Source organism: Tenrec ecaudatus, chromosome 9 (assembly GCF_050624435.1).
Source record: "Tenrec ecaudatus isolate mTenEca1 chromosome 9, mTenEca1.hap1, whole genome shotgun sequence".
Taxonomy (NCBI): domain Eukaryota; kingdom Metazoa; phylum Chordata; class Mammalia; order Afrosoricida; family Tenrecidae; genus Tenrec; species Tenrec ecaudatus.
In genome coordinates, this window is record NC_134538.1 from 53742095 (window position 1) to 53814183 (window position 72089).

Sequence of the window (72089 nt, forward strand, 5' to 3'; positions counted from 1 at the left end):
TCCTGTGAAGCTGCGGGTAGATTAGAACTGCTAGCCTTGAGGTAAACCACTGCACATCAGGGTTCCTTTTCAACTTCTCAATAACTCTGGTGTTTTTGGTCTTAAAAGATGAAACAAAAATACTTTTGCAATCCCCCTCAGGCTCTGTCCTCAGACGCCTCTGGCTTGCTAGGTCCTTCTGCCTGAGACAGGTATTTAGATAGTGAAGCCATATTTGTTTCTCTGCTCCCTTATCCTTGCCTTTCTCGGCCTCTCCAGATTGTCCTTTACCCTGCTGACTACTGCTGTGGGCCCTCCACATGTTTTCCTAGACACTTTATTCATCTCAAAGGATTCCAGCCCTCGGGTCTTTTGGCTGCCTCTGGCCTAGTCTCCCTGCACTTCCTGCTGCTTTCCTGAGGATGGCACTTTGAGCCTCACAAATTTTACAGGAGGAAATCACCTTCCTACATACGTGTGTGCAGTTACGGACAGGTACCACTCACACCTGCCCACATATGTGCAAATATGCACACGTGCCAAACACACATATAATGCACACAAACAGACACAACCTCACATATACTTTGATACATAGACTCATACATAGGCATGCAGAGATTCACATATGCTTGCGCACACATGGTTTTTCTCCTACAGCCATGAATGTGGATGTCATCTCCCAGAGAGCCCCTCGAGAGCAGTGGTGGAGGTGATTCTTGGCTCCTTCATTCCTAGCTTCTCTCATCGGGGGTTTCCTCTCACAGAGTTGCGGGCAGCTTCTAGCTCCTGGCTACACTCCTGTGTGCAAAGACCACTTAAGTTGTCTCTAAACTCTTTAAACTTAATTTTTAAAGGTAAGAATTACTCTTTTGATCCCCTCATAGAGGGGTTTAGGAGAGGAGATGGGTCAGTCAGGGTGCGATGTAGTACCGATGAAGAACACAGCTTTCTCCCAGATCCTGAATACTTCCTCCCGCCAACTACCATGATCCGAATTCTACCTTGCGGGACTGGATAGGGCAGAGGTTGTACACTGGTACATATGGGAGCTGGAGGCACAGGGAATCCAGGGTGGACGATACCTTCAGGACCAGGGGTGTGAGGGGCGATGCTGGGAGAGGGGAGGGTGAGAGGGTTGGAGGGGGAGGGAGAACTGATTAAAAGGATCCACATGTGACCTCCTCCCTGGGAGAGGGACGGCAGAGAAGGGGGGAAGGGAGACTCCGGATGGGGCAAGATATGACAAAATAACAATCTATAAATTATCAAGGTATCGTGAGGGAGGGGGAAGTGGGGAGGGAGGGGTAAAAAAAGAGGACCTGATGCAAAGGGCTTAAGTGTAGAGCAAATGCTTTGAAAATGATTAGGGCAAAGAATGTACAGATGTGCTTTATACAATTGATGTATGTATATGTATGGATTGTGATAAGAGTTGTACGAGCCCCTAATAAAATGTAAAAAAAAAAGAATTGTACGAGCCCCCAATAAAATGATTTTAAAAAAAGAATTACTCTTTTAACTATCATAAACCATGTGATGAGAGGAGATGTGTTCTCGTGATGTGGGCTGGGCCACACATGTGGAGGCTGTAGCCTCTGAGCGGCTGCAGGAGACCACATCCTGAGGGTGTGGGCAGCACCTGCCTCAGGGCAGGGCCTTACAGGGTACACCAAGTAACACTCTTGGCTGGCCCCCAGCAGTTAGTCAGGAATGGAACTAGGGAAAGGAAAATCTCCATCCCAGGATGTGTGGGATTGGAGTGCTGAGCAAAAGTTAAGTGACACGTCTGTTCAGCTTCAAAACACAGCACACCCTGGAGCAAGTTCCTCATGGATTTTCACAGTGGTGAAGAATGTGTTCATCCAGTTAGATTTGAGTCATGCTTGGTTGGTTCATCAAAAAGATACCATCATAGTCAATATTTTGCTTCAACCTAAAACACATCAATATATATTTATGTGCTAGTCTTTGACCTGGGACCAAGGCCAAGAGCATTCCTAGGGTCTGGATAAAGTCATGGACAAATCACACTGGGGACATCTACTAAATTTTGGCTTCAGTTTCTTTGAAATGGAGCAATAATTTAGGGGCACTTGTGAAACAATGAAGGTGGAAAATCATTCAGAATTTTAGTGTCCTTTCCCCTTCCATCTTTTGCAGCTATTACTCCTCCTGATATGCTGGCACACACACACACGGCACTATCCACACATGAATCTCAGCCACTCCGATGTTAATAAAGTATCTCACTGCCATTGAGTTAGGTCTGACTCACAATGACCCTAAAGGACCAGGTAGAACTGTCCATGTGAGCTTTGGAGACAGTAACTGTGGTAGTTACATAATTTCATGTCAACTTGATTAATAGAATGTAGGGGTGGAGTCTAGCCTGTCAATCAGGTCACAGGGAAACACCCATCAGGAAAATTCTGGAAACTCTTTTTCTCCTGAGAGGAGGACCACACTCCTCTCTGGTTCGCCTTCCTGTTGACAAGCCACATGGCAGCCAGAGCCCTGGAGATGTTTCCACCACCACTGGATCCACAAGACTTTCCATCCACAGGCCTGTGATCCTCCTGCACTTGGCATCATTGCATGTGTTGTGTGAGTCAGAAGAGGAATTTATAGACTGGTATTGGACATAGGGGCTAATATTGGACTTATAGACTTGATCTGAACTGGGCTGGGATGTTTTCTTCATATACAATTACTCTTTGATATAACGCTGTCTCTTATACACATATGAGTGTCTCTGGATTTGTTTCTCTAGTCAACTGAACTAACACAGTAACTCTCTATGGGAGGAGAAAGCCTCATTTTTCTCCCTTAGAGCAGCTGGTGATTTCAAACTGTTGATCAAGTGGTTATCAGCTCACTGCATAACCAGTATGCCAGGAACTCACAGCTTTCTTCCATGTAACTCGCTTACTATTTCAAAAGCATTCTAAGTCTATCAGTATTGCTCTTCTGCTCCCACCAATAGAGTTGCCTCCAAAAGCCCCTTTCCCCATAAATCATATCATGCCCATTGAACTTATTATGTAACTGGGTACTTTACAACTATGTACTTCACTAACAAGTTATTACTACAGTCTTGGTATTACCTAGCAGAGAGCTGTGCGCTTCTTTTATATTCTAGGTATAATGGTGTTTTTGAGTCTACCCAGCTCTAAGATCTATCCCTTACCCGTGCTATTGCACTACATCTTCATAGCTGGGCTTGGCAGAAAGTCCAAAACTAACCTTCCCTGTTCTTGTAATATCCATCATAATCCCAGTCATGATCCTTTGACTCAAGTGAGTCTCTCAGCCAGGAAAGCCCTTTCCCTTTCCATCCAAATTTGGGGAACTCGTCTTCATTCTTCCTGACTGGCTTCTCCATCTATAAGGCACCACTACCCTGTGGCCATTGTGCGGACATAACTCTGAAACCGTGAGTTAAGACTTTCTGACTTTAAAAAGAAAAGACGCATTGTAAAAACCTAACAAAGCCCATAGAAACCCCCAAATATCCTGCAGCCCTCAAATAGAATAAAAATCCAGTTAAAGTAGAACTTGGCCATGACTTGAGCTTCAATCCTTGCAGAAAGATAACAATGTGTTCCGCTCATTGATCTTCCTCAGTGAGGCAGAGAAGGATACTTATTTTGTAATCTTTATTATTATAAAATTATGTTGTTGGTCTTATGTTCTGTCAGTTCAGCTCTACTTCACAGCCACCCTTACGCACTACAGAAGGAAACACTGCAAGTCTCCTGCCATCCTCACACTGGTTATGTTGGAACCTAGTGCTGCAGCCTCTGAGTCAATCCATCTTTTTCACTGGCCCTCTACCAAGCATGATGTCCTTTTCCAGGGACTGGTCTCTTCTGATAACATGCCCAAAGTACGTGAGGCATCTTGTCATTCTCTCTCCTAAGAAGCATTCTGGCTAAACTTCTTCCAAGACAGACTTGTTAGTTCTTTGATCAATTCACCGTCCTTAAAAATTTTTTTCCCATCAACCTCATCGTTCAAATACATCACTTCGTCTTTGGTCAGCCTTATTCATTATCCAAACTTTCACATGCATATGGAGGGTTTGAAAATACCATGGTTTGGGTTGAGTGTACCTTAATCTTCCAAGTGATATCCTTTGAAAACCACAGATATATTTTAATATTATGTCATATATTTGTGGTCTATGAATGGACTAAAATCCTGTTTAGACTGTACCAGATTGACAGCACAAGTTGGAGAAAACACTTCAGTGCAATGAAAAGTGTGTCAGACTTTTCTCTCCCAAAGCATAATAATGGGCATATCCTTTCCCCTCTCTCAGTAGGTTACCCTGTTCCAACACGGGCAGTCTTATTGTAAAGAGTTGCAGTAGAAATAAAATTGTGCTTATCTATGTTGCTGCATTGCATTTCATCAGAATTTACTCTCAAAGCCCAATTGTCACTTATCATCACTTTTTAAACTGCCGTTTATCACATATCACCACCTCCTAGCATCAGTGAAGTGCAGGCAGTGTTATACTCATTGACTGGAACTTTGTAGGTCTAATTCTCAGAGTAACCTATTGCCTTCTCCTTGCCCTGAGAGTAGCCATTTCTGTTCCTGGCTTGTAAAGATGTATTGGCTCAAAGTGTTCTAGTAATTTTTAATTAGAGTTGTTACCTTTCAGAGGGTACTGTTTATATTTCCACACCTGGTGTGCCATGTAACATAATGGCATGAAGCAGGGAACCAATAGAGAGGTGTTTGGGGCTGGCCCCAATCCCAACTATGTGGACCCCATCTGTGTTAGTCTGGGTAGACTAGAGAAACAATTCGTAGAGACACTCATATGTGTATAAGAAAGAGCTGTATACACGAGAGCAATTGAATATTGAGAAAAAGTCTCAGTCAGTCCAGGTCAAGTCCATAAGTCCGATATTAGTCCATATGTCTGAAACCAATATATAAAGTTCCTTCAGACTCATGAAACACAGGCAATGACATTAAGTGCAGGAATATCACAGGCCAGTGGGTGGGAAGTCTTGTGGATCCAGTGGCGTTCTAAGCATCTCAGCACTGGCAGGGGTCTCCATGTGGCTCCTTCAGCTCCAGGGCTCTAGCATAGCTCCATGTGTCTTGTTCACAGAAATGTCTCAAAGGGAGTCAGCCTGTGTCCTGCCTCCAGTGAGCTATTTATCTCCTTATCACCTTCAAATGAGGCCATCAAGCTGCGACCTGATTGATCGGTTAAATCCACCCCTTCACTCTTAAATCTCAAATTGACAACAGATTATGTAACAACCCCCACCCCAAGAATGCACGTTAGAGAACAGCACTGAAGCTACAGCTCAGGAAGAAGGCCATGTCTGATCAGAGCACACAGGAGCAAATCAGGAGGGAAGGGCAGAGAGTGGAGCACATCCTAGTCCACCAAGCCCAGACGATGATATTCTTGCTCACAGCAACCAATATACAGAGAGGACCATAGGGCCGACCCCACCATGAGACACGACATCCCTCACTGACCCATGGAACTACAAAGGACTACACTGGAGACATAGTGTGAGAATTGCTTGCAATCTGACCCCACCACACTGGGGTGAAACAGAGCAGCAAGGGGAGCAAAGTATTGAAGTCCCCGGGGAACACCAAAAATAGACTTTGGGATCAGGGTGTGGCACTCCATCAGACTTGACTGGAAAGCACTGTTAAAGGTCAACAAACACACCTGGAATATTTATAGGTTTTTCTTTTTTTGTCATTGGTTTTCTTTGTTGTTGTTTTGTTTATCATTTTGTTTTGTTGTAGTGTTTTGCTGCCTTATTTTGGGGCTTATTATTGTCTATGCATGTCTATCTAGATAAGATAGGAGGGACAAACTATCCAGAGGAGAAAACAATGGGACCAACAGTTCCAGGGGGACATGGGAGAGGTAGGGGAAAGGAATTGGGGTGTCAACCAACCCAAGGACAAGGGAACAAAAAAATGATCTAAAGTCAATGGCGAGGACGTCATAGAATGTCTGGTGGGGCTTTGATCAAGGGCAATGGAGCTGAGAGCAATTCCTGAAACCCAAATGAAAGCTGAGCATGATAGTGGGACAAGAGGAAAGTAAAAGGAAATAGAGGAAAGAACTAGGAGGGAAAGGGCATTTATAGAGGTCTAAATACAGGCATGTGTATATGTAAATATTATTTATATATTAGGATGGGGAAATAGATCTATGTGCATATATTTATATGTTATCAAAGACCCAGAACCAAAAATCATATCAATGTGAATGAGGGTGAGTGTGGAGTGGAGACCCAAAGCCCTTCTGTAAGCAACTGGATATTCCTTCACAGAAGGGTCACAAGGAAGAGACAGATCAGTCAGGGTGCAGTATAACACCAATGAAACATAACTTGCCTCTAGTTCAGTGGTTTTCAACCTGTGGGTTGCGACCCCTTTGGGAGTTGAATGATCCTTTCACAGGGTTCCCCTAAGGCCATCAGAAAACACATATTTCCTATGGTCTAAGAACTGAAACACCGCTCCTCTATCCGTCTCCAGGCGGGTCTGCCCACATGCAGACACGTCCACATAGAAGTACCCGGTGTGAAGACTGATACCCATGCTACACAATGCTTCAAGATAAAATTTCATTTATTTGTATAAATAAATATTTCACAATATATAATTACATATTGTTTTGTGATTAATCACTATGCTTTAATTATGTTCAATTTATAACAATGAAAATAGATCCCTCATATCAGATATTTACATTATGATTCATAACAGTAGCAAAATTACAGTGATGAAGTAGCAACGAAAATAATGTTATGGTTGGGCTCACTATAACATGAGGAACTGTATTAAAAGGCAATGGCATTAGGAAGATTGAGAACCACTGCTCTAGTTCTTTAATGGTCCCCCCCCCATTATCATGACCCCATTTCTAACTTACAAATCTGGCTAGACCAGAGCATGTACACTGGTACAGAGAAGAACTGGAAACACAGGGAATCCAGGACAGCTGAGCCCCTCAGGATCAATAATGAGAGTAGTATTACCCGGAGGGGAAGGAGAAAGTGGGGGAAGTAAGGGTGAACCATTCACAATGATCTACATATAACCCCCTTCCAGGGGGATGTACAACAGAAATGTGGGTGAAGGGAGACAGCGATTGGTGTTAAGACATGGACAAAAAAAAGATAAATTATCACGGTTCATGAGGGAGGTGGGCAATAAACTGATACCAAGGGCTCAGGAAAAAGAAAATGTTTTGAGAATGATGATAGCAACATGTATACAAATGTGCTTGACACTATGTATATATGTATGTATTGTGATAAGAGCTGCACGAGCCCCCAGTAAAATGATTTTTAAAAAAAAGAGTTGTTCCCTTTCTTGCTTTTAAAGACTGTGCTGTTGTGAGTGACTCCTGAGTCCATTCTGACTCCTGATGCCCCGTGTGCATAATGTGAAGCTTCTTCAGAGGGCGTGCAAGGCTGTGGCATTTTAGAAGCAGGACACCAAGAAATCATCTGAGGCACCTCTGGGAGCGGGGTTTGAGCTGCCAAGTTTGGGCTAGTAGTAAAATGCTTGATAATTTTTGCTACCAAGGGACTCCTAGAGGAAAAGACTCTAAGTTTACTAGAGAGAAAAAAATTATGATATAATACTGATGGCCAGTATCAGCTTTTACAAGTCTTCACTCCTATTTTTCAAAACAAGAAAAAGCAGAACATATTTAACATTAATTACTTTTCTTGAATGAGTTACAGGACCAAACAGACACTACTGCCACAGTCTAGTGTTAGTTGAAAATGAGTTTGGATTAACCATGTAGATTGAAAACTCTAGCCATCAATTTTTTTTAAAAAAAAGGAAGTACCATATATACTCGTGTATAAGCCGAGTTTTTCAGCACGGAAAAATGTGCTGAAAAACTGGGGTTCGGCTTATACACAAGTCAGTGGTTAATAGCAAAGTGGGTTCAAGATGCATGGAAAGACATTCCAGAAGACATGGTGTGACATGCCTTCCAGAAATGTAGTATTAGTAATGCTGTGGATGGCAGTGAAGACTGCGCTTTGTATGAAAATGACAGCAGTGATGGTGATGACGGCGATCTCAGTGAGGACAGCATCTATGATGACCTCACACCAGCTGAAACTCTGCACTGGGATACGGATGATGATGAGGAATCCAATTTTGAAGGATTTTAACTCTTTACATTTTAGCTTGGTTGCTGATTGAGCTCAAGGAATAGTACTCTTATTAATGATACCTTATTGTTTTTGTTGAATCTTGTTTTTGTTTTCCACTTAATGTGCTGGTTTGCTAATGCTAAATGACTTGTACTTTTACTTATGTTTTTATTTTAAGTAAATATTTAAATACATTACCAAATGATGTCTCAATTTTAAGTAATTTTATTTTCATTTGTTTTGATTATTGAAACTCACCAATAGCTTCTGCATTTTCCATCGAGTCAATCAATTTTTCGACTTATATTTTAGTATATAGGCAGTCTTCAGTTTTCAAATACCTGGCTTCAGAGCAAATGTCTATTCGTCCATTTCTTGTTGTTGTTATGTGCTGTCCAGGCAATTCTGGTCCACGGGGACTCTATGTACAAGAGAATGAAATACGGCATGGGCCATCTTCATGATTGTTGTCATGATGTTTGCGTTCATTGTTACAGCCACTGACTCAGTTCATCTTAAAGAGGGCTTCCCCTCACTTTGAAATGATTAACCCAACCTATATCCTACTCAGAACAAAATCTTCATCAAACCAACCTTTATTTGCTGCATAAATAGCTTTAAATAGTTGGAAAAGCATGGAGCTTTTTCTTGCCCTCATATAAGACAGATATAAATCTAAGAAAGAACTCCACACGCCTGTTCCAACTTATCTACCAATTCTTAAAGAGATGAGAACAAATCTTTTGTGTAACCTGGGGATTGCCTATAACTGATACACCCAAAGAAGAAGGAAACTAGAATTATATAACAAGTTTAATAAGAACAAGAGGAAACAAAAAGTAGAGGACAAAAGAAACAAACAATAAATTTAATACATAGAAAAAAGTCATAAATATGATTACTATTAATCCAAATATACTAGTAATCACTTTAAATGATGATGGTCTAAATGTATTAATTAAAAGACAAAGATAATCAGAACAGTTAAAAAACTACTATATGGGGAGAGAGGAAAATGGTAACTAGTTAAGATTCACCCGTCTGGAGCTCCTGATGCCAGACCAGAAAACTGGGAGGTAACGTGAAGAAAATTGGGAGGTGGGGTCCTGAAATTAGAATTAGGGTACTAGGATCCCTCCCGAACCCTTCTCCCCTTTGGTGTGTGATTTCCACTGACAAAGCAAACAAGGAATGCTCTAAATTGCTCTAGGTTCAGTGAGCTGGGCTCATGGGCTCCAGCTGAAAAGCTCCTCCCATCCTTCAGCTGGGAGTAGCGATTTTTCCAGGCTGACACCCTAAAAGGGACATAGTCCCAGACACGAGGAGAACCCCACGCCAGAACTCTGCACGCTGTTGGCTGCCTTGAGCTCATAGCCTGGGGAGTGGGGTGGCGGGTAGCCATAATTTGGAGTAGAAGAAAAAGCAGAAATTTACCTGAGGCAGATCGTGGTGTGGGAGAAAATAAGTGGATAGACATGGTGCAGGGCATGAATTCTGTTCCAATTGACTCAGAAGGAAACAACCCCACTAATTACCTGGATCTCCCCCTCTGGGGGTTAGTGTGACAGCCCCAAATCAGAGCACCTCACAAGCATAATATAAAAAAGAGTGAAATATATATTATTGGTAAAAACTCAAACCCCAGCCTTGTTGCTTAGCTCCAAGGAGCACATAGAAGGGGTCCCTTAACAAAGCAGCATTAGAAGAAGCCCATGATAAGGAATGCCAGAACATAGCTAAAGGGCCTGGAAGAATTTTGAATAACAAAGACCCGCTGAAGCAAATCTAAGCTTCTAACCATGCACAGAACTAGAGCCCAGAACCAGGGAGATAATTTAATTTGATTCTATTCTAGCTGCCCAACAAGGGTAGGGGTGGCAGGAGGGGGGGGACCCTCTGATCTAGAAGGGCACCTGTAGTCCAGATAGGACAATAAACCTAGCTTCCCTCTCAGTGATTCTACACATAGCTAGGGCGGTCCTGCCTGTCCTGGGGCCCTACATGGGGCTGTGGGAATACCCCACCCCCACGCTGTAGTGCTACGTAAAGCACAAGGCAGGTATATGAGAGAACTCCAGCACTCAGTACCACGGTGTGAACTGATGCCTGGCTGCTAGTTTGATCATGCCTTTGATGATAATCCCACTCTGCATCAGAGGAACCCTCCATAAAACAGGCACACCGCCCTGCTACCTTGAGGAAGAGTTGGAACTCCTCCAGTCCCACGGACAGGTGATCAAGTCTCAGTTATCTCCTTACTTACCACTCTATTTCTTCTTTCTTTATTTTCTCACCCTTCTATCTTTCCCATTGCAGTTGGTCTCAATGGGCTCAGGGATTTTTTTCTCTCTTTCTTCTTTTCCCCTCTTTTTCCTCTTCTCTCACCCTCTCTCCTATCACATGCCACTACTGGCTTCCAGGCCACTACACTCTGCCAAGGGAAAATCAACCTAAATAGCCGGTGGAGCTCCAGCCTGCCCTCTGTGGGAGGGCTGTCCACCACACGAGACAGCTGTGACAGCAATCTACAGCATGCCGTGCTGCTGCGGAAACATCCATCAGACCTCTAAGGTGATCTCGCCAAAAAGGCAATTCTTCCCAGCTCCACTGAGTCCCTGCATTAAAAGGGCACACCAACCTGCCATCATGGGGCAGGATTTAAACCCCTTTGGCCCCATATTCAGGCAATCAAGGATCAGCTACCTCTTTATCTTTATTTTCTCCTTTTCTTTCTTCCCTCTTTACCATCACAGCCAATCTCAGAGAACACCGTTGTTTTTCCTTCTTTCCCATTATTCTCTTTTTCTTTCTTTCTTCTCTATTTGTTCTCTTCTCCTCCCTCTCTGCTTTTGTGATTGTCTCCTCTCACTCTCTCTTTCCTTCCACATGCCACTACTGATTTCCAGACCCCTACCCTCAGGCTAGGCCAACTCTGCCCACCCAGTGGGGAGACTACAGCCTGCCCCCTAAGACAGTGATACACACAGCACGGCATGGGGTTCAGCTATCTCTTTATCTATTTTTAAATTTTTCTCTCCTCTTTCTTTTTTCTTCTTTTTCTTTATTTTTTGTTTTGTTCTTCTTTAACTTTTTCTTCTTTTCTCCTTTTCTTCTATCTCTTATTTCTCTCCTGCAACAGTATTAACAGATTCAGTCATCTTGTTTTGTTGTTTTCTTTATTTTACTGTTTTCACTTTTGTTTAGTCTGTGCATGTGTGTGTGTGTGTGAGTGGTTGTCATTTGCTTGTTAATGTTGCTCCAGCCTTGTTTTCTTCTTTCTCTCCTTTTCTTTTCCCCTTGGTATCTTTCCTTTCACAAGTCACTAGTGGCCTCCAGGTCTCTCCCCTCCACCTAGGGCAACTCTGAAAGCCCAACTGGGGAAACTCCCACCTACATTTGTTGGATTTACACTCAGCTGTGAAAATCAAGCTGGTCTTATTACATACACCAAGCATCCATGGGTTCTCCCCTTCAAACAGGGGTTGGGGGATGGGTATTTTCAGCCTAAACCCCCCTACAAGTGACTGGGGGAAACTTCTGCCCACCACTGGTGGGGATCCACGCTAGTGTGGGAACATCCACCCAACCTCCAAGGGGATCTCTCTGACTACGGTCATTCCCCCTGCCAGCTACAGTGCTCTATACCAAGGATGAACACCCACATACCCTGTTTGGCAATCAAGTTGGAAAGGGAAATGCCACATGCCTCCCGAAGTGCTACAAGCACCGTGAGGCTTACTTAGAGATCAGCCATGAAGCAAAACACTCGTGGGCCCACAACAACCCAACCAGCATCACATGAGAGGACTATCCAACTCACATTCCAAATAATGGGATGCAGGTTGGCTAGGGCAAGAGTGAAACCACAGGGCAATATAATGGTAGCCTGACCCCTTGGTACAGCTATCGGCAGGTAGTTCATAGAAGCACTCATACGAGTGCCCTAAGAGAGAGCCCAGTGCTCTTTGACTCTGAAAGATGGTTCCAGGCTCCTCTAAAACAAGACATATACAGAAACCAGTCCTAACAACCTCAATGACAATGTAGGAGAAACAGAAGACAATGCTGGAAGAAGTCATGAACCTAATGATATGCATAGAAGAAGCAGATATTGACCTGCCACAAAAATTTTCAGAATGTCATACAGGATATGAGGGAAGTAATACAGAAAAAAGGATGAAATGATAGAGGAGATAAAGGCAACACACCAAAGAGAAATACAAGACTTAAGGGAGGAAATAACAAAATCCAGTGGCAAATTGACAGACTTCGTCAACATAGTTGAGGAGGCAAAGAATCACAACAGTGGCCTAGAGGATAAACAAGCAGACCTCAGCAAATAGGAAAAGAAGTCAAATAAGTCAATCAGAGAAGTTGAAGAAAACTTGAGAGGCATAGTCGATGCTATGAAGAGGAACAATATTAGAATAATTGGACACCAGAACAAGACACAACAAAGAAGTCAACAGCAAAAACTGAGAGGGACTTAGAGGAAAACTTTCCCAGATTAATAAATGAAAATCAGGCAACCATTCAGGAAGCTGAAAGAACAGCCCGAGTGAATCCCAAGAAGAAGTCACCAAGACACATTATAGTAAAATTATCCAACTATGAGGAAAAGGAGAATATCATAAAATCAGTTAGGGAAAAGAAAATAGTCATGTATAACGGTACCCCAATAAGAGTATTCTCAGACCTATCAGCAGAAACAATGTAGAGGAGGAGTAAATGGAGTAACATATTCCAAAAATTGAAGGAAAACAACACAAACCCAAGTATACTTTATTCAGCCAAATTATCTATTAAGATAGATGGAGAAGTAGGAGTCTTCCCAGAGAAGGAAAAACTCAAAGACTACATAAAAAGAAACCCAGCCCTACACAATATCCTTGCCAATCCAGTATGGGCAGATCAACACTCACCGAGGGCAAATAAGAGACCATTCCAAAGAACAGCTCCACCTATAGGGCGACAAAGAGAAAACAACCCCAAGGATAGCATTGGCCCAATAGTGGAAACAAGGCAAACATAAACCAAACACACAACACAGGTGCATAAGATCAGTGTGTAGGAAAATACCCAACACAAAGGTAGAAGATGGCATCACAGAGTCCACAGATGGATGTAATAACACTGAATATCAATGGCCTGAACACAGGCATTAAAAAGCAGAGGCTAACAGAATGGCTCAGAAAACATAACCCATCAAATTGCTGTTTTGCAGACAAAAACAGGTTGAGAATTAAAGGCTGGATAATAATATACCAAGCAAATGCAAAAAGAGCAGGTATAGCAATCTTAATATCTGACAAAATTGACCTCAAGATACAGGCCATAACAAGATACAATGAGGAGTGCTCTACAATGCTCAAGGGAACAGTAGACCAAGAACCAGTGATCATAATATGTATATAATATAATAAATATATACCTGAGAAATTTATAAATCAAACATTCCAAAAGATTAAAAAAAGAAATAACAGGCTCAACAATTACAGTTGGTCACTTTAATACACCACTCTCTGAAAAAGACAGATTACTGGGAAATAAACTCATCAAGGAGGCTACAGACCTAAACAACACAATTGGATGACTTGACTTGGTAGACATTTTCAGAGCTTTCCACCCACATGCAAAAAAATTCACATCATTTTCAAACCCACATGGCATATATTTTTAATAGATCACATGCTGGGACACAATTTGAACTTGAGTAAATTCAAGCTCATAGGGATTATACAGATGTCTCTTTCCAATCACTGTGCCATAAGGCTGGAAATTAACAGAAGGACGGTGAAGAAATCAAGGGCAAACAATTGGAGGATGAATAATTCTCTAATGAAAAAGGAATGGGTATTGACTCAGATCAGAGATGCACTCAGGACTTTTCTAGAAACCAATGAGAACAAAAATACGATGTATCAAAACCTTTGGGATATAGCAGAGGCATTTATCAGAGGAAGGCTGATAGCAATAAATGCACACATGAAAAAAGAAGAGAGAGTTGTGAATGATATGCTGACACAAAACTTACAACAATTAGAGCAGAGTCAACAGAATCACCCTACTAATAGCAAGAGGATAGATATACTAAAAATCGGAGCTGAGATACAAGAGAGGGAAAACAAGAAAACTATGAAAAAATTAATGCAGCTAAAAGTTGGTTCTTTGAAAGAATTAACAGAATTGATAGACCACTGGCAAACCTAACCAGAGAAAGGAAGGAACAAACGACAATTGCAATTATGAGGGATGAAACAGGGGATATTACAACAGACCCTAATGAAATAAAAAGTATAATTACACAGTACAGTGGAGGCTATACTCCAACGAATTCAACAACTTGAATGACATGGACAAATATTTGGAAACACAATCCCACTCAGGACTTTTCTAGAAACCAATGAGAACAAAAATACGATGTATCAAAACCTTTGGGATATAGCAAAGGCATTTATCAGAGGAAGGCTGATAGCAATAAATGCACACATGAAAAAAGAAGAGAGAGTCGTGAATGATATGCTGACACAAAACTTACAACAATTAGAGCAGAGTCAACAGAATCACCCTACTAATAGCAAGAGGATAGATATAATAAAAATCGGAGCTGAGATACAAGAGAGGGAAAACAAGAAAACTATGAAAAAATTAATGCAGCTAAAAGTTGGTTCTTTGAAAGAATTAACAGAATTGATAGACCACTGGCAAACCTAACCAGAGAAAGGAAAGAACAAACGACAATTGCAATTATGAGGGATGAAACAGGGGACATTACAACAGACCCTAATGAAATAAAAAGTATAATTACACAGTACAGTGGAGGCTATACTCCAATGAATTCAACAACTTGAATGACATGGACAAATATTTGGAAACACAATCCCTCCCTAGACTATCCCAGATGGAAGTCAAAAACATCAACAGACTCATAACAATGGAAGAAATAGACAAGGTTATTAAGGGATTGTTGACCAAAAAATCCCCTGGGCCAGATGGCTTCACAGGAGAATTCTACCAAGCATTCAGGGAAGATCAGATACCTATTGTACACAAAATTTTCCAGAACATAGAAAAAGACAGTAAACTCCAAAACTCATTATATGAAGGTAGTATAACTCTGATACCTAAAGTGGGAAAAGATCCCATAAGAATTGAGAACCACAGACTAATATCCCTTATGAACATAGATGCAAAAATCCTTAACAAAATACTAGCCAATAGAATACAAAAACATATTAATAAAACAACTCACCCTGACCAAATGGGATACATATCAGGGATGCAGGAATGTTTTAACATACGAAAGATCATAAGTATTAATCACCACATTGGCAGGAAAATGTTAAGAACCACATGATAATATTGATAGATGCAGAAAAAGCATTCGACAACATCCAACACGCATTCCTGTTTAAGACACTCAAGAAGATAGGAGTAGAAGGAAAATTCCTCAATATTATACAATCTATATATGAAAAAACAACACCAACATGGTAGTTAATGGAGAAAATATGAAAACAATTCCACTGAAAAAGGGGACCAGACAAGGATGCCCCTTGTCCCCAATTCTACTTAACATCGTACTGGAAGTCCTAGCTAACAACATAAGACAAAGAAACAGGAAACACATCAAAGGTATATATCTGGGGAAGGAAGAGGTGAAATTATTATTATTCACTGATGATATGATTCTATACATTGAAGATTCCATAAACTCCACAAGTGGAGTGTTGGAAGCAATAGAGGAATATGGCAGATTGGCAGGATACAAAATCAACAAACAGAAGTCTATTGGACTGCTCTGCACATCAGACAAGATCACAGAAGAGACGACTAAAATGGTAGTACCCTTTACAATAGCAAGCCGAAATGGAAATATCTAGGGATATACGTGACTAAAAGAAATAAAGATTTGTATGAGGAAAATTATAAAACACTACTACAGGAAACCAAGAGTGACTCAGCTAATGGAAGAACATCCCATGCTCATGGATTGGCAGACTCAATATAGTAAAGATGTCAGTTCTGCCCAAGGCACTATATAAGTTCAATGTTATCCTGATATGAATAGCCCCATCCTTCTTCAAAGAATTGGAGAAACTGATTACCAACTTCATATGGAGAGGGAAGAAACCCAGAATTGGCAGAGAACTCTTCAAGAAGAAGGACAAAGTGCTTGCTCTTCCTGACTTAGCACGTATTATACAGCCACAGTAGTCAAAACAGTATGGTAGTGGTATAATGACAGACATTCAGACCAATGGAAAAGAGCTGAAGACCCAGAAATAAAAACATTAGCATACAGGCAACTGATCTTTGATAAGGGGCCAAAAAATATCACATGGGAAGCAGATGCCCTCTTCAACAAGTGGTTCTGGAAAAAATGGATATTTACCTGCAGAAGAATGAAGCAAGACCCTTAACTCACTCCATGCAGAAGAATAAACTCAAGGTGGATCACAGACTTTGAGATGAAACTCCAAACAATTAGGGCCATTAATGAGGGAATTTGGACAAACCTGAGAACATTGGCACAGGGAATACATAGGCTATCAGAAATAGGTACATATATAAATACAGAGGAGTCACAAATAGACAAGTGGGATATACTGAAGATAAGTTACCTGTGTACATAGAAATAATTCACCAAGAGAGTAATCAGAGAGCCCAAACGACTTGGAAAACATCAGACAAAGGCCTTATTACTAAAATCTACAATACTTTGCAAACTTACAATAAGAGAAAAACTAACTGCCCACTGAGGAGGTGGGCAAAGGAATGGAACAGAAGTTTCACAGAGTCTAAAATCCAAATGGCCAACAAACATATGAGAAAATGTTCCCAATCGTTAGCCATAAGAGAAATGCAAATTAAAACAACTATGAGATACCACCTAACACCCTCAAAGCTACACCAATTCAAAAAATCAGAAAGCAACAAGCGTTGGAAGGGCTGCCGTGAGAAAGGAACTTGCATCCACTGCTGGTGGACCTGTAGGTATGCACAGCCACTATGGAAATAGTTTTGGCGATTTCTAAAACGAATGGAAATTGAGCTACCATATGACCCAGCAACCCCCCTACTGGGCATATGCCCAGAAGAGGCAAGAAACAAACTATGGCCAGACATCTGTGCTCCAATGTTCATTGTGGATACTTCACAATTGGAAGTAGTTGGAAACAATCCAAATTTCCATAAACATACGAATGGATGAGAAAACTGTGGTACATACATACAATGGAATATTATGCATCGCTAAAAAGCAGTGATGAACACATGAAGCATATTGTTGCATGGGAAGAACTGGAGGAAATTATGCTAAGTGAAGTAAGCCAAGCACAAAAGGACAAGTACAACAAGGGTTCACTGAAGTAAGTTTATTAAAAAAAAAAAAAGAAAAGAAAAGTGCAAAAGGGGCACAGGTTAAAAGCTACTGTATACAAACAATCCAGGGGTAATGTCCAGATAGTATGGCAGGGGCCAGACCAAATCCAGGGGTACAGATGGTAGGAAACTAAAAAGGAGATGGGGGAGGAAAGGAAAAAGGAAAAAAAAAGATGTGTGGCAGGGGAATAGGGCACTGACCCACCCAAGGGGAAGGTGTTGCTTGTGTCTCCACAGGGAAAGAGGGACCAGACTTAAATCCTGTGTTCCTGGATGCGAATGCAGCATGGTGGCATGGAGAGGGGACCTGCTCTGTGGAGGGGTCTTAAAGGCTTGAAGATAAACAAACGGCCATCTGGCTCAGAAGCAAAAAAGCCCTCATGGAAGAAGCACACTAGTCTCTGTGACTACGAGGTGTTGAAGGGATCAGGTATCAGGCACCAAAGAACAAAAAAAATCGTATTATTTTAAATGAGGGTGAGTGCAGATTGGAGACCCAAAGCCCATCTGTAGGCAACTAGACACCCCCTTACAGAAGGGTCATGGGAAGGAGACAAGTCAGTCAGCGTGCAGGGTAGCAATGATGAAATATACAACTTTCCTCTAGTTCTTAAATGCTTCCTCTCCTTCACTGTCATGATTCCAATTATACCTTAAAAATCTGACTAGACCAGAGGATGTACACTGGTACAGATAGGAATTGGAAACACAGGGAATTCAGGACAGATGATCCCTTCAGGACCAGTAGTGTGAGTGGCGATACTGGGAGGGTAGGGGGAAGGTGGGGTAGTGAGGTAGTTCGTTTATGGTGCCAACCTGGCCGATAAACACATGTGGGGTTAATTGAAGGCCACAGGGATAAATGGCTAGGTGACCCTTGCCTTTCTAGTTCTTGGTTCTCTTGCTTTCTGATGGTCGGACCAGGGTGCAGCTGCCTTAGCCAGTTCCCTGTTTTAGGTGCAAGGCTCACTTCCTGCAAGACATCCCTGAGGAAAAGCCACACGAACCTATCCTGATGCAGCCCTGGGTGCTGGAGCACCCATGTGGTGACCCCTGCCAGCGCCTAGATGCTTACACATTCACTGACTCGGCTTTCCTCCTGCAGTCAGTATCATTGCATCTGTTTTGTGAAATGGAGGAGGACTTTGTGGATTGGTGTTGGACATATGGGTTAATGGGTTCATGTTGGACTTGTGGGCTTGGGCAGCACTGGGTTGATATATTTTCTTGATGTGCACTTACCCTTTATATAAAGCTCTTATGTACATGTCCAGTGTTTGGCTGAAAGTTGAGCCACATTGATTGCTGAGTTCAGTTCCAGGCATGAAGGGTCACAGTCTTTTGCGTTCTACCAATCTCTCTCTGACCTTCTTATGATTTAAAATGTTCGTGCACGTTTTTCTCCCACTCTATCTCGTAATAACGTCTGCCGTGATCCTTTTCTTAGTGGTTGGTAGTGGTAGCAAAGCACCAGGTCCTTGTCTTCTTGTCTCAGGGCTTCTGACTAATTAGGCCTTTGGATTGTTTGTTTAAATGTGTCTGATTTCCTTCACTCTTCTTTGGGTTGGATGTAGAGCTAGCCATAATTACACCTTCCATAGCCACTCGCAACCTTATGAGACCACCGTTTGTCTGTCAGATTGTCATAGTGTGGTGGCCCATGTGTTGGTGTGAAGATGTTATTGGTGTTTCAAATATCAGCTGAGGAATAGCATTCTGTGCAGCTTCCAGGCTAGGAACAGACAGTGAAGAAGGACTTGGCTCCTTACTTTGCAGAGAGTAGGTCCTGAAAACCTTATGAACAAACTCGAAACACTGTCAGATCCTGGAGGCCTAAGGCATGGAAGCAGAAAGTTGTCACAGATAGAGTTATAGGAGGGGCACCTCAGGTTGGAAGGCACGTCAAATGTGACTGACGAGAAGCTGCTTTCTGAAAGTAGAGTCGGCTGTGGTGATATGAACGGCTTAAAGCCTGGGGACATGGAGACTGGGGAGCTTCTTTAGCTGATGGGGAGCAGCTCCAAATGGGAAGGAAAAGTCTACTAATAACTGAAACTTGGAATATACCTAAGTATGAACCTGGGAAAAGTTGGAAGCTGCAAAATATGAAATAGAACACATAAAGATAGGGATCTTAGGGGTTAGTGTGCTGCAATGGACTGGTATTGGCCATTGTGAATCAAAAAAATCACATGGTTTATCATACTATCAAGAGGAATGACTTTGCATTCATTGTCTAAAGGGATGTTGCAAGATCTATCTTGAAGTACACTGCTGTCTGTGATAGGATAATAATATCTGCTATCAAGGAGACTCAGTCAATACAACTATTACTCAAACTTATGCACCAAATCCAGACATGAAGAATTTAAGGAATTCTACCACTGTCTTCAGTTGGAAATTGATCAAACATGCCACCAAGATGCATTGAAAATTATTGGCGATTGGAATGAAAAAGTTGGAAACAAAGAAGGAACAGTAGTTAGAAAATATGGTCTTGGTGATAGAAATGAAACTGGAGATTACATGTCAGAATTTTGCCAGTTACTTGTTTACAGCAAACACCTTTTTTTCAACACAAAGGATGACTTTACACATGGATTTCTCCAGATGAAATACACAGAAATAAAATGGACTACATCTGGGGGAAGCGAAGATGGAGAACTCAGTATTAGTATCTAAAACCAGGCCAGGGGCTGACTGTGAAACAAACCATCAATTGCTCATATTTAAGTGTATGTTGAAGCTGAAGAAAACTGAAATAAGTCTACAAGAGCCAAAAGCTTGAGTATATGCCACCTGAATTTCAACATCTCATGAAAAGGTTTGGTGCATTGAACAGTAGTGACAGAAGACCTGATGAGCTGTGGAATAACATCAAAAACACCATTCATGAAGAAAGCAAAAGGTCATTGAAAAGACAGGAAAGAAAGAAATGATCATAGCAGATGTCAAAAGAGACTCTGAAATTTGCTCTAAATCATAGAATTGTTTAGGCAAATGGAAGAAATGAAGTAAAAGGGTTGAATAGAAAATTTCAAAGAGCAGCTCGAGAAGACAAAATCAGTTTTTATAATGAAATGTCCAAAGAACTAGAGTTAGGGGGGAAAAGAAGATGCTTTTCACATCTTAAGCTGAAAGTACTCAAGAAAAAAATTTAAGACTCAAGTTGCAATATTTTGAAATATACTATGAGAAAAATATTGAATGATGCAGGAAGCATCACATGAAGATGAAAAGACCACAGTACCAAAAGGAACTAACTGACATCCCACCATGTCAGGAGGTGGCATATGAGCAAGAACCAATGGTGCTGAAGAAGTACAAGTTGACTGAAAGCAATAGCCCAAAACAAAGCTCCAAGAAGTGATGGAATACCAACTGAAATGTTTCAACAAGGCGATGAAATGATGGAAGCACTTACTTGTCTATGCCAGGAAATTTGAAAGACAGCTAGCCAACTAACTGAAAGATATCCATATTTGTACTTATTCCAAAGAATGGTGATCCAACAAAATGCTCAAACTACGGAACAATAGCATTGATATCACATGCAAGTAAAATTTTGCTGAAGATAATCCAACAACTGTTGCAGCAATGCAGGGAGCGGCCAGAAGTTCCAGCTTGATTCAAAGGAGGTCCTAGAACAATGGCTATCACTGCTGATGTTAGATGGATCTTGGTTGAAAGCAGAGCACACTCGTGTTGTAGTTACATAATTTCACGTCAACTTGAAGATATGTATAAGTGTAAGGTGTTCAATTTGTCAATCAGGTCACAGTTGGTGGTGCCTCATTAAGGGCGTGGCCTTCTCATACGGAGGGTCCTGGGAACCTCCCCTTCTCTGCCTTCACCTTCCTGATGGCAGACTCTGATGGCTGCTAGAGCTCTGCATGTGGCCACTGCCATTGGATCCACGACTTTGTACCCACCAGACTGTTATATTCCTGCATTCTGCACCCCTGCATGTGGCTGTGAGTCTGAAGAGGGACTTATGGACTAGCATCAGACTATAGACTTGATTTGGACTGCGCTGTGGTGTTTGCTTGCTATATAATTACTTATCGATGTAAAGCTCTCTCTTACATATATATGAGTGTCTGGATTTGTTTTTCTAGTCAACCCAGCCTAACACAACCTGAAAGATTTTAATGTGTTTTATTGACTCTGCCAAGGTATTTGTCTGTGATCATAACAAACTATGGCTAGCCTTGAGAAGAATGGGAATTCCAGAACACTACATTGTGCTCATACAGAACCTGTACTTGGATCAAGAGGCAGTTGTGTGAACCAAACAAGGTAATAAAGCATGGTTTAAAACCAGGAAATGTGTGTGCCAAGGTTGAATCCCATTAGCGTACTTATTCAATGTTTATGAAGCAAACCATTAGGGAAGCTGGATTATATGAATTCAGCATTAATATTGGAGGAAGGCTTATTAACAACCTGTGATGTGCAGGTGACGCAACTTTGCTTGCTGCAAGGTGAGGAGGACTTGAAGCACTTGGTGAAGACCAAGGATTGTGGCCTCCAGCATGGATTATAACTCAATGTAAAGAAGGCCCAAATGCTCACAACTAGGCCAAGACATGTCATGATAAATGGAGAAAACTTTGACATTGTCAAGGATTTTGTCTTTCTTGAATCCACAATCCATGCCCATGGAGGCAGGAGTCAAAAGATCAAAGGATTGCATTTGATGCTGCATAAGACCTCTTTAAAGTATTGATTGAAAAGCAAGGATGTTACTTTGAGGACTAAGGTGTGTACCTGACCCAAACGATACTATTTTCAATGACCTCATGTGTGTGTGTAAGTTGGACAATGAATAAAGAAGAGTGAAGAATTGATGCAACTGAATTATGGTTTTGGTGAAGAACATTGAAAGTGCCACAGGCTGCCAAAAGGACAGACACATCTCTCTTGGAAGTAGAGCCAGAATGCTCCTTACAGGCAAGGATGGTGAAACTGTCTCATGTGCTTTGGACATGTTGTTAGGTGAGACCAGTTCCCAGAGAAGGACATTATGCTTGGTAAACAGACCCTTGACAATATGTATTGACATAGTGGCTTTAACAATGGGCTGGGCATGAGAATGGTTGTGAGGATGATGGTAGAGGACCAGGCAGTGTTTTGTTCTGTTGAACACACTGTTGCTGAGTCAGGACTGACTGGATGATACCTAACAGTAAATCCCCATGATGAGATCTAACACAATCTGTCACCATAATGAGACCTGCTATTAGCAGGCAAGCACTTGAAAGTGGTGTGGCTCATTTCCAATGTATCTGGATGCCACAGAAAAACCTTGGCTTTTGTATTTTTTTGCTGGGACTTAATCTGGATTTTCATTCAACCACCAGGTCTTTGGACTAGACACAGGAGGTTTGCCATATTTCCGAGAGATCCTGGGAGTCCTCAGATGCCTGATATCTTAGTTACTGACTTTGGATTGCCTTGCCTTTATAATCAAAAGCCTGTATCTGGTCTGTCCATCTTGTGAGTCCTTAGTAGCCTGCTATCTTGGAAACATTTGCCTCCGCAGTGAGAAGCCTGCCATTTGACCTGTTGAACTTGGGTTCATCAGTCCTTGCAGCAAAGGGTATCAGGAAGATTCTCCTGTCTGACACCTGATCCACAGAGTTGGAACTCACCCACCTCTACCACTGTGTAAGCCGTTTCCTTGATATAACTCTTGTGTACGTCAACTTGAAGCTTACACTGCTTCTCCAGAGGACCCAATCTACGATATAGTCGGTGATCAAGGGAAAGAGACTTTTTATGGTAAAATGTTTATTTATTATTTATAAATACATTTTAAGACTTATACTTTGCAAAAATACTTTCCCTCACCCCCAAATTAACTAAAATAACAGCTAACAAATAGGTAGGATGCCTTGAGATTCCCTTGTAACTAAGCCCCACTGCAGGGTGTCACACTGGTGGTTCTGGTCAAAGCGTTGTCCCCTCATACACCCCATTCCTGGGCTTTTGGGATAAACTGTCACTCTCCATACATGGAGAGATGGTGATCTCCAAGTGAGCGTGGCTCTTACAAATCAACCCTCCAAATCATGGCCATCTCAGGTTGACGGTCTCCAACATCTCACCTAGGATTGATTATCTAGTACAGAGCCCCATTATATTTGGCATATATTGTATAAAATGTTAATCCTTAATTATTCTCTCAGCATATATGTGTGAATTATAAAGAAAAACATAAAAACAAGTCCAAAATCAACAAGCATGGCTGACTGCGTGCTTACCCCGCCAGTCATTTTTCTTCTGTGGATATAGATGTATCCTATCGTGCCAAGGAGGGCAAATGGCAAGAGTTGAAAATAAACCACCTCTGTCTTTAAAGAGGTCAGTCTCAGAAACCGACTGTCTTGAGTTGTTGAACTGTGTAACACTTTTTTTCCCCCTGTCTGAAGAGTTCTGCTATTATTTGGGATGCCCAGCAAGATGGAGGGCTGCTTCTTGCCCAAGCCCCACCTGAAGTAAAGGTAAGGAGGGAGCCTATAACGAGCTGAGCCTCTGGGAGCTTTTGACCAAAGAGAGCCAGACCTGCCTGCTTATATGCTCCCAGAGTTCCCTACAGCATTCCGGGTCTTCCTCTTAAAATAGAAAAGCAAACAACCAAGACCCTATCTCATTCTTTCCAAAGCTTCTTTTTCAGGCAGTTTCTATTACTTGCAGATCTGAAGGATCTTCTTGGTTGAGGAAAGCAGGTCTTTGCTCAAAGATGGTACACTCAAGGTTTGAAGCCATGACACGGAGCATCAGGTTGTCCAACTGACGAGAAGACCAGAGTGTTGTCCCGGTCTTGAGAAGGGCTGTGTTCATTCTACAGCGAGAGGTGATGCCAGGACACGCTCTTGCAAGTAAAGCCATTGCCTTGGGAACAAGGTCCAACGTGATGGTTTCATGAAGGAGCGGCTGGACTTGGGAGGCACCGAGTCCTGTGTGGCACTTTTGCTGGGGTTCATGCTTCCATATGAAGGCCCAAGGAAGATAAAACTGCCCTTCCATCACTGCTGTCAGTGGGAAGATGCTCAAGTTTATCACTGAGGAAAATCACAGGCATTTCAAAAATGACTCTCTAACCCCCCCCTTTAAAGGATTAATTCACTACAAAAAGAAATAAAAATGGAGGCTGTAGCCAGCTGTAGCCAGCTGCTGATAACGTCCTTGGCAGTCTTTCTGTGCAAAATAAGGCGTATTTGAGCTCCACATTAACTACAACGAGAAGAAAAAGAGATACTGAAATAAGCAGAAAGTCAAATGGCTCTTGGGGCATCAAGGAGAGTGCGTCAGCAAGGACAGGGAGGGATGGGGATGGCCTAACCCCCGAAACACAGCAAAGAACTCCCCCGGCCTGTCAAAAAGTCATGCTCTAAATTCTTCTCAGACTCGTGATTAGAAAAGCGATGTCGAAATGAAAATTGCTTCTGTTGGTTCATTTGTCTTGAGAAAGTAGAGCTCCTTTATTTTCAAAAGATAAACGAATACTGATTATAATAGCACCCTTCAAATCGATGGTTTAAAATTTCATTCTATATTAGATTTAAATAAGACTTTATAAAAATCATAGTAATGATACACAGAATAGTCATTAAGTATTTTAGGGAAAAATAGCAATGTCTTTAATTTACAATCTATTTCTTTAACAAGTCCTTTCAGATTAAAACCTTCTATGTGAGAAGATAAGCAGACAAACAGAATTGCCTGGAGAAGGCTTAACATGCCGAGATGGTACGGAGGCTTACATGCTGTGAGTTCTTTTAAGACCATACAAAGTGTCTTGGTGGTGGAATTGGCCGCCTTTCCCTCCTGTGCACCTCTCTGATGTGTCTGTCCTGTTTCTCTCTATGGTCTGTGGTGTGAGTCCTGCTAGCAGGCCTTGGCAGGAAGGCCTGGCAGTGCAGTCCTCAAGGCTATGGTGTCCCTGACACCCCCATGTTACCAGGAGGAGCAGCCAGTGGGGAAGGCATGGCCATTCAGCTGGGACAGAAATCTCTGAGGCTTACGTCAAGGTCAGACTGAGTCCGGCACACTGAGCCCAGGCGTCTACTTGCTCTCCACGTTGTAACACTGGATTTCACCTTTCCCTTTAGCATCATAGCTTGGGAGTGGCTGTCCGTACTTGTCCACACACCAGCAGAAGCCTCGTTTTCGGCCTTTGGAAGGGCGGCACTATGGAGAGAAGACAGAATGTCAGGATCCCTGGCAACTGGTGGGGGGTTGGGAGTCGGGTGAGTATGGGAGTGGGGAGCAGGGGATTTTCTGGACAGCAGAGCACATGCTCAGGGTAGAATGTTAAACCAATGACCAGGACCCTCTAAAGTATCCCCCTTCCCCAAACATCTCTGCTATTTTAAAAGAACAAAATAGAAAGATCAAAGCTGTCTAAACTGGCTTATACATTGGGCCTATATGTAACCCCCTGAATGTGCAGAGGTGCAAGTTTATGTGCGTCTAAGTTCCCCAGAAGAACAGAGGTCACCCACCAGCTTTGCTCTGAGGCTAGATTTGATAGTAAACTCTGCCCTCACTCAGGTCTTGGCAGACCATGAGAGTTACAGGGTACTGGGTCTATGTTGGATCCTGCATCCATCTTTCAGAGAACCGGTTGAATGTTACACAGATAAGCTCTTAGCATAAGCTTATACAGTAAGTGACTGATAAGAAACCATGGTGGAATAAATATCTTTGGTTACTGAGGGAGACATAAGTTCCTTATATGTGATCAGTACCAGTTACACCAAGTCCTAACCAGCTTATTTTTCTGGGTTTACAGATGCCACGGTCTAGTGTCAGGTTACTCTATCAGTTGAAATGTTGCCACAATTTATATTCGGCATAGATAATATTTAACTGTGACTGAAAATAAGCACATCTTAAATTTCTTTGGTTTCTCCTGGTTCACTCACTCACAGGACGACATCAGTGTGAGAGAGATAAGCTTGTCGTACTGCTTGGACATTCTTGAGAACGGACATTCGAGACAGCACTGTCCCTCATGGTGGAGCAGTAACAAAGGCGTCACTGTGTCTCCTGAGGGGCTATTAAAGTGTTCCTGGCAGCATTTCATTTGCTCCACGGGCAAGGAGCTGGGAGCTCTGGGCTGAGACGCAGGGCAGACGGACAGACGGTTTAGGAGTCTGATCACTGGGACGCCCGAGGAGCAGCACTTCACAGCTGCCCAAGGGTCTGCTCTCCGGAGGTGGATAGTGTCCTGCTACAGGTGCAAACACAAATGCTGCACTTAGGAGTTAGGATCTGGGCAGCTTCTTGACGTTCCAGGGCAGTTGGCTCTTGATCTCCATGGAAGGGGGTGTGTGTGTGGGTGTGGGGGGGCCGGGGGGGGAAACACATGGAAGCTTCACTCACCTGCTTTTTCTTATAAAACCCCTTCTTGTCACAGTTAGGAATGTGCACACCCCTGGGGCTCAGCACATTGAGGAACTTGAGGTGGTTCAGGGTGTCCTCCATCTCCCTGCGGCAAGGGCCCTGGAGATGCAAGAGAGCAGGACCGTGGAGTCTGTTATTCTCTCTCACACAGGGAGGGTCAGCACCAGTGCAACCTATAATGTGCTCCTCTAACCTGCCTGCCTGAGCAAGAAAGCTCTCCTGAGGTTGCCAGCTCCCTCTCCCACACTGTCTTCTAGCTGTCGGCCCAGGAAGCTGCACAGCGTGGCATGCAGTGGATCCAAAGGGCTCTGTGGACCGTCTGTTGCATACAGAGTACTTTCCAACCAGGTCCACTACGCTCTATGTAATCAGGGGAGGAAAGGAACGGGGTCGAGTGGGGAAGGAGGTGAGGGAGGAGCACCTGGAGGCGGCCTACGACAGCAACCAGACCAACCTGGCGCTGCGGACTGGGCGTTACATGCTCTCAGGACCTTGCTGTCCTAGCTGACTTCGCGGGTGCTCCCACTCAGCGCTTCTTGCATCTTCTCCCCCTCCAGGAAGAAGAGAGGCTCTTACGTATTCTGTTTCCCGTTTGGACTCGGAAGAGAAGTTCTGGGTGTCGGTGCTCTGAGACTCGTAGTCCACTTTGTAGCGCTGGCTGTCCTTGGCATGCCCCTTCTTGATGACATCGATCTTGGTGTGGAGGGGAGGGAAGTTGGGGTCTGGCATCCGATGCGTGCCGGGGAACGCCTGGCTTTCTGTGGTCCCAGTGGTGCGCTCTTCTTCTGACTCACTGGCATTTCCTGGAAAGCACAGAGGAAACAGAAATAACAACGTGAAATCACAGATATCAACAGTTAACAGCACAGTCGTTTTCGCCCAATTTTCCAACCGCAGCCCAGAATAAGCTGTCAGCGCAGAGTAGACGTGACTCACGATGACACACCCATGGGTGGAGTCACAGCGGAATTACTGTCCAAAGGGTTTTTCGATGGTTGACTGTTTGGAAATGGGCTGCCGGGCATTTCTTACGTGGCCACTGGACTGAGTCAAACCCCCAACCTCTCAGGTAGGAGTAAAGAGCGGTCACTATCGTACCCACCCGGTCACGATGTTGAAATAGAAATGCTTTCTAACAATCGCAGTGTGGTTTTCCCCTCAAACTTTGATAAAGTCTTTTCCCGCAATACTGCTAGCTCCACTTGACCCAAAGAAGCTATCTTCTAAAAATGAAATCTTCCATGGGCTTTTACTTAGTAAGTGCAACTCAAGGAAGTAAAATCATGGTCACGCTGTCAGCATTCCAAGAGGTGGTGACTTGTAACCAACCGTCAGAAGCCACTGCAGAGTGCAGCCCTGAGCCGCCGAAGGCCACTGCTGCTCTGCGCAGGCTCAGCGCTTCTCAAAGCCAGGTCCTGGTAGAAACACCCTTTCTGACTCTGCCCCAGACATGTGGAGGGAGGGCTCCACTATCTGGGCTCAACAAGTCCGCGAGGGATTCTGAGGCTTTTCCGTTTGACAAGTGCTGTCGTCGGAGCCTTGGTGGCCTAAAGGCTCCACGTTGGGCTGCTAAATGCAAGGTCAGCCGTTTAAGACCCCCGGCCATTCTTCGGGAAAGAGATGTGACCCTCTACTACCGCAAAGAGCTACAGTCTTCAAAACTCACGGGGACAGTTCCACTCTGCCCTACAGGGTCACTGAGTCAGAATGGACTCCGTGGCAGTGAGTTTTATCCTGGTTTTGTCTTCATGGGTGTCTGGCTCAGATGGGCCAAAGTTACATCTGCATTATATTACGGCACGGACCCAGTCATACAGGTGTTTTAACAGTTTGTTTGATAGGTCCCACTGTTACATATCTAAAAGCCCATGGCCCATTTAAAGATATTGCAACTCCCTGGACACCTTCTTACTGCTCAGAGGGCACATTAAAGGCCATTCCTGTCACGTTCGAGCACCTGCAGAGCCGGAAGCAAGGGCACCTTCTGCTACGCCAGTGCAAAATGAAGACACCTCACGTTTGAGCGATGCCACAAGGGGAGCAATTTAAGTGTGGTTTCGAGTACAGTTGACTCTGCATTCGTGGCTTCCATGACTGGGGATTCAACTCACAGGGGGGTGGGACATATTGGGGGCAGGGAGCAATAAAGTGGTCAAGGCAGTGCCTCCATGTCAAAAAGGGAGCTTCAGGTGCTATTTATGTCGCCCTGGGTATTGTAACTAATTTAGAGATGATTTAAAGAATACAGGAGGTTATATGCAAACACTAAGCCATTTTATACAAGTGACGAGTCAATTCCCACCCACACCTCCATCTCCCCATGAATACTGGGTGACGACTGCAAATGACTGCATTTGTAGCTGGAGTGTAGAATCAGGCTTCTCCCTCAATTCCTTCATCAAGCTGTACTTTGAGAGATCACGAGATAAGGGCCCATGGTGTGTCTTTCCCTCGTGACTGTCTGGGCAAGGATGGATCAGACAGCCTGTTCCCAGGCCTCTAGGACACACTGTGGGACCTCAGAGGCTCCAGACCTCCAAGAGGCATCAGCTTCAATCTTTAGGTCACTGTTAGACTTTCTCCTAAGCAACAAAGAGGGCTCAGGCTTAGCATCTACCCTCTTGGCATGGAGCATGCAGATCCATCATTCTTTTTCTATTAGCGTGGGGTCCAAAGGGCTCTGCTTCCATTGCACTGCTCTCTGCCCTCCAAAGAACTTGCTTATCACCGTGGCAGCCTGCCTGCTGGGGCAGTACCAGGGCTGCAGTCTGTGCAATGGCAGCTTTGAGAATGCCCCAGCCTCCTTTCTCTTTCAGGAAACACATCAGAATCAGACTTGGGCTCTGAGCACCAAAGAACTCCCCCCCTCTCTGGATCTAGGTTTTTGCATCTGCAAAATAATATTATGCGGTTCAGCTGCAAAATCCCCCAAGGAGTTTAGTATAATGGGAGGCATAAATTCCAAGTGTTTGGCCCAGAGCCTGAGAGAGTAAAGTTCTTAATTTACATGATTTTTTGTTTATCTTAGTCCCTCCCCACCCCCACCCCACTTTTCAGGGAAGCACTGGCACAAAGGAAATACTAAGAATCTGTAAATAACATGTTTGCATTTCTTTTCCAAGAATCCTGAGTCATTTGTTGAACTTCATTGGCTTCTTTCTAATGTCCAGACTGGATATGAAGGAAACATGAGGCGTTCTACTCTTGTAAAGAGTTAGCGTCTGGGAAATCTACAGGGGCAGTTCTACCTTGTCCTATAGGTTCACCATTAGGCAGATTTGACCCGATAGAAGCGAGCCTTATTTTTGGTTTATAATAAGTTACATCAGCTCATAATATAGTTATTATGGTGTTAATGATAACACATTCACGTGCCCCTAAACTGACAAGGTCTGCCAGCACTTCTCATAACATTTCTTGAATACTCCCACATGTAAGACAAAACACAACACCAATGACATAACTATGCCACGAGAGACAAGTTATTTTAAGCCTACTGGAATCAATGAATATTTTAGGTACTGGTAATAGGAGTTGCTCTACCAAACTCCTGGGCCGCCTTGCCTTGAGAGAGAACCTTCTCCAGGGGGAAGGTGAGCAGCTCCAGACATTATACAGGGTGGGACCCTGCTGCCCAAGGTGGGGGTTTAGTGAGTTATTTCTCCAGCGTGGTGGAAGGGAGACCCCCCTAGCCTTCAGCTTTCCAGATGACCCTGGCTCACTGGGCTTGAGATTCAGAGGGAGAGCAGCCAACTCCACTTGCACTTTTCTGAAAGGAACAATGTGGTGTTCTTCATGGGACAAGACATCAGTGATAATAGCTGATAAAGGAGGAGTAACACTTAGCAAAGCTTATCTGCTTCTTCCCTCTTCAGGGGCTCCCTTAAATAGACCATCACCCCCCATCTCCACCTCTTTCAGATGTAGAAGAGAAATCCAGTGGGCTTATTCCAACAGCCTCTCCTCTCTCTGAAGTCAGTTCTGCAGCCTCCTGCAATTGGGGGCATGTCTTCCCCAACCCAACTCCTCTCAGGGAAGGTGAGCTTGGAGCACACAGGTGGGATGATAGGAAGAATTTGCGACCCAGTCTGGGAAATGGCCGTTCGATTTTTCGAATGGCAAAAATATTAGCAATACCTGACACGCACCTCTTGAGCCCCAACCTTCCTAATGCCACGACCCTTTAATACGGTTTCTCATGTGGTGGTGACCCCCGAAACCATAAAATTATTTTCGTTGCTACTTCAAAACGGTAATTTTGCTACGGTTATGAATCGGGCGACCCCCAAAGGGGTCGAGAACCACTGCGTTAGGACTACACCAGGTCATGGCATTGCTTGGCAAATAACAAAGCCGTGGAAACTTTATTTTTAAGGACAGGTTCCATTGGGTAGGTGCCTGTTCACCGTTCGCCTTTCAATCTGGCCCCTGGCAGCTGCCCTCCCTTGCTGGTCGTGACGGGGTCCAGGAAGCCACGTTCCAGAGTTCTGCCGCCCGTGCTCATTTATCCGCGTTCGCCCAGCCTGAAGGAAATCTCCAGTTTGGCCGTCTTATTCCATAACCACCTCTCTGATTCGACCCCTCCTCCCGCCTCGAGAGATTTTTACCAATTTCGCTGACGGCGCGCTGCAATTGCCAAGTTCTCTCCCCTTAGGAAGGAAAAAAGGTGAAGGTCAGCCGGCCGAGGGCTGGCCTTGGGCGAACCCCCAGCCCTCAACTCTCCCGTCCCCCCCAGTCCACACCCCGGCAAAAGACACGGGACGGGGAGACGCCTGGAGTCTGTGGCTACAAGCCCGACCACCCTGCCCGGTGGCGCTGACCCCGAGGGGCCGTGGCGGCCTCACCTGACGCAGGCAGGTAGTCTCTCAGGTGGTCCGCGGCGCTGGTGTTGGTGCAGAGCCCGCGGCCGTCCAGCAGCGCTTGCAGCGGCCGCGCATCGCCCGCGGGCGGCTGGCAGCTCAGGCCCGAGCCGCAGCGCTCCGTGTACACCCCGCACGGCTGGTGCTCGAGCAGCGCGCACGTCAGGCAGCAGCCGCAGCCGGGCTCGCGGACCAGTTCCGCGCAGTCGGGCGCGGACGGCGGCGGCGCGCACTGCTCCAGCGCGCGCGCGTCGCACGGTTCGCAGCGCACCACGGGGCCCGCGCCCACCACGCCCGCGCCGGCCCGCGTCGCCGGCGGCCCGCTCAGCAGCGCCAGCACCGCCAGCGCCGCCGTCCAGAGCGCCGGGCGCGTCCGCTCCATGGCGACTTAGAGCCTTCCTCGCACCGGGTGGGACGGGCGGCCACCGGGAGCCCGAGGAGCGAGAGCGCGAGCAGCGGGCGCCGGGACCGGCGAGGAGGCGAAGGGCTGAGCTCCGGGGATTGGCCAGGCACCCGCTCCGTGCTCCCGCCGGGCTCCACCGCGCTCCCGTCTGGGCTCAGGTTCACGGGCCGGGCCGCTATATAGAAGCCCGCCAGAGGACACGCCCCGGAACCGCGCGCCCGCGGGGAGGGGGGAGGCGGCTGCGACCTGGGCTCCGATCCAGCTGAAGCGGGCTCCTCTCTGAAGCTCCCGGGGCGCGGGAGGGACCCCGACGCTCCCGCCCCCAGGGTTCCCTCCGCGTCCCGCGCCTGGGAACGGGGCCCGAAGCGCTCGAGACGCCGCGCGCGCGTGCAGACCAGACACCTGCTTGCCGCGCGCCCCGCGCCACATTCCCCCGCAGGCTGCTCGGATCCCGCCTGCCGGGGCCTTCCCTGGGTCTGCCGAGGCTCCTTGGCCGGTGGCCTGTGACTGCCCCGGCGGGGTGGTCGCTCAGTTTGTGAGCTCCTCTGCCCGCTCCAGTAGTGGCCCCGCACACAGGTCCAGTGCCGAGGTTGGCGCCCCGTGGGGCGTTTCTGCGCGTGGAGGCCCACGTGCTGCAGGTGGGCGCAAGCAGCTGAGATGCTCCGTGTGGGCATCTTCGCCGGCCCTGGAGACGCGCCGCCCCAGAAGCTGTAGAGGGTGGCCTCTCCAGAAGGGGAACTCTCAACTCAAACCCGCACAGGCCAGGAGCGAGTTTGTCCCCAAGACTTCATCCCTGCCGTTCTTCTGGTTTGGGATGTTCTCCTGATCACTTATCTAAATGGATAACTTTTAAACATCCGTGCCCATGACCAAAAGCAATGCACTTCAGGACAGGGGCCTGCTGAAGAGTCATTCTTAACGATATAGTTTTAAAAGCAGATTACTTTCCCACTATGCGTATGCTTATTTCCTTTTTTAGTCCTTTCTGACTTTGGCTCTGTGAGAGTGAGACTCTTGGGGACTCTAGCTAGTTTGTATGAGCTAAAGAGGCTACTAGAGAGCGCTTGGCAGATTGGCGCAGGCAGCGCTCTTCCTGGCGATAAACGGACCCAGCTATAAAATTTAACTCGCGCGCCTATTCCTAAAGTGACCGTCGGAGGGCGCGAGTGTGCCAGGATTGAATTCCGCCTCTGCCAGGCTGGGGATCCTTTACACTGTAAATTTTACAGGGAGCACGGGATGGGACTCCCAGGAAGGAAACGTCACAGACGCCTCCGAGTGAGTTGAGTTGAGCTCTCTGCAACGTTGAGAGCTGTCTTTCACCCTTTCCTCGCCCCTGGTAAGATCACCACACGACAGTAGGTAAAGTTAAACGTTCACATACCTGTTTGATCCATCTGGCTGGTCAATCGGACTTCTAAAATGGGAAGACTGGTTGTTGAGCACCCCCCCCCCCGTTTCTTAATAACATAAAAATAAATCGAGAGAACAAGTGAGCCTCCGCCATAGAGATGCCAAACAAGGGCCATGACAATCCACCCCCCCCTCCCGCCCCCTGCAGCCACTTTGGCAAAATGTCCTTGCTTTCCTATTGGCTCTTCCCACAGTACTCTGGCTGTGGCTGCGGGTAGTCTTATTTGCAGTAAGACCTGCCGTCAGGCCCAAATTGTCACTGACCCCCGCCCCCCAGTGTGTCTTTATGGCTATATAATAGGGTATAGGTGCTCTGACACCCGAGGACCGGGCCTGGTCTGTCCGTGGAAACGTACGTGAAACAAAGCACATGTCAGGGTTGCATTTGTTCTTGAAATAACCACAGAACCTTGACCCGATACTGGATTCTGAATCAAAACGCGTCTGGAGGTGCAGGTCTGCTTTCCTGTGAAGCACGTGTGCAATTGGACTGTCAATGACCAACTCTTTACCCAGGTGGGTCCTCTGTGTAGGGTATGGAGGAAGTGTAAAAATATTCGTTTTTGAAGGGCGCCTTTATAACTTGTGTATTCTTACTCACTAGCAGTTCCTTGGTGGCCTCAGGCTGCGAACTGCAAAGTCAGCAGTTTGAAACCAATGGCTGCTCCTGCCGGAGGAAGCGGGGGACTTCCTCCTATTGTCAACAGGTAAAGTCTCAGAAACTCCCGACTCACGGGGCCCGCTTGTTCCTTGCCTGTAGCCACCGTGAGCTGGCTGGATTCCACGGCGTCGAGTTTGATTTTCCGTGCACTGCAGTTGGAGCAATGTGCGCTTTCGGGCATGAAGTCATAGAGGGCGCCCAAATCGAGTTTTCTGAACAAACGAGAAAAATGACGTTCCGTGACGCTGGAATTTTCAAAGGATTCTCCAGTGACAACTTTTTATGTATACTGAGAGCAACTTGATTATGAAATGTTTTCACAGAGTGGGGATAATTGTTTGAATATTTAGTAATTTTCACTTGAAAAAATGGAGGAAAACATACCAACCCAGATAAGAAAGGTTTCGATGAGATAAAATTTAATTTTGTGACCTGGTTGCAATCAACTGCGTGGGGGACTGTCACCGACGTCCTCTGGCTCCGCTGTTGCCCAGAGGCAGTGGGCAGACATGCCTCCATGCTCCATCCTTCTCCTCCTTAGCAGTTTTATCAACACTTCAACCACATATCATGCAATTAACTAGTTCAATCCTACCAAGATGAGTTTGTATAGGCATTACCACCGTATGTTTTAGAACATTTCCTTCTTCATTATACTCATTGTTATTAGTGTAATTGTTACTTTTTAAATGGTGCTAAACCAATCTCAAATTCAGTAACTTCTCCATGTATAATTCAGTGCCATTGATTATACTTTTTGTGTTGTTCAACCATTATTGATATAATTTTCTAAATTGTTCCACCACCATTAACATAAACTCAATGGTCCCTAAGCAAAAACTCTTCCCTCTTCACCCATGGTGACCTTTGGTCAAGTTTGGTTTCTTTTTTTTTAGTAGTTGCCTTCATATGATATTCACATATCATACACTCCTGTAGTTAAATCGCTTAAAAAAAGAGTTGTATATATATCATCTAATTTTTCCTTCCCCCTCCTGCATTCATTGTTTCCTCTCCAATTTCCCTCCCCTCCCCTCATCCCCATAAACCATTTTATCCTTACTTGTCTCTCTGCATCCACTCTTTCTGTGCTTCATAAACTGGGAAACCCCACAGAACCAATAAAAAACAAAAAAATAAAATGAAACAGACAGAAGATAATATAGTAATAATATAAAGACAAAGATACAGAGCAAGAATGAAAAGACCACCAACAATATTTTTAAAATCCAGAGAAGACATTTCTATCATGGAACTAACAAGAAATATTTGAGCCTAAAGCAAATTCAGGTTGGGACAAGAGGGAGGTCAACTGACTAAGTATCATATCATACCATAACCAAGTTGACAATAATCTCTGTCTGATAGTAAAGCTCTTGGAGTTCTTTACCTGTGGCCAGAGGAGATCTGCCAGAGGCTTAATCAGACTAGGTTCTCTGCAGATGGATTTTGGGTTCTCACTGTCTTCCAAAGCCTTCTACAAATTGGGTGTTCACAATGTAAGCTCTGCTCCTTTTTCCTTCATCATATTTGGATTTTGTTATTAACATCTTTGGATCACACAGGTTGCCATGCTTCTTCAATGTGGACTTACGTGAGTTGATGCCCCACTTAGATGGCTGCTTGTTTGAATACACGCCTTTAAGAAGGACCTCAGACACTATTTCAGTTGGTAGCCGGACACCATCTGCTTTCTTCACTACACTTTGCTGCAGTGCCCTTATCTCCAGTGACCTTTTAATAAAGGCAGGTATTGAGCAGGGCCCTGTTATAGGAGTGAACTGTTCTTGGATTGGGGCTCAAATTAAGTGGCTCCATCCTTCTTCATCTATTTGGATACCCACTGTTCCTCCCACTACCTTCTACTTCTGTGTTGGGTTCAGTCATTCATTGCAAGGGCTACACACAACTGTAACAATACTCACCATTATAGGGGTTTATTAGGCAGGTTAATAGGTCACCACAAATAAGGATACAGCCATTGGTTCACGGAAACACCTCTCTTTAGACAGGCACCCAGTGCCGCTCTGGTTCTCAGCCTCAGCCCTGTGGTGGGTGCCTTCCTGGACGAGGAAGCCCGCCTGTTGCTTTGTCTCACAGTTCTCAAGTCTTGAGGCTGCTCCTCTTGCTCTGTCCAGCCACAGTCTCTGATGCCTCTGGTCTTGGCATCTGCTACTTCACACAAATCAGGAACATGTTCTCTCCATGGTCCTGGGCTTTCTCCCTCTCTGCTCCTGCTTCAGAGATTCAGGGGATCCTTCTAACCTGGGGATGTCACAGAAACAGACTGATCTCCTCTATTACTACTACACATGCCCGGTTTGCGTAGTCCCACCCAATAATTTGGTGGGAGTTACAGAAAAATGGGTCAACTAAAACTACACCCACTGCCATCAAGTAAATTCTGACTCATGGTGACCCTATAGAACAAGATAAAACTGTCTCTGTGGGTGTCCAAGACTTTAGCTCTTTATACGAGTAGATAATATAATAGGATAATAGGAGACAAGCTCTATCCCCTTTCATCAGCACAATTCAGCAGACCTGATTAAAGTTACTGGTGCCTGGGATCCATCTGATTAACATAACCAGATGACATAAAACCACTCATTTCTCAGACCTATCACTGCCACTGATGAGGTGGATTCCAAGCTTCTTTCAAAATCTTACCTGCCTGTTTCTAAGAACTGCCTCCGCATTCAGTCACCACATGCTGTCTGCTTCCTGATGTGCTTCAAATCTTGGCTGATGGGCTCTCTCCACAGCCACAGCCCACGGGAGCTCTGATCCTCGAGCCTGTCTCCATCTCCCCATGTCCCCAGGGGAATGGCAGGCATGGCCTAGCTACCACTCCTGGACCCAGTTGCTGAGGTTTCGTGTGAGTCACGGATCAAGACTGAAAAGTTCCCGGGGGCTCTCAGTGTCCCCCAGGGTAGAAAGGCCCCTTTGTGTTCCTGGGGGCAGAGCTTCCCACCTCCTGCGCTGCTCTCAACTCCCAGCTCCCCTCGCAGAAGGACACATGCGTGAGTTGGGTGGAGGGCAGTGTCAGTAGTGATGGTAGAGGCAGTAGTGGGGGATCTGTGGCAAAACCCAGGCGACAGAGAGATGGGAGCAGCACTGCAGACCATCACTCCATTAGGCAGTGCCGTGCAACTCCAGTATCTCCCCTCACCCAACAGCCCCCCATCCTCCCCCCCACCCCCGAATCCTACTCCTGCCTCCATGTAGATGGATGGTTTCTCTTTTGTTGTTGCCTGAGAGGAACTTGTCACTAAAGACTCCAAATCCATTTTAATTTTACTTCCCCCCATGTAGATCGAAGATTTCTGTAGAGCCCCATTCACCAGCCTCCTAAGAATCTATTCTCAATCCTATTTTTGGGCAAGGAATCTCCCCAAAGACTGGGTCATGAAACCGAGGCGCAGGAATTAAACAACAAAGGAAGCATCCAAGCTTTTAGTTGAGCACAGGTACCTATTTTCAGAGTTTGTGCTCCTAACCCTCCTTGCTGGTAGACCAGAAACCCAGGCTGGGATCTGTGCGGGTCCAGGTGGTGATCTAGACACTGCAGAGTTACCAGAGACTGCTCATCTCCCTTCTGACGTGACTGCTTGTCACGGGGGAGTCAAGTCAGAGCCTGCAGGCAGCTTTGGAAGGAAAAGTGTTGCTACAGCAGATTTTCCAGGTGATTTGGGCCAGGTTTGAACACTCCAGCTGTTCCGTGGAAGAAAGATGTGGTAGTCTTCTGTAGAGATTTAAAGGCTTGGAAATCCTATGGGATAGTTCTCCTCTGTATCACTAAGGGCCCATGGTTATTAGAGTCAGTATGAGTTGGAATTGACTTGATGGTAGTAAGCTTTTTATAGCTTTAATGATAAACTTGTATAACTAAATATAGAAATATAAATGTGATATAAATAATATGATATAAGTAGAGCTGTGGAAACAGATTCTTAAGTGGAAAGTGATGTGCTGATAGTTATCCTTTTGCAAGTAGAGGATCTGCATTTCATATGTTTTGAGCTCCAGATTTAGCACTGATTTCATCCCATCTCTTCTTGCTGATTCTATTGTCAGAGACTTACTCTAAAAAGGAAACTGCTTCTAAAAGTAGACGTGTTGCCTGCATTTTAACCCCACAGATGGTCAGTGCTGCTGTCATCTTAAGAGTGGGGTAGCTGAGAAGTGTCAGCATTGATGTAGGGCTCAGGTGAAGTGTAAAAGAGCAACCTTATCTGCTTATTTTAAAGGGGTCAATGTTAATCAGCTTGACCTGCTAATGGAAAGGCTGGTGCCTAGAATCCATCCAGAAGGATAGCAGGAAAAAAAAAGGCACATCCCTCAAACAACTCACCTGTTAGAGTCCTGATGGGGACATTTCTACACAGAGTGGTCATGAGTCAGAAGCGATATCACTGCATTCATGGATTTGTTTTGTTCTTCACTGTTGAGATGTCAATAAACATGTCATATGATGTGTGAGGGTGTCACTTAATTTGCATTATAAAGTTCCTTGTGAATCCTAAAACTGATTGTTAAGAGAATTAGGGTGGTCTGATGGGCCATGGGTCATTAGGCATTAACCCAATGAGGAGAGTGTCCGATTTTGAGCAAGACATTGGTAAAGGCAAGCTTTACACAGAGAACGTCCTGTTCTCTAGCGTGAGGACGCACTGCCATGAGACCTTGTAGCTAGAGAGGATGGCCTCTGACAGGACAGTGAAGAGGTGTGCAGGGAAATCAGTGAGAAATATTGCAGCCAGTGGGGGTTCTACTGGTAAGCTGGGAGGACAATGCTGGGCTTTCCCCTCTGGTCTATTGTAGTCTGGATAAACCACCTCAACCTGTACATCGGGGGTGATCCTGCTGGCCTTCAAAATGCAGAAACATAATTTCCAGCATTGTAGCAGCACACAAGCCACTACAGGAAAATAAATAGATATTTTGGGAGTGGATTCATTTATTTAGGCCTTAATTTTTCTCAACCACATTTTGGAGTTTTTATTTAAGCCTTAATTTTTCTCAACAACATTTTGATGGTTTCAGAGTTCAAGCCTTGTACCTTTAAAAAAATTTTGACAGATGTATTTCTAAGGCTGAATGTGTTAGGCTGGGCTTTGTAGAGAGGCGGGATCAGTGGCATTTGTATCTGTAAGAGAAGACCATACAAAGAACAATGGTGCACACAGCTGTCTACATGGTTCAGTTGAGTTTGACTCAGAGAGGGCATGCTGGAAGCTGTTTCTGGCTTTGATGGCTACCCGAGGCTGGGAAGCTGGAGATCAGAGGCCAGTGGAGGCAGAGACAGATCAGTGGATCAGATGTGATGGCAGGGGGTGGGTAAGTCCCAGAACCGTCAGCATTATGTTGAGCGATAGACACTTGTGAAAAGAGACCAGATGCGTTACCCATGCCAGTAAGAAGGAGGAAGGAAGAGCAAATGCGTTCTCCCAGCATCTGCTTTATAGAATCAAAATTGGTCACACCCCTTCAGGAGACATCATCGGGCTGTGATCTGCACCTTTGGGGAGGGATTACTGCCAAACCATGGAGAATCCTGGCCAGGACAGGCTGACTTAAAGCCTAACGATCACAATCTAAATCCTTCTCAACTTGGTATAAATATATCTATAGATATCTCCACACATAATCTCTCAACAAAGACAATACTAAAATCATATTTGTACCTAACATGATACAACTAACACGTGTACAAACAAAAAAATGCACTGACCCCATTTACATCTTACATTCTGTAGAAGAACAAGGTAACAATGTTGGATGCACACCACACAAAGAGGAGATGCTGCTCATGCTTCCAGCCCTATCTCCTCCCCTGATCACATGGCCATAGCCCTATCTCTTCCCCTGATCACATCACATTTGGGACTGCCTTTTGCCTCTAATTCTTCCATGTTCCCTTTAGCCTCTTAGCAAGGACCTCTAATGGTCATTTTTTTTAACCTGACCAGGTGATCCAAACCTTCATTCCTAAAGGGTCTGGGCCATTAGTAGTCATATCGGTATTGGGGTGCTATAGTTTACCCCAATAATATGGTAGTATTCAAGAGACTCTCTGGAATATTCTGCATGCCAGACATAGTCTCAGTTATGCACACCAACCCTATTTCCCCTTGGTGCTCATGATCAATCACACTACGCAGTAGAGTAACACCCTTCTTTGCCTGTTGATACAGAGACATCTGGAGTCCAAAGTCATTTTTAACTGCCAGTTCTGTGTCTCCAGGTGGGAGTGTTCATACTTTGGAACTCAGACATCCAGACCGGGAGAGCACAGAGGGGCAGAGACAGACAGGAAAAGGGCTGTGAGGGTGTCACTAGGAGTGATAGCACGTGGGTGCCACGCACATCTCTGTCCCTTGGTTCTTGGACCCTTGAATTCTGGCTCCTGGAGAAGCAGCACCATATATTGGATGCTGATTTAGAGCATACACAGCCACCTGGAGAACCTTGCCCCAACCCTGCAAAGTATCACCATCGAGCTTTGACTATAATTGTGCCTTTTGAAGTCCATTCCATTGTTCTACCAAGCTAGCCATTGTTCTATCAAGGTAGCTGCTTTAGGATGGTCAGGAATGTGGTAAACCTGTGGATTCCATGAGCAGAGGCCAACCATCGCACTTCATTTGCTGTGAAGTAAGTCCTTTGATCCGAGGCAATGTAGTGCAAGATACCATGCCAGAGGTTAAGACATTCTTTAAGCCCACCAATAGTGGTTTAGGCAGAAGCATTGCACACGGGAAGGCAAATGCGTATCCAGAGTGTCTATTTCAGTAAGAAAAATATGCTGCTCTTTCCATGATGAGTGCTGCCCTGTGTAATAAACCTACCACCAGGTTGCTGGTTGAGTTCCCAGAGAAATGGTCCCAAATCTTGGTCTCCATGTTAGTCTCTGCAGGCAGATGGACACTCAGCAGTGCCAGTAGCCATGTCAGCCTTTGTGAGTGGAATTCCATGTTGCTGAGCCCACACATAACCTCTGTTCCTGTAACCACGGTGGCCACTTTGTTCATAAGTCTATTGAGCAATGCCGTGAGTGGCTTCAGAGAGAGGATGACTGGTTTTCATAGAATGTGCTATCCTGTCCACTTGATTGTTCAAGTCCTTCCCTGCAGAGGTAATGCTTCGGTGGAGGCATTGTGAGACAGACGTATCTTCACTTTTGGGGCAGCCTATTCACACGTGTGTGAGAAGAAACTGGACCCAAGGTGCATCAGAGGGGGTTCAACTGACAAGGTTTTAACTGTTCAAGTCAGGTTTATTGTTTTGACCTCCTGTAGGCATCTCTCCAATGCACTCTCATTAGCGACCAGTTTCTTCTCATCCTTCCTAGAGTCTTATTTCCTATGCAGATCTCACAAATGTATCTTGGGTTTCCACTGCCACCCATAGCCTTCTTCAAACTGGAATCTCACATTTTAGGCTCTGATATCAGTCCCTCCTTTGGTTTTGGATTATACAATTTATAATCCATCACTCACTGATGTTGGTGTGCTTCTTCCATGTGGACTTAGTTGACGTCTCACTTAGATAGCTGCTTGTTTAGAAACAAGCCTTTAAAACCCACATGCTTTTAAAAAATCAAATAGTAGATATGCCCATTTTGATTAGATTATTTGTGGGTTTCTTATGAAGGTGTAGTTTTCTATAGCTTTTTGAAATTAGGCCTGTATCTGATGTATCATTACTAAGTATTTTTTCCCCCAATCTGTGGTCCTCTTTTGATGCGCACAAATGAAGATTTAGCAGATCCCGGTCCTTTACTTGGTGTTCTATGGACTACGAAGAAGAGATGGGCTCTCCACTTCAGATAAAATAGCCACCCCATCCCTAGGAATTGCGTCAGAACATTGTCACTTACTGAAAAGCTCATGAATAGCGGCAGGAAAGTGGCAGAGGGAGTGCCGAGGATAAACCCCTCAGGTGGGAAGGCTCTCAAAACATGAAGGGCTGCTTCTCATAGCAGAGTCCACTGTAATGACTCGGATAGAGTAAAGCCTGCAGGTGTAAAGCTTGTGGGATCTTCATTTCGACCATGACTAAAAGTCAAATAAGCAGCCACAAATGTCAGTTAATAATTGGAATTTGGAATGTACAAAGTATGAATCTAGGACATTTTGAAGTTGAAGAAAATGACATAGAATGCATATAGATCAATATCCGAGGTGTTAGTGAGCCTGAAATGGACTGGTATGTCGGAATGACATAATCAAGAGGAATGGCATAGCATTAATCACCATTAAAAAAAGAAAAACATTTCAAGGTCTCTATTGAAGTACAATGCTGTTTGTGATAAGATAATATCTGTCTCAATACAAAGAAATCCAATCAATACAACTATTATTCAGATTTAGGCAAAAAGATAAGAGCTAGTGATGAAGAAATCGAAGAGTTCTACAAACTTCTTCAGTGAGAAATTAATCAAACATGTAATCAAGATGCATTGATAATTATTGGAAATTGGAATGCAAAAGTTGGGAACAACAAGGAAGGGATAATAGTTGGAAAATACATGCTTGGTGACAGAATTGGGGCCAGAGGTCGCATAACAGAATTTTGCAAGATCATGGACTTGTTCATAGCAAATACGTTTTTCAGCAACACAGAAAGTAACTATACATGTGGACTTCTCCAGATGGAGTACACAGAAATCCACTGACTACATCTGTGGGAAGAGATGATGGTAAAGCTCAATATCAGCAGCTAAAAGCAGGCCAGGGGCTGACTGTGGAACAGACTATCAATTGCTCATATGGAAATGTAGGTTAAACCAGATGAAAATTAAAACAAGTACCCTGGAGTCAAAATAAAACCTTGAGTATGTCCCACCTGAATTTTGAGAACATCTCCAGAACAGATTTGATACACTGAACACCAATGACAGAAGACATGATGAGCTGTGGGAGGACATCATCATTCATGAAGAAAGCAAAAGGTCATTAAAAAGATAGGAAAAATATAAAGGATCAAAGAGGATGTCGAAAAGATTCTGAAACTTGATCTTAATCATAGAGTAGCTAACACCTTTGGAATAAATGACAAAATCAAAGGATTAATGGAACATTCCGAAGGGCAGTTCAAGAAGACAAAATAAAAGATCATACAGAAAGGTGCTGTGTTGGTCGGGGTTGACTAGGGAAACAAATTCATAGACCCTCATATGTGTATAAGAAAGAGATTTATATACAAGAACACTTGAATATTGAGAAAATATCCCAGCCCAGTCCAGCTCAAGCCCATAAGTCTGATATTAGCCCATATGTCTGATATCAATCTATAAAGTCCTCTTCAGGCTCACAAAACACATGCAATGATGCCAAGTGTAGGAAGATCACAGGCCTGTGGTTGGAAGTCTTGTGGATCCAGTGGCATTGTAAGCATCTCAACACTGGCAGGGGTCTCCACATGCTTCCTTTAACTCAGAAACTCTGACTGCCTCAGGGTAGCTTCATGTGGCTTCTCCTCCGAAATGTCTTGCAGGGAGTGAGCCTTGTCAGTAGAGTCTCCAAGGGAATGAGCCAAGAGAGTGTCTCCTGCCTCCAAGGAGGAAATACAGGAGTTCCCAGAATTCTCAGGGGAAGGCCATGCCCACACAAAGGCCTCATTGGCTATAACCTGATTGATAAACTAGACTCCACCCCTTCACTCTTAATCCTCTCAAGTCCCAAATTGACACCAAATTATTTAACTACCACATGTGCAAAACCAATGTTAGAATGCCCAAAAGACTCAGCATACCTTAAACAGAAAGGACTTTTTAAAAACATCCAGCCTTGAGTTGCAATGTTTAAAGATTCTATGGGTAAAATATTGCATGATGCAGCAAGTATCAAACGGAGGTGGAAGGAATGTATAGAGTCACCGTTCCCAAAACTCCCCAAACTACTTGACAATCCACTGTTTCAAGAGATGGCACCTGAGCAAGGAGCAATAGTAGTGAAGGAAGAAACTCAAACTGTACTGAAAGTATTAGCCAAAAACAACGTTCCAGGAATCATTGGAGCATCGATTTGAAATGCTTCAGCAGGTTGATGAAGAAATGGAAGCACTTACTCAACTTTGCCAAGAAATTTGAAAAATAGCTACTTGGCCAAGTGACTGGAAGAGATCCATATTTGTACCCATTCCAAAAAATGATGACCCAACAGGATGCTCAGAGTATAGAACAGTATCATAGATATCACACGCAAGAAACATTTTGCTGAAGATCATTCAACAGTTAGTGCAGCCGTGATTTGACAGGGAGATACCCGAAATTCAGTGCAGACTCAGAGAAGAGGATGTGGAACAGTGTGACATCAATGTTGATGTTAGATGGATCCTGGCTGAAAATTAAGCATACCAGAATGAAATTTACTTGTGTTTTCTTGACTATCCAAAGCATTCTATGATGTGGATCATAGCATAATATATATATACATGAGAAGAATGGGAATCCAAGAACATTTCATTATGCTCATGTGGAACCTGTACACAGACCAAGAAGCAAATTTTTGGGAACAGAAAATTTCATGGTTTAGAATGAGGAAATGTTTGAATCAGGGTTGTAACCTCTCACTATACTTACTCAATCTCTATGCTGAGCAAATAATCAGAGAAGCTGGGTTATATGAAGAACAGGCATCCGGTTTGGAGGAAGCCTTATAAACAACCTGAGATCTGCAGATGACATAACCTCCTTGCTGAAAAGAGGAGGACTTGCAGTACTTGCTGATGAAGATCAAGGATTGCAACCTTCAGTATGGATGATAACCCAGTGTAAATAAAAGCAAAATCATCGTAACATCAAGATAAATGGAGAAAAATAATTCTTTTTGTCAAGGATTTCATCTTGCTTGGATCTATAATCAATGTCCATGGAATCATCAGTCAGGGGATCAAAAGACATGTTGCATTGGGTAAATCTGCTCTACAAGACCTCTTTAAGATGCTGAAAATAAAGGATGTTACTTTGATGATTAAGGTACACCTGACCCAAGCCATGGTATTTTCAGTCATCTCCTATACATGTGAAAATTGGACATTGAATAAGGATTATTGAATAAAAATAAATGCATTTGGATTGTGGAAGTTTGCTAATAGAAGGGGAAATATTTTTGTTTGTTTGTTTTGAAACCCAAAATAGATTGTGTTTGAACTTGAGAAAGAAGTCAAAGTGGGTTCCTGTCTTCCATTTGTAACCCAATAGGCAGGCACAGCTTTCATTCAAAGTGGGTGCTATTTGGTGTGAAGGTCAAACACCCATTGTCTAGTAATGTATAAGGTCATTCATTGCCTGAATTTTCCTTTCTGATATTTCCTCTTACGAACATTTACAACTGCACAACATTCTTAAAACGGTACAAACATTTAAAAGTCTTACATAATTTAAAATGCTTTAGTGATTTAAAATTACTGAACGATGTTTTTTTATACAAGGCAATCGAATGCCAGTCTCCACTGCAGGAGAAGAGAGAAAACATCCTATCTTACCAAGGACCAATCAGGTGTCAAAACAGTAGAAGAGCGGCCACTGTCCTCCCACTGTTCTTGGTGAAACCACCCTCAAAAGTGCCCCCCAAATCTTGGATACAACAGTGATGGAGTGCAAGATTAATATCACATATCATATAGACGTATGCTGCTGGGCTTTTCTTCCTCAGAGAAAAACTTGCAAATTTCTCCCAAGTGTTTTGTCCCCACAACAGAAATAGATGTTAAGACAACATAGTATGAAAAGACAGTAAGCGGAGCCAAGGTGTGAAAAGCAAAGTATTCTTTAGTCACAAAGTGGGTCACCTCATGAGTTGAGGAAACTGACCATGTCTAGGGGGTTGACCCTGGATTTTATAAGGGGTCACAGTACCCCAAGGGCTTACCTCACCTCTACCCTGCATTTCTATTGGCCCTTATTCTTGCATCCTGATTGGTCCTATTCCAACAGTGATTGGTTTCCTATGTGGGGGTCACCTCATTATCATATGGGGTTGTATTAGTTAATCAATTAATCTGGGTATGGCCTGTGGAATGGATCATGTGAAGCAATTTGGGACGGGCCATTCAGGGCTCTTGCTGACCTTGATATGACTGGTGGAATGGATCAGGTAAGGGGTTGTGGGATGAACCATCTGAACATTACTGATGGCACGGGTCAGGCGAGAGAGTGCAGGATAGGTCACACAGTCCTTGGAGGTCATCTAAGCATTAGTTGACCCTGATATTCCCCTCTGAAGAGGACAGGACTCTGAATTCATTCAGGATATTGGGTGATGAATGATCTTGCTACTTCCAACTGAGATGGGATGCAAGACCTATATATACATTTCAGAGTCCACTCCTAAACCTGTGAGCTGCCTGGTCCACCATCAGGAATGGGTTGGGACAGTACCCATTCATCGCCATCATTCTTACAGAGAACTGCTAGAATCTGGAAGAGACAAACTTGACCTACAGGTTAAAGATACATGGCTGAACAACAGAAAGCAGATATCTTGCTATTAGCTACAGGAAGGGAGGCAGCCAGATTTTTGGACAGATATGCTTCTGGTCTTTGTCCAGATCTCAAAAATGGAAGCAAAGGTCTTACTTCCACCTGGGTCTTTTTCTGACACACAGAAGATAAAGGGGTTCTCTAGGTTGGGAAACCTGAAGGCTGGCACCTTGATTGAGGCCTATTTGTGTGCTTTACAAGGCTTTTCTTGGGCCTTGGCTCATAGTCTAGGTCTTCTCATTCTTCCCTTTCACCATGATTCACTGTGGGCCAGATGAACCAGGGTCTCACATTGGTGGAAGGAGCCTTCCCTCCTGCCCCCGTGTCTCTTGGGAGACCTTTGCTGTGACACCCGTGTTGGACATGGCCTAGCTTCCATAGCTGTTGTGGGTAACTTGGGGTCAAAGTCATGCGGACTGTGCCAGCCACTCTGCTCAGGGTCTGGGGCCTAAATTGAACACAATAGCAGCCTCAAGAATTCTGGCCTTTTGATGTTTCCTCTTTCCGTCCTCCAAGTCCCAGTCGTTGTACACTGAAAAGACCGCTGTGAAGAGCTCATTTGGGTTGCTGGGCAGCCCTGCAGTTTTACACCGGAGCTTCCTACAGATACCAGGGACCACTTGGTTAGCAAGGTGAGTGCTGTAAACAATCTTTCCCTGGGCTGATTCTGACTCTAGGTTGGTAAACGTCTGGGGGCCTCTACTACCTCTACTCAGAACTCCTGAAGGTCACAGGGCTTTCTTGGACCCTTGAATGACGTTGGCCAATTTAGAATCATTCATTGGCTCAATCGGAATGTTTTTTTTAAAAAAATCTTTTCAGTAAGACAAATCAGATAATCACGGGCTTCTCTCCTATCTGCTGTGGCTTTCTTCTTGGTAGTTCCACAGTGAATCTTTCTCAGAGACTACAGTGCCCACGACTATTTTCTACAGAGCAAGCTTACTTTTCTCAACCCAACTCTTATTGCCCTTAAGCTTTGAGGGCTCCTTGCTGATGTTTTAAAGAGACAAACACCTATTTTTGGATAGAGTTCTGCAGTGTTCTGTGATTAATAGTTTCTGCCTCAGGCTTGACTAAATTAAATTATAATAAATTCTTTTATAAGTAACTACTTACACTCAGAGGACGCTTTTTAAAATGTTCACAATGGTCTCATGTAAATAATTTAAAAGAACTTCATCTATTTAGTGGCTAATTTCTATTTTGGGATCAACTGCAATTCATGAGCCATGTCACTATTGAGAGTTGTAGAAATCTTGAATCTGTTAGATGGGCTCCAAGTTCAGGATATTAGTCCTTTTTATAAGTTCAATATCTTTATTTTTGTAGAAAATTTTTGATTCAATATCTTATTGGGTAGACAACACAAAAGCTTACTTGTAGATGACAAAACCTGATATGGCTACAGTTAATCAAAAGTAATGTAGATAAATATACATATCGTTGGAAGGACTTAAGTGAGAAATCTACAAACCAATGCAAAACTAAGGTTGACTAAAAATTGGAAGGAATGTTAGACAAAAGGAAAGATCTTAATATAACATTAAACTTAAGTTACCAGGATCTGTTAGTGCTTCTCAATTGTACCTTTGAGAAAGAGTTGGAGTGATGTATTCCCAATCTTTTCTCAGCTTTGCTTCTGCTGGCTAAGATGACTTAATTTGATAATTAGCATTTACTTGAACTGATCATGTTATAAACTAGTCACGATAGAGGGTTTTAGGTTCACTTTACTTAAACTCCTTTAAAAAACTGTGATCCCATTGTGATTTACTAGTAGCTCACTCATGTAACATGTTGTGGTTCTCTCATTAGTAGACTGTAACACACCAGACTCGTTCACATGGATCTGCCACACCCAAATGCTGTAGTTCTCTGATTGAATATGACACACACATTTTAAATCAAGGAAGGCACATGCTAATTTGAAAAAAGCAGCAAGTGAAAAGGTAAATCTTTAATGAAGCTTGTAGGTAAACAGATTTAAAATGAACAATTTAGCAATAAAAATAATGAAAAATTTCTTATTAAGTAAAAATGATAATCACAACATACATATAAATTGTTTGGGAAAAAAAATCTTTCTCAACTTCACATTCCTGGGTAAATTCTATCTCTGTTCTGCTTCTCCATCTCTAACCTCTCTTCTTGGTGCCAAAAGACCCGGGACTGATAGGCGGGGCCTCTGTGCTGCCCCCCACCTTCCTCTGACCAGTGCATGGCCTCGTCCTCCGTTTTCAGCCTCTCATAAATATCTGTCAGAACAATCAGACAAAACGGTAAGAGTGACATTTCTGATGATTGAACAATCTGCTTGGACATCCTAATGACCCTATGGATGGACTTGCTTTAGATGCCCACAGGCCAAATGACCCAAACACTACATCTGTTCTACAGCAAGGCAAGAAGTAATGAAAAAAAATTCCAGGAATGTTGGCATGGAATGTTTGCAGTTAGATAACAACATAGCATGCAGTTAGGCTAACTACAAAGTAGGAAGTAGGCGTAGGTAAGTAACATGACTTCCCATTAAGTTTTAACTTGTCAATATGATCTGAAAATGCTGGAGCATCTGCCTTTAAAAATACAATCAGGTAGTTTTGTAAATCCAAGCTACTCTTTACCTGGAAGTAAGACTATTGAAAGAACGAATTAAATTTTCAAACTAGTAATCAAAGAGAATTTTTTTCTTCCCTCCAATGGCAAGAAACCAAATCCTTTGTTAATTACTTAGTGTTAATACACTCTCCCAACATAATTTAAATAAATTAACCTTTGAGACAGAAGAGTAAAGTTTTGGGTTATATCAAATAAATTTATCATTAATAAGTTCTTTAAACATTGTTCTTATATGTCTCTTATTACTATTTAAAATTAGGAAAAATGAACAAAATAAATACAATAAAATAAACATAGGATCTAGCAAACTTGAATATAGATATGTTTTTTGGGGGGTCAGGGAAGTGAACTTTTAATTACAACAAACATCAATGAACCAATTTTAGTATCAGCAAATCGCTTGAAATATTCTAAATTATTTATGGACCACAAGACACCACTGAAATGAAGGTTAATCACTTCTAAGATTTTTTTTAAGTTAGCTTCCATAGATTCCTTAAAATGTCTACATTTTGACTTACAAAAATAGATGAGGTCATCACCTTAATTCTGCCCCGCATAGGACAGAGCAGGAACTGCTTTGCGGAGTTTCTGTGGAGTTATAGGCAATCGAAGTCGATTGGACGTTTCTTTGCAAGTGCCCATCTTTGCTCAAACGCCTGTTTCCATTAGCAGCCCAGGGCTTGACTCACTTTGCCATCGGCCATTTCTTTTTTTTAAAACATTTTATTAGGGACTCATACAACTCTTATCACAGTCCATACATATACATACATCAATTATATAAAGCACATCTGTACATTCTTTGCCATAATCACTTTCAAAGCATTTGCTCTCCACTTAAGCCCTTTGCATCAAGTCCTCTTTTTCCCCCCTCCCTCCCTGCTCCCCTTCCCTCATGAGCCCTTGATAATTTATAAATTATTATTTTGTCATATCTTGCCCTGTCTGGCATCTCCCTTCACTCCCTTTTCTGTTGTCAGTCCCCCAGGAAGGAGGTCACATGTAGATCCTTGTAATCAGTTCCCTCTTTGCAACCCACTCACCCTCGACCCTCCCTGTATTGCCCCTCACACGCCTGGTCCTGAAGGTATCATCCACCCCGGATTTCCTGTGCCTCCAGCTCTTTCTGCACCAGTGTAAAACCTCTGCCCTATCCAGTCCTGCAAGGTAGAATTCAGATCATGGTAGTTGGGGGGAGGAAGCATTTAGGAATTGGAGGAAAGCTGTATTCTTCATTGGTGCTACATCGCCCCCTGACTGACTCATCTCCTCCCCTAGACCCCTCTATGAGGGGATCTCCAATGGCCGACGAATGGGCTTTGGGTCTCCACTCTGCACTTACCCCTTCATTCACAGTGATATGATTTTTTGTCCTTTGATGACTGATAACTGATCCCTTTGGAACCACGTGATCACACAGGCTGGTGTGATCTTCCAAATGGGCTTTGTTGCTTCTGAGCTAGATGACTGCTTGTTTATCTTCAATCCTTTAAGACCCCAGATGCTATCTCTTTTGATAGCCGGGCACCTTCAACTTTCTTCATTACATTTGCTTGTTCACCTGCTTTGGCTTCAGCAGTTGTGTCGGGAGGGTGAATATCACACAATGCCAATTTAATAGAAGAAAGTATTCATGCACTGAGGGAGTGCTTGAGTAGAGGCCCAGGGTCCTTCTGCCACCTTAATACTAAACCTATAAATATATGCACATAGATCTATTTCCCCATCCTCATATATATATTTTAATATGTACATGTCTTTGTTTAGACCTCTATAAATGCCCTTTGCCTCCTTTCTCTTTCCTCTATTTCCCTTGACTTTCCTCTTGCCCCACTATCATGCTCCGTCCCCACCTGGGTTACAGCTATACCTCTTCCTTACGTTACCTTACCCTTGATCATTCCCTACTAGGCCTGCCACTCCCACCTCACCACCAATTTGGATCCCATGTTGTTCCCTTGTCTCTGGGTTTGTTAACACCACTTCCTTACCCCCACCTCCCCCTATCCCAACTCCCCCCCTCCAGAACTGTCGGTCCCGTTGTTTTTTCTCCAGTTAGTTCATCCAACCTGTCTTATTTAGACAGACCTGTGGAGATAATAACATGCACAGAAACAAGACAGAGGAAAACAAAGCAACAGTATCCAACAAAACAACAACAACAAACCACTGACAAAGAACAAAACAACACACATCAAGAAAGAAAAGCTTGTAATTAGTTCAAGGATCGTTTGTTGCCATCGGCCATTTCTGCTCTTAATTCGCTAGACTCATCACGTCATTTGTAGATCTGAATCAGCTCGGGCTGAACAAAGTGGATAGACAGACGGGTTATTCCTCTATCATCCCTCTTTGGAGAAATATCATTCTATATGTAAGTCACTTGTAGAGGTCTAGATTCTAAGGTTAATAAATGCAAACAAAAACCTCATTAATTCTTTCTAATATCATTATATTAAAACAATGTAATTCACAAACACACATGTTATAAAGTCAACAATCCACAAGCATTCACATATAAGAAAATTAAAAATGAGCTTTTTAAAAAAATGCACATATATTTTTAAGTTTATAATACTATCCAGAGGTAAGAAGTATATATATATAAATAAATGTTTTGCTTACAGAAAAGCCTTGTCATTTCAAAAAAATGAAATTCTCAATTGTGTACACTTTAGAAGGACTGTCCTCTTAAAAAACATATAAAAACATAATTTTTATTAACAGAGGAAGAAACAATATAGAAAATGTTTCAAAAATCATAAAGAATTTCAAAGTGGACTCATATAGTTTGTGGAGGAAACAGATGTGGCATCCTGGTGGTTGCTATCTTGAGAAAAGAGGATAAAGATACATACATACAAACATACATACACAAATATATATATATATCCCAGAAGTTAAACAGATTCCACTCACAGCTTCCTTTCCTAGCACCCAAGGATACAGTTAATTAAATCTATTTTAAACCACTCAAATCCAATGTTCTCTTCTTCACTTCAGACTCACAACATTCTCAATGCAGAGCCAAAGATCAGAAAGATTTTTAAACTTCTGAACAAGCTCAAGGAAACAACATCTCATTTCCAAGTCAAGAGAGAAAACACTGAAGATATCCAGTCTCACAGACGAAGAAAATACCATATACACTCAAGTATAAGCTGACCCAAGTTTAAGTCGAGGCACCTAATTATTACCTGGGAAACCAGAAAAACTGATTGACTCCAGTATAAGCCTAGGGTGGAAAATGCAGAAGCTATCGGTGAGTTTCAATAATCAAAACAAATGAAAATAAAATTACTAAAAATTGAGACACCATTTGGTAATATATTTAATATTTATTTTAAATAAAAACATAACTAAAAGGACAACATGTCATTTAACATTAGTAAACCAACACAGTAAGTGGAAAATGGGTTCAACAATAACAATAAGGTATCAACAATGATACCTTAAGAGTACTATTCCCTGAGCTCAATCAGCAACCAAGCTAAAATGTAAAGAGTTAAAATTCTTCAAAACTGGATTCCTCATCATTATCCGTATCCCAATGCAGAGCTTCAACTGGTGTGAGGTCATCATAGACACTGTCCTCACTGAGATCGCCATCATCACCATCACTGCTGTCATTTCATACAAAGCGCAGTCTTCACTGCCATCCATAGCATTACTAATACTACGTTTCTGGAAGGCATGTCACACCATGTCTTCTGGAATGTCTTTCCATGCATCTCGAACCCACTTTGCTATTAACTCTATGTCAGGCTTCATGAGATTTCTTCCTTCTGTTAGTCGGACTTGACAAATGACATCCATTCATGCCACATCCTTCACACACGGTCTTTAAAAGGCTTATTCTAAGATACATCCAGAGGCTGCAGTACAGATGTAAGCCCACCTGGAATAACAGCTAAAGTAACTTTAATAAATTTTGCCAATTTTTTTATGTCATTTGATAGGTGGGCTCTAAACATATCCCAAACAAGTAACAATGGCTTTTTCTTTAAGGCTGCTCCTGGTCGTCGGTTCCACATTTCTTCCAGCCATTTTTTTGTTCTGTCTTCATCCATCCAGCCTTTAATATGTGCACGCACAGTAATTCTTGGTGGGAAATTGGTCTTTTTAGGCAAGGTCTTTCTTTTAAAAATAATGACAGGACACAGCTTAGTTCCCTTAGTCAAGCATGATAGAACAACTGTAAAGTGTTTTTTTCATTTCCTGTGATTTTGAGAAAAATGTTTTTTTCTCCTAAACTTGCCACAGTTCTGTTGCTTGGAAGATCGAAATTCATGGCAGTTTCATCCATATTCCCAATATCTGCCAGGTCATAATTATAAATCCTTCTTTGTTTTATAATAAATGAATGGAATGACATATTTCCCTCAAGATCTTGTGGCAATTTCTGGGAAATCTTTGTTCTTTGTCTCAAACATACCCGTAGGCCAAATCTATTCATGAAGCGGGTACACCATCCTGCTGATGCAGCAAATTTTTCAATGCCTGGTGCTTTATATTTGTCATCCTTAGCCATTTGTGGAGCACGTATGCGAATTCCCATGCGTGTTATACAGAAACCATTTTGACGACACTCCATAACCCATTTATGCAATTCACTCTCTAGAGCCCCATAAAAAGACGTTAAACCATGATGAGCTTTTTTAGCTTTTGGAATCTGTCCCAAGTCAGCCTTAATTTTCCACCACTCCCTCACTTGCTTGTCGTCAACACAGCATTCCCTACTTGCAATACTGTTATTGCTCTCTTCTGCTCTTGACACAACCTTCATTTTGTAACCAGCCTCATATGATCGGCGTTTTTGTTTTGGTTCAAGAGTATCCATTTCTAATAGGATAAAAAAACCCAAGATTTTGAAAAATAACTTTCATGGTAATGCCCACCCCCAACCCCTAGCGATGTGTTAGCCCGGAGGAGGGGCGGAGGGAGGATTCCGTGCGGGATGGGGGATGCAGGATGTGAATTAACATGGAGACCAGAGGGGAGGGGAGAGATGGAGTGCAGCCACAGACACATCCTTACCAGTTTAGCTGCCGGGCATAAGTGAATCACTATGGGTGCTTCTGTGAATTGGAGCTGTACATGTCATAGGACAGCTCTGATTGGTTAGATGTGAGTAAACAAACATTCAAAGCCCTGCAGTGTCAGTTGGGCTTTGAATGAACAGAGGAGAAATGGCAATCACCCGCAAGATAACGGGCGCTCGTTCTGTTACCTTGGGGGGAGGGGGGCACCACTGACCCGTGTATAAGCTGAACCCCTGTTTTTCAGCACATTTTTTGTGCTGAAAAACTCAGCTTATATACAAGTATATATGGTAGTTCTATCTTAACCAGACCCTACAGATGTTGGCTATAGGGAAAGATTTCAAATTGTCAATAATAGTTAGACCCCAGATTAAAAGTAAGAGGAGGGAATTTTCTGGGACCTGGCTAGGTTTTTACTTCAAGAGTAAAGAGAATGCATAATTGCAAGATATCCTGGTGGTTGCACATGTCTTGTTTGGGTAGAGGATAAAACTCTGGTTCATGTGAGGAATGGTTTTTGGTTTTTTTTTCTTTGTCGAATGCAGTCTTAGTCTCTAGCTAGCCTGCCGCCTTGGTGTCTCCTAATCGATACAATAGCCAGGTGATGTTACAAAAGAAATGCTTTAAATTTTTATTTTAAACTTCAAGTTATTTAAGGACAAACCAGTTCACACCCCCCCCCCAATTCTTCAGTACCCTATTTTGATCTAAAACAATAAGACATGAAAGTGGGTCAAGTCTGTGGCCTCTGGCATCTGTGGATCAGGGACTGTAATATATTATAGATCTTTTTTTGTCCCCATTTTTAGAGGTCCCTGGCTGTTCCAGGAAGGGTCACCCCCTTCCTGGGTGAGGCCTTCATAGCCCTCTGCAGGAAATGCTGAATGCAAATAAGCCCTTTCCTCATGCCCTCCATCCACATTAGATATCTTGTGTCCTTTAAGTAAGTTTAAATGCAGACTCTTGAAGTTTTATAACCCTCTATTCTGAGATTTCTAACCGCATCGTTTGTCTACCTGCCTCTTGGAGGCTCATAAGCTCCCTAATTGGAATCAAGTGTCCTCAAACCTTCCACAATTGTGGCCTGTTGTTGTCAGGTGCCAACAAGTCAGCTCCGACCCATAGCAACCCTATGACCAACAGAATGCAACATTGCATGGCCCTGCGCCATCCTCACCACCATCCCTATACCTTGGCCCACAGGTGCAGCCACTATCAAGCCATCTCACTGAAGGCTTACCTCTCTTTTGCTGCCCTTCCACTTTATCAAACATGATGTCCTTCTCTAGGGACTTACTGGTTTCTGACAATATGTTCAAAGTATATAAGACAAAGTCTTGCCATCCTTGCCTTTAAGGATTATTCTGGCTGTACTTCTTCCAAGACAGATCAATTTATCCTTTTAGCAGTCCATAGTACTTTCAATATTCTTCTCCAGCACCACAATTCAAATGCATTGATTCTTCTATGGTCTTCCTTAATCAGTGGCCATTTTTATATGCATATGATGCCATGGCTTGGGTCAGGTGCACCTTAGTCCTCAAAGTAACGTCTTTGCCCTTCAATACTCTCCAGAGGTCTTGTGCAGCAGATTTACCTAAGGCAATCTGTCTTTTGGTCTCTTGACTGCTGCTTCCATGAGCATTCATCATGGATCCAAGCAAGAAGAAATCCTTGACAACTGGTTTAAACCTTTTCCCTATTTATCATGTAGTCAACTACTGGTCCCGTGGTGAGGATTTTATTCTTCCTTACATTCAGTTTTTAGCCACACTTCAGCCTACAATTCTTGGTCTTCATTAGCAAGTGCTTCAAGTTCTCCTCCCTTTCAGCATGGAAGATCATTTCATTGCAGCCCACCCTGTAACCACTCGACCACCCTGGCTCCTATTGGAAACCAAGCAGTCCTTAAGAAGGAAACCAAACCAAACAGCAGCTGTCCAGATGCACACTAGAAGGCATGTATATTTACAGAAAGCAGCACTGGTCACAGAGTGCATGCCCAATCTAGGCTGCTGCTGTCAGCCCAGACATGGCAGACCCGTCCGAGGGGGAGGGAAGGCGGTGTTCCCATTCCTGACTTCGTTCCACTCAGGGACTAAGAAGAAGAAGTGACATGGTAGAGGTCCTGCCTCAGGTCAGCCCTCTAGCCCAGTGGAACTAATTAGACCTAAGCTACTAATAACCTGTGTGAACTTAAAAGTGGATAGCTGACTTCTTTGAGTCTCAGTTTCCTCACCTGAAAGTGGGTCGGAGTATAGAACCCACTTTTCCATTTGTGTAAGTTAAACCCAACTGACTGGGTGGTGCAATCAGTTGACAAACATTGGCTTCAAACCCAGAGGTTAGAAGATACACTCCACTCAGAAGCTCCTCAGAATAAAGGCCTGGGTATTTACTTACAACAAACGAAGCATTGAAGATCCTACGGTGTAATCTCAAGAGACACCAAGGTCAACTGATAAGATATAGCTCATAAAGACCACCCTTATTTTGTGATTAGCAGCTAGGGTGTGTAAGACACATGAGCAGCCATCTGAGGTCCAACGATGGGTCTTTCCCCATCCCCAGAGAAAAGAAGAATGAGAATCATCAAAAGACACAAGAAAACTATTAGTCTAATGGACTAACGCACCACACAAATATCAGCCAATCTCCACAGTCCTAAAGGACTAGATGGTGCCTGCCTACCACTAGCAAATGCTCTGCAAAGGATCATTTAGACGGTTCTAGATAGAGTGTGGAAAAAATATGAAACAAAACCTGGAATCGTGAAAGAGGTCAGGCTTACTGGTAGGATGAAGACAGACCATGGCCCCTTCCCTTCATGTCTGAACTCACCCTCGTGTTTGAATAATCAGCCATTTGAGATGAAAAGGGCAGCATTTACCACAGGACAAAGTTCAGAGTTAGGACAGAGGATGGATGGGGAAAGGAAACGGGAAGGAAGTGGGGTAAGCAGTGGTGCATGGATTGGATTTTAATAGGTACGACAAAGCAACATGTGTGTGCAATGTGGAACCTAAAACTATGATCTGCTTTCTAAAATTTCAGCTCACTCACAAGAAAAACATTTCTTTTAAGTTTGCGTGAACCTTCCACCCCCAACTTTATTTAAAAGTTCCTCTTCCCACAAACTTTTTGAAGCCCCTTATATGACATTAGTGAGGCAGGATGGAATTTGCAGGATTAGGGTGTATCTTGAGTGAAGCTCTTTTGAGATATAGAAAAAGATTAAGTAAGTCAGCAGAGAAAGGGCCCTCAGTACCACCACTACGAAGAGCTGGGAGTGGAGTGTTTCCTTTGGACTCAGCATCCCTGCACTGTGAGCCCCTAAAAGAAGATTGAGGCAATAAGGTACCTGAATTAGTACTTCTAGACTCCTAAATCGTGGGAAAATACATTTCTGCTCATTCACAAAACAAAACAAAACCCCGTGGTATACAGTTATATTCTGACACATGGCATCACCGCGAGGTGAAGTCAATTTGAAGGTGCGAATGATATCAGAGCTTAAGTTGTGAATACCTGGTTTGCAGAAGGCTATGCATGAACAGTGGAATCCCAAGATCAATTTGCAGGGTCTACATGTGGATTAAGGCTCCGGTGAATCCCCTCTGACCACAGTCCAGGGATGTGAACAGCTTTGCAATCAATGAGTATTGTAAAGTCGATTATGGCAGATGCAGTAAGATTAGACTTTAATTCCTTATATTTGATCTCCTTTTGGACCCATTTTAGAGTTTAAATTTTAAAAAATATTTTCTGATAATTTTCTTTTTTCCAACCATCTCATTAGCACATAACCCAGGCATCATATAGTTCAGCAGTTCAGTCATATCAAGAATGTTATCAGAAGTTCAAAAACAGGCAACCAACTTGATGGGAAGGGGCAGGGATGCAATAGAGACCCAAACTTACCTGCAAGGTACTTGGACAATCTCCTTAGGGCCACACAGAGAAGATGATAAATCCAGGGTGAAGTATGGCTCTGATGAACCACATAATTATCTGCTAGTTCTTTAATATTTCCTCCCATTACTATTAAGGCTGCCATTTGTTTTGCCTTGTCAATCATGGTAGATTTACTTATGTTCATTTGCATATTTAAGGTTGCTTGGTACATGAAAGCTGAGATAGATAATCCTTCAGAAACAGTAACAGGAGTAACGATTTGGAAAGAGAGAGGATGGCGGAAGGGAGAGAATGGGGAGCCGACAGCATTGATGATTGCGTAACTCCACTCAATGGGATTGAACAACAGAATTGCATGTGAATGGGTATATTGGATGGTGTAATATATGTCAATGAAACTATTATAAATTTTAAAAAGAAATGTTGTACAATCATTACCACAATCAATTTCAAAATGTTTTTTTCCTTCTAGTCCTCCTTGATATTCGCTTCCCTTACCCGCGACCCCCCTGCCACACCTTCCAGGGACCCTTCATCTAGTTATTGTCTCCATAGACGCACACATCCGGGGTTTCACATATCGAAAGCCACTGGGAAACACATAACAGAGAGTCACAAAGGCTACCAACAATAATAAAAGACAACAGAGATAACCTCAATTGGGAAAAAAAAACTAGAAAATATTGAAAACTAGGTCATGCTCAAAGTGTGTCGAAGGGGAGATTAAATGATAACTTTTGAACCATTCAAGTTAGACTTTTCCTTTTAATCTGCTGGACTCCTCACCACAGCATGCTTTGTCTGATATTCAGGTTCCCCCACCCTTCAATATGGTCAGAGGGAAATCACCAGAGGCCCATTCCATGTGTAGGTCCTGCAAATGTATTTTGGGTTCCCACTATCGACTGCAGCCAACTCTGAAACCATTCCTTCTTTCAGTTTTGGATTCTATTATTTACAATCGTTGGATCACGTATGTTGGTATACTTCTTCCATGTGGGCTTGGTTGGTGTCACACTTAGATGGTTGCATGTATGAAAACAAGTGTGTTTTTAAAAATAGTTTTATTAGGGGCTCATACAACTCTTATCACATACATACATCAATTGTGTAAAGCACATCTGTACATTCACTGCCCTCATCTTTCTCAAAACATTTGCTCTCCACTTAGGCCCTTGGCATCAGGTCCTCATATTTCCCCTCCCTCCCTACTCTCCCCTCTCCCATGAGCCCTTGATCATTTATAAATTATTATTTTGTCATATCTTGCCCTATCTGATGTCTCCCTTCACCCACTTTTCTGTTGTCTGTCCCCCAGAGAGGAGGTCACATGTAGATCCTTGTAATCAGTTTCCTTTTTCCAACCCACTGTCCTTCTACCCTCCAAGTATCGCCTCTCACACCACTGGTCCTGAAGGGATCATCCACCCTGGATTTCCAGTGTTTCAAGTTCCTATCTGTACCAGTGTACATCCTCTGGTCTAGCCAGACTTGTAAGGTAGAATTCGGATCATGATAGTGGGGTGGAGGGGGGAGGGGGAGGAGGAGGAAGCATTTAGGAACTAGAGGAAAGTTGTATTTTTCATTGGTGCTACATCGCACCTTGACTTGTTCATCTCCTCCCCTAGACCCCTCTGCAAGGGGATCTCCAGTGGTTGACAAATGGGTTTTGGGTCTCCACTCTGTACTCCCCCTCTCATTCACTATGGTAAGGTTTTTTTGTTCTGATGATGCCTTATACCTGATCCCTTCAACACCTCATGATTGCACAGGCTGGTGTGTTTCTTCCACGTGGGCTTTGTTGCTTCTGAGCTAGATGGTCGCTTGTTTACCTTCAAGCCTTTAAGACCTCAGACGCTATACCTTTTCATAGCTAGGCATCATCAGTTTTCTCTGCCACATTTGCTTACGTAACCATTTGCCCTCAGCGATTATATCATGGAGGTGCCAATTATGTGATTTTTTTGTTCTTTGATGCCCATAACTGATCCCTTTGGCACCTCGTGATGACACAGGCTGGTGTCTTCTTCCATGTGGGCTTTGTTGCTTCTGAGCTAGATGGCTGCTTGTTTACCCTCAAGCTTTTAAGACCCTAGATGCTATATCTTTTGATAGCTGCGCACCATCAGCTTTCTTCACCATGTTTGCTTATTCACCCACTTTGTCTTCAGCGGTTGTGTGGGGAAGGTGAGCATCATAGAATGACAATTTAATAGAAGAAAGTATTCTTGCATTGAGGGAGTACTTCAGTGGAGGCCCAATGTCCTTCTGCTACTTTAATACTAAACCTATAAATATAGGCACATCGATATATTTCCTCATCCTCATATATAAATATATTTGCATATGTATATGTCTTTATCTAGACCTCTATAAATGCCCTTTGCCTCCTAGCTCTTTCCTCTATTTCCCTTGACTTTCCCCCTGTCCCGCTATCATGCTCAGTCCCCACCTGGGTTTCAGCAATACCTCTTCGTTACATTACCCTTGATCATGCCTTACAGGCCTCCCACATCCACCTCACCACCAATTTGGATCACTTGTTGTTCCCTTGTCCCTGGGTTTGTTAACACCACTTCCTTTCCCCCCACTTCCCCCTATCCCATGTCCCCCCTGATCAGTCGGTCCCGTTGTTTTCTCCTCCAGATTGCTCATCCAGCCTATCTTATTTAGACAGACCTGCGGAGATAATAACATGCACAAAAACAAGACAGAACAAAACCAAGCAACAACATACAACAAAACAACAAGAACAACAAAACATTGACAAAGAACAAAACAAAACACAACAAGAAAGAAAAGCTTGTAGTTAGTTCAAGGATGTTTTGTTGGCCTTTAGGAGTGGTGGACTTTGGGGCCTGGGCATGGTACCCCAACAGACTGGATTGGAAAACAAGTGTTTAAAACCCAAGTTAGTTACCATTCATCCTGATAGCCAAGTACCTATCCAGTTCCTTCACTACACTTTGCTGTAGCACCCATAGCTTCCATGTTTCCTTCAAGCAGGGCTAGGTCATAAGAACGAATTGTTCTTAAGTTGGAGCTCAGATTAAGCTCAAGGCCCAAATCTATTCCTACATCTATGTTTTCTATTGGACTGTAGTTCACCTTGGAGAGTTTTCTATGTTTTGTTAGACACAGTTGCTGGTTTTTGTTTTGTTTGTTTGCTTGCGTGCTTCCTTTGTGAGTACTGTATGATTTACTATGTATGAAATCCAGGAGAGGTTGATCTATAGAGATAGTAACTGGGTTGATAATTACCTAGGGGCATGGCAGGGGAGGATGGTGGAGCAGGTGTTGCTGAGAACAATGGGTACGAGCAGAAAAAGTTCTGATATTGATTGTGGTGATGATTGTAGAAATCTTTTTTATTTTATTTTTTAATAATTAAATCATTGGGGACTCTTAACACAATCCACACATACATCTATTGTGCCAAGCGCTTGTGTACATTTGTTTCACTCATCATTCTCAAAATATTTGCTTTCTACTTGAGCTCTTGGTATCAGCTCCTCATTTTTTCCCTCCACCCCCCCACTCCTCCATGAACCCTTGATCATTTATAAATTATTATTATTTTGTCATATCATACACTCTCCGACGTCTCCCTTCACCTACTTCTCTGTTGTCCATCCCTAGGGAGGAGGTTATATGTAGATCTTTGTAATCTGTCCCCCCTTTCTCCCTCACCTTCTCTCCACCCTCCCAGTATCGCCACTCTCACCTCTGGTCCTGAGGGGTTCATCTGTCCTGGATTCCCTGTGTTTCCAGTTCCTATGTATACCAGTGTATATCCTCCAGTCCAGCTGGATTTGTAAGGTAGAATTGGGGTCATGATAGTGAGGGGTGGGGGGACAGGAAGCATTCAAGAACTAAAGGCAACTTGTATGTTTCTTCATTGCTACACTACACCCTGACTGGCTCGTCTCCTCCCCGCGACCCTTCTGCAAGGGGATGTCCAATTACTCATAGATGGGTCTTGTGTCCACACTCTGCACTCCCCCTCATTCGCAATGCTATGATTCTGGGGGGGGGGAGGTTTGATACCTGATCCGTTTGACACCTCGTGATTACACAAGCTGGTGTACTTCTTCCATGTGGAATTTGTTGTTTCTCAGTTAGATGGCCGCTTGTTTATCTTCAAACCTATAGGATCCAAGACTCTATATCTTTTGATAGCCTGGCACCATCAGCTTTCTTCACCACATTTGTTTATGCACTCACTTTTTCTTCAGTGATCATGTTGGGACAGGCTGGTGCGCTTCTTCCATGTGGGTTTTGTTGTTTCTCAGCTAGATGGTTGCTTGCTTATCTTCAGGCCTTTAAGACACCAGATGCTATTTCTTTTGCTAGCCGGGCACCATCAACTTTCTTCACCACATTTGCTTGAGCACCCATTGTCTTCAGCAATCATGACAGGAAGGTGAGCATCTCAGACGGCCGACTTGTTAGAACAAAGTGTTCTTGTATTGAGGGAGTATTTGAGTAGGGACCCATTGTCCATCTGTTTCCTTAATACTAAACCTATAAATATATGCACATAGATCTATTTCCCTCTTGTCGTATATAAATCTGTATATGCCTGTATTTAGATCTCTATAAATGCCCCTTGCCTCCTATTTATTTCCTCTATTTCTTTGTACTTTCCTCTTGTCCTACTATCATGTTCAGGCTTCATTTGGGTTTCAGGAATTCCTCCGAGTTACATTGTCCTTGATCCAGACCTCCTACACCCTCCTTGCCACTGATTTTGGATCACTTGTTGTTCCCTTGTCCCTGGGTTTGTTAACACCCACTTCCTTTCTCCCGCCTCCCCATCTCCCATGTCCCCCTGGACTGTCATGTGGTTGTTCTCTCTTCCAGCTTGTTTATCATGTCTGTCCTTTCCAGGTAGACATGAAGTGACAACAATACGCACCATCACAAGACCGAGTACAATGAATCAACAACAGAAAATAAAACAACAGCACATAAGGGTGTGTCACCGAGACAGATCGGCCTGCAAGTTCAGCTGCCATTGGCTGGGCATCCCTGGGCTGGAGCTATAAGCCAAAGCCAAGTGACCTGTGCACTGACTGTGTTCACTGGGCCCTAACAACTGCCGTGCAACTTAGCGCATCAGATCCAAGGCAGTGGAGACATGGGGGCTCATCCTGAGGGCATCGGAGGGACCATGGACAACGAACTCACATATTAAGATTGCCCGAAGACAACTCAATGGCTTCTGCCCCACACCAAGCACTGACCTCAAGTGGCAGTGATCTGTGTTTCTGGGATAGGAAGTCTGGCTGAGAAAGCAACTCAGGCCCAGATCTTTGACTTCAGCGAGATACCCGCTTGCCCCAAAGTACAGTTCCAGGACATGCTGGTCGGCTGGTGTTTGGCTTCCTGAATGGCTGAGCCTGTGTGGTGACGCAGGGCAGCTTCCACTTGTACGAAGGCTACCCCCTCTGGAAGGTCACATTCCCAGTGAGCAGCAGAAGACTGAACCCCAAGTTTCAAGTTGGTGCTATCATGCTGATCCATGACCACATCAACATGCCTGGTTTCTCTGGCCAGAATCCTCTGATAGGCCCCAATGAGGACAGATTTGGAGTTCATTTCTCTCTCATGTCTGATGCTTATGACCAGGATCTGAGAAAGATTGCTCACAAAACCTGGAAGCAAGTGGGGGAGCAGTGAGAACAACAGGAAGGCGCCTACGTGATGTTGGCGGGCCCTAACTTTGAGACTGTGGCCGAGTCTCGTCTCCTGCAGAAGCTGGGGGCAGATGCTGGTGGCATGAGCATGGTCCCCGAAGTTATAGTAGCACGACATTGTGGACTCTGAGTCTTTGGCCTCTCCCTCATCACCAACAAGGTGGTCCTGAATTGCGAGAGCCTGAAAAGGCCCATCAAGAGGAAGTCCTAGCAGACATTGACAGTTCGTCTCCATTCTATGTCCTGCATCCCTCCCTCACACTGCCAGTTGACCAGCCATTGCCTCAGGGAATCCAACTAGCTGCTACCTACATTGGCCCTCTTCCAGGGTCACCAGTCTTGCCCTGAAGGTCATTGCAGAGAGGATAGGATCATTTCCACTTCTCCCACCAGACCCTTGTGGTGCCAGATTCTCTTTTGCTCCGCTGTTTTATGAAAGCCATTTGCACCCCTAATCTTGCCCACACTGGAGCCCACCCCCTAACCCATCTGTGCGTGTGCCAGGGTCTGACTTGGGCCTTTGACCTTGGTGTAGTAACTACCGCTCACATTTTGGAGTAATGCTCTCACATTCCTAGGGACTGAGTGTGGTCATCCCCAAAGCACTGGAGACCTCACAAGAATCAGCCCCATCCCTCTTATGATTTTTAACATATAATGTTTTGATAATAAAAAGAAATGGGTATCAAAAAGAGAGAAGAAAATAAAGCAATAGTTACAACAACAACAAAAAGCCCTATAAATAGTTCAAGGTCTATTTGTTGCCCTTTACGAGTGCTTTCCAGTACAGTCTGATGGGGTGCCATGACCTGGTCCAACATCTATCCCTGGGGGCTTTCATTGTTCTGCTCCCCACTCTGCGCTGCTGCACATCCCCAGAGGCTGGCTTTGGTGTAGTCTTGGGCTCAGGGCGGGCACAATTCCTGCCATGTGTGTCTCTAGTGTTGTCCCCCATAGTGCTATGGGTCAGTGGGGAATGCTGTGTCCCGTGGTTGGGCCGGCCCTGTGGTTGTCTCTGTACATTGCTGCTCTGAGCAGAAACATTGTCCAGGTTGTGTTTCACTCTTTTTTTCTCCTTCCCCCTTCATTGTCTCCTGTGTGCTCTGATCAGACAAGTCCCTCTTCTTGAGCTAAAACTTCAGTGCTGTCCTACAAAGTGAATTCTTTTGGGGGTGGGGGGAGGGTGGTGCTGTCCATTTAGTTAGTAATGGGGCCGGTCCCTCAGACCTCTCTATCAGTGCCCTGCTTCATGTCAGTGTGTTTCTATCGGTTCCCTGCTTCATGTCAGTGTGTTGTGTTCTTGTCGTGGAGCACCAGGTTGTACAAATCTTAATATGATCAAATGATTAAATTGTATGATGTGTGTGACATATGCCAATAAACGATTAAAAATCAGGGTGGCCACATTTCTGTGCTGGATGAGTTTATTCTTGGTAGAAACACACTGATTTTCTCTCCTCTTAAACTCAGAGCTCAGGCAATAGTCTGTAGAGCTCAGCTCGCTGTTTTCCCCAAGGACCTTATACAACCAGGTCTCAGGAGTTCTCTGACTCACAGAAAATAAGGCCCTTTTATTCATTTAAATTCACTGTGGATTAGAATTTGGGAACAGGTAAAGCTTTCAATTATGCTAAGCCTGGGAGGTTTTACTAGCACTCACTGTCTGTGGGTCAGCTGTGGAAGAAGGTGGGCTTGTGTTCTGCTCTCAGGGATAACAAAGTCACGTGAGCTTTCTTTTCTCAGAAAGAAGTGCATTTAAACAAAGATGGACACTCTCTCTTAAAAATATTAGCCTGCAGTTTTAGTTTTTGATGTTTCCCCCCCAATGGAAACAGCAGATGCTGCTGGTCTTCAAATGGAAAAGTTCACAATCTCTAGAGACGAATTATCTTTGGTGGTGCCAAGGATTATAAATGCTGGTTAGCATATCCCAGCCATTACCAAAGTTAGCTTTGACCCAGGACCTACCAAGAACATGAAGGAATTTAGTGCACCTGTGAGGACAGAAAGCAAGGCTTCTTCTTTCCAAGGTGGCTCTGCAGTTCGATGAAGAGCCCTAGGGCTATACACAGGGTCGCTATGAGTTGGAACTAATTGGATGGCATCTAACAACAACCACATCCATGTTCTACTAACCATGCTTCCCCTAATCAGAATAAGGACTTGTAGAATTCATAGCTGTGGGGACTGTGTGAGAGGGGTGACACACATAAACGCACAACCAAACAAAAACCTCCTTGCCATCGAGTTGGATCCAGTTTATAGCAACCTGTGCAGTCCCATGTCTGCTCATTAAAGTGCATAACCACCTTGCAAAGAAGCCGGAGGACAGGGTGAAGGTATCCCTGTGAGGTCCTGAGACTTTCTTGCCCTGTGGCAACGCTTTATAGGAGTAGACAGCATTGTCTTTCTCCCAGGCAGTGCCTGGTGGTTTTAATTGCTGGCGTTGTGGCTAGCAGCCCCAGCCCAACACCTAAAGACTACGCTCCCCTGGCTCCATGAGTGCTTTCCCTCGGTGAAGGGGAAGGCATGCGGTGACTTCCTCTAGAAAGCACAGTGTGTAAAAGGAGGGAAAAGACTTATTTTTTCTCACCTGGAAAAATCAGTTGATTAGGGTCCCAGTGTTACATTTGATGCAATAAGAAGGACATGCCGCTCCTGAAGTCTTCTTCCCCCAAACTCCTAACTCCAGTATACTCTTGAGAAAACATCAAACAAAGGCCGAATGAGGGACAGTTTTCAAAATACTTGACCCGTATTCCTCAAAAGTGCTGCTGTGTCTCAAACAAGAAAGGCCTGAGACAACATGATCCAGTGGGATTTATACAAAGCATGCAACATTCAACAAACAAGCCATGAAATCCCCCACATACACAGAACAAAGGAAGAGAATAGACGATCATATACATTAATGCAGAAAAAGCATTTGAAAAATGCAAGTCATTCCTGATAACAACGCCCTCCCCAAATAGAAAGAGAAGACATATTCTGCAACATAGTAATCTCCATACACTCAAAACCAGGGACCAACATTTCCCTCAATGGGAAGATTGAAAGCAAATGTGGACCAGCCAGGGATGCCCTTTATCACCACTTGTATTCAATAGCGCATTGGAAGTCCTGTGCAGAGCTATTAGGAAACAAAAATAAATTAAAGGCATCCAAACTGGCAAAACCTCTCTATTTGCAGATGACAAGGCTCCTACATAGAAAACCCCAAACATTCAACAAGGAAAACTGCAAATTCCCACTATAAGAAACTGAAAGACACCTACATAAATGGAAGAATGTGTTATGTTCATGTACAGGAAACCGTAACATTGTGAAACAGTCAGTACTATCCAAAGATATATTAAAATCATTATTAGTTGGGAATTAATACATATATCATATAATTCCATAGTTCAATCATGTCAAGCAGAATAGTACAATTGTTACAACAATCAGTTTCCAAAGAGTATTTTTTTCCACTGGACTCCTTGACATTGTCTCCTTTTTACACACACACCCCACTGTGGGGGTGTACACCCTCACCCCCAGAACCCCTTATTCTACTTGCTTTCTCTATAGGTTCATCTCTCCTGGGGTTCATATACTGAAACACAGAAAACATATAACATATAGCACAACTTCATAATGCCATAACACCTCTGAGATACACCCTAATATGAACAAACAAAAACAAACAAGAAAATAAAATACAGAAAATGTTGAAAATCACATCAGGTCCAGCATGTATCAGAGGAGGGAATCAGTGGACAAAGTTTTAACTGTTCAAGTCAGAATTATGTTTTAGACATTTTATATTCATCTTTCCAATGCACTCTGTTTAGTAGCCGCTTTCCTCCCACCCCTCAATTGTGGATAGATACCCAAATAAATTTATAAATATAATGCAAGTCTGATCCAGCTCCAACATTATTCTTTACCAAAAATGGAAAAACTAATAGCCAACCTTATTTGGGAAGGAATGAAAGCCAGGGTCAGTGAAACACTGTTCGGAAGAAGAGCAAAGTAGAAGGTGCTCGCCGATCTCAAGTCCTAGGTACAGTCACAGTAGTGAAAACAGCCTGGAAACAGAACACTGACAGACACCTAGACCAATGAAACAGAATAGGGCACCCACAAAGAAATATGTGCACCTACAGACAACTGATTTATGACAAATGGTCAGGTGTATTGGCCCACATCCTTGTACTCCCCCATACTGAATTATCGTTGATCTATAATGCAATAAACTAAAGCTTTTCTTCATAAATACCTTTATCAAATAGAAACATTGGAAGAGCAAAGACCGTGTTCTCCTCTTTTCCTTATTATTCATTGGAAGTGGCATAAACGATAAGATTCTTTAGAATTACGCTGGAAGAGATTTATCTAGTTCTCTTCACTAATAGTTGTGCTGCAAAATTAGAAGGGATTTGGTATAATCTTTATCAGCTAAAGAAAGCTCAAGTACCTATGTTGACTTATAAGGAAAAGTTTTGAAGATCAGACTGAAGTGCTCTAGTGGTCAGAAGCCGACAACTTCCAAAGCGAGCGGTTAATCCCAAGAAACATGGAATGAATCATATGCCAGCTGCTGAAAGTTTTGGACTCGATTTCTTAACTGTTGGTATTTTATGTTTGGCCTTTTTCGCACCCATTTAGAATTATGTAATGGTGGTAACTTTTCTAATCACGGAATACCTTTAACCCTAACTCAATAAGTTAAACCTTTTATTCCTTAAGTAAGAAACTGAGAGGGTTGCACTCTGCTTGACGCGTATATCTTTTAAAATTAATTTTATTTGACCAGCTTAGGTAAATCTCCTGGTTAGTTTCTAAAAGACAGATATGCTTGATGCCCATTGTTTTCTTTCCATTCTAGTATTTTAGTTAACCATTATAAAATTTTTATAACAATTCCTTTATTTTTTATTAATCATCACTGATGCTTGGAACAAAGATAATTTTTATCATATTAACACAATGAATTAGTTACTGAATTCTGAGCATGCCACCCTTCCCTTCAACCCCCGTGAGGCCATATGGAAACCTTCAGTATACTAGTTCGAGAAAATAAAATATCCCTTGATTTCTTCTTTGCTCAACAAGGTGGAGTTTGTGCTGTTGTCAATCCCTATCACTATTCATGAATAAACACGTTTGGGGAACTAGAACAAGACATTACTAAAATATGTCCAAAGTCCTCCTGGCTGCATCCCCATGACCCTGTTTTTATTGATATTTTTAGTTGCTTACCTCAAAATATCAAATGGAATACTATTTTCTACTAACTAGCCTACTCTTCTTAAGTGATATGACAAAATAATAATTTATTATCAAGGGTTCATGAGGGAGGGGGGAGTGAGGAGGGAGGGGAAAATGAGGAGCTGATTCCAGGGGCTTAAGTGGAGAGCAAATGTTTTGAGAATGATGAGGGCAATGAATGTACAAATGCGCTTTACACAACTGATGGATGTATGGATTGTGATAAGAGTTGTATGAGCCCCTAATAAAATGATTAAAATAATAATAATAAGAAGAATTGTAATCGTTAACCCAAACCAAACCCATTGCCTCCAGATCAACTTCTACTCAAAGCAACCCTATGGCACAGAACAGAAGTTCCTTCTTTGGATTTACTAGGCTGTCAACCTTGATTGGAGCAAGAAGCCTCACCGTTCTCCCATGGAGCCACTGGTGGAGTTGATTTACTGATCTGTGTTTAGCAGTCCAATGTGTATGTAGCCCACCACGATACCAGGGCTCCTGATTGCTACCACCACAGCAAAAAACCCAACTGATGGCCATTGAATTGATGCCCAATCATAGCAACCATCTAGGACAGGTTAGAACTGCTTCTGTGAATACCTGAGATTCTTAACTGTTTACGGGCGCAGAACACCTGTCTTTCTCCCAGGGAAAGCCTGGTTTGAACTGTCAACCTTGAGGATAATGGCCCAACGCATGACCACTGTGCCACCACGCCTCCTTTGCTATCATGCGTCTTGAGAAATGTGTTACATACTGTGGTTCTCATCACTGCAAACAATTCCCCAAACACCTAGTCATGCCATGGAGTATGCACTCAGAAGTTACTAATTCTGCTAAAAAGAATGCAGTTTAGTTCTGAATTAGACCTTCTAAAATACTAACGAACATGTTTCTCTAATGTGAACTTGTTTGCAACACCTGTCCCAGTAAGAATCAACTTACCCTGGAGATGAGGCCCAAAGCTGGAGGTGCCTCAGTTATGTCTAATAACAGCTAAATATCATGGTGCCCAGCGGTGTGTAGTAACAGCTAGCAGTTATAATCTGTGGAATAGCTATTCTCCAACTACCAAGTGTTTACAGAAGATGGGCAACTCCTTTGCGGATGGTTCCCTGGTGGTGGCTTGGTCAAAGGGGAAGTAAAATATGTATGTGAACCTGAAACGTGAGAATTTAGTGACTAAAATTTCTGCTTCAGATTAAAATTAAACTCCATTTTAAATCAAATTTCCACTTGACTTAAAATGTCTACTTTTGATGCTCTAAAGCAATGGTTCTCAACCTGTGGGTCACGACCTTTTTGGGGCTCCAATGACCCTTTCACAGGAGTCTCCTGATTCATAACAGTAGCAGAATTACAGTTATGAAGTAACAACGAAAATAATTTTATGGTGGGGGGGGGTCACCACAACATGAGGGACTGTATGAAGGAAGGTGGTATTAAGGAAGGCTGACAACCCCTGCTCTAAAGCAAAAATCCAGCTTCTGGTAAAAATTTTAACTATTTGGAACCCAATAGCCACAAGGATCAGGATGTTAGCTTGTGGTGGGAATTGTTTACTACATGTTATTTGTCACGTGTATTTGACCTATGCAGAATGGCTTGGTTAACATGGCTTACAAGGCTGTTGTTGATGTTGTTAGGTGCCATTGAATCATTTCTGACCCATAGTGACCTTATGTGCAATAGAACAAAATGCTCCCCAGTCGGGCACCATCATCACGTTGCTTCCTATGCCCATTGTAGCAGCTACTGTGTCAGTCAGTCTATCTCCTCACAGGTCCTCCTCTTTTTTGCTGCCCCTTTACTTTACTAAACATGTGTCTCTCCTGAAAACATGTGTAATGCATGTAAGACAAAATCCTAGCCTCTAAGGAGCACTCTGGCTGTACTTCTTCCAAGCTCGTCCTTTCAGCAGTTCATGGTACTTTCTGTATTCTTCTCCAGCACCACAATTCACTCCCCTCCAGGTTTCTCCAGTCTTCCTTATGCAATTCCTGACTTTCACCTGCATATGAGGTCATTAAAAATACCAAGGCTAGGGCCAGGTGTGCTTTAGTCCTCAAGGTTAGATCCTTGCTTTTCAATCTTCAAAGAGATCTTGTGCAGCAGATTTACCTAATACAATATGTCTTTTAATCTCTTGACGGCTGCTTCCAAGAACTGGCTGTGGATCTGAGGAAGACAAAATCCTGGACCAGGTCAACCTTTTCTCCATTTATCACGATGTTACCTGTTGCTCCAGTTGTGAGGATGCTGGTCTTTTTAACACTGAGGTGTCATCCATGCTGGAGGCCACAATCCTTGGTCTCCATCAAGCGCGTCAAGTCCTCTTTACTTTCCACAGCAAACTTGTGTCATCTCCATAATATCACAGATGGCAAATGGGATCCAATCCTGTTGCCACCAGAATCTTATTTTCCAACTACCCGTACTTTTCTCTCCCCTTTGTCCCAACTTTTATGTGCCAATTGCTAATGTTGATCGCATGTCTGCTCAATTTCAGACCAAAGAAATTAGTATAATTCTTTAGTTTATTTATCAATATCTTTAGTACATACATTTTAATAATAGTCATATTGGCTGGAAGTCCTTATACCTGGACAGATATTATCCTATCATATACAGCATTTTAGTCCAAGAAAGATTTTGAAAAGTCATTTTGATGACAAACACAATGCCATTCCTCTTGATAGTGTCCTTCCTTCCCAGCACAGTAAACCATATGATTTTCTGATTCAGAACAGCCAACACCAGTCCATTCCA

At 43.4% G+C, this 72089-nt stretch overlaps 1 protein-coding gene and 1 pseudogene across 2 annotated transcripts; one reads left to right on the top strand and one right to left on the bottom strand.

Moving 5' to 3' along the window:
• Nucleotides 1–23319: 23319 nt before the first annotated feature.
• IGFBP3 (insulin like growth factor binding protein 3) lies at nt 23320–32376 on the bottom strand. Of its 2 annotated transcripts, XM_075558129.1 has the most exons (5): nt 31802–32375; nt 27534–27760; nt 26937–27056; nt 25574–25739; nt 23320–24782 (listed from the first exon to the last, which is right to left on the bottom strand). In XM_075558129.1, exons 1-4 carry the CDS (start codon nt 32196–32198, stop codon nt 25614–25616), a joined length of 870 nt encoding a protein of 289 aa, XP_075414244.1. In that variant the 5' UTR covers nt 32199–32375; the 3' UTR covers nt 23320–24782; nt 25574–25613. The 2 variants fall into 2 exon arrangements, with proteins under 2 accessions (XP_075414244.1, XP_075414245.1); XM_075558130.1 differs by lacking the exon at nt 23320–24782 and having other exon boundaries at nt 25164–25739; nt 31802–32376.
• A 31162-nt stretch (nt 32377–63538) lies between these two features.
• LOC142455973 (purine nucleoside phosphorylase pseudogene) lies at nt 63539–64412 on the top strand (annotated as a pseudogene).
• The last annotated feature ends 7677 nt before the right edge of the window (nt 64413–72089 follow it).

Bases quoted from the DNA above. Each gene is read 5' to 3' on its own strand.
- IGFBP3 (XM_075558129.1), bottom strand. From the start codon at position 32,198: ATGGAGCGGACGCGCCCGGCGCTCTGGACGGCGGCGCTGGCGGTGCTG. The intron at 27,057-27,533 runs GTAAGAGCCTCT...TTGCATCTCCAG, and splicing joins CCAAACGGGAAACAGAATAC to GGCCCTTGCCGCAGGGAGAT. The intron at 25,740-26,936 runs GTGAGTGAAGCT...TTCTCTCCATAG, and splicing joins GGTTTTATAAGAAAAAGCAG to TGCCGCCCTTCCAAAGGCCG.